The sequence below is a fragment of the Capra hircus genome, chromosome 3 (assembly GCF_001704415.2).
Source record: "Capra hircus breed San Clemente chromosome 3, ASM170441v1, whole genome shotgun sequence".
Taxonomy (NCBI): domain Eukaryota; kingdom Metazoa; phylum Chordata; class Mammalia; order Artiodactyla; family Bovidae; genus Capra; species Capra hircus.
The window spans coordinates 117,830,970-117,903,058 of record NC_030810.1 but is presented as its reverse complement, the minus strand read 5'-3'; the positions used below and the strand labels follow the sequence as shown (position 1 = coordinate 117,903,058).

General features: G+C 38.0%; 1 protein-coding gene across 1 annotated transcript; it reads right to left on the bottom strand.

Moving 5' to 3' along the window:
* LOC102174448 (dimethylaniline monooxygenase [N-oxide-forming] 5-like) lies at nt 38,413-63,388 on the bottom strand. The gene is given in 9 exon segments (XM_013975095.2): nt 38,413-38,764; nt 39,782-39,854; nt 41,787-41,903; nt 41,906-42,135; nt 52,855-53,054; nt 54,006-54,148; nt 60,254-60,416; nt 60,800-60,988; nt 63,254-63,388. Coding segments are annotated over 9 exon segments (1,602 nt in total).

Sequence of the window (72,089 nt, the reverse complement as noted above, 5' to 3'; positions counted from 1 at the left end):
TCTGCAGTGATTTTGGAGCCCCCCAAAATAAAGTCTGACACTGTTTCCAATGTTTCTCCATCTATTTCCCATGAAGTGATGGGACCGGATGCCATGATCTTCACTTTCTGAATGTTGAGCTTGAAGCCAACTTTTTCACTCTCCCCTTTCACTTTCATCAAAAGGCTTTTTAGTTCCTCTTCACTTTCTGCCATAAGGATGGTGTCATCTGCATATCTGAGGTTATTGATATTTCTCCTGGCAATCTTGATTCCAGCTTGTGTTTCTTCCAGTCCAGCATTTCTCATGATGTACTCTGCATAGAAGTTCAATAAGCAGGGTGACAATATACAGCCTTGACATACTCCTTTTCCTATTTGGAACCAGTCTGTTGTTCCATGTTCAGTTCTAACTGTTGCTTCCTGACCTGCATACAGATTTCTCAAGAGGCAAGTCAGGTGGTCTGGTATCCCCATCTCTTTCAGAATTTTCCACAGTTTATTGTGATCCCCACAGTCAAAGGCTTTGGCATAGTCAATAAAGCAGAAATAGATGTTTTTCTGGAACTCTCTTGCTTTTTCCATGATCCAGCAGATGTTGGCAATTTGATCTCTGGTTCCTCTGCCTTTTCTAAAACCAGCTTGAACATCAGGAAGTTCACGGTTCACGTATTGCTGAAGCCTGGCTCGGAGAATTTTAAGCATTACTTTACTATCTTGTGAGATGGGTGCCATTGTGTGGTAGTTTGAACATTCTTTGGCATTGCCTTTCTTTGGGATTGAAATGAAAACTGACCTTTTCCAGTCCTGTGGCCACTGCTGAGATTTCCAAATTTGCTGGCATATTGAGTGCAGCACTTTCACAGCATCATCTTTCAGGATTTGAAAGAGCTCAACTGGAATTCCATCACCTCCCCTGGCTTTGTTCGTAGTGATGCTTTCTAAGGCCCACCTGACTTCACATTCCAGGATGTCTGGCTCTAGATGAGTGATCACACCATCGTGATTATCTGGGTTGTGAAGATCTTTTTTGTACAATTCTTCTGTGTATTCTTGCCACTTCTTCTTAATATCTTCTGCTTCTGTTAGGTCCATACCATTTCTGTCCTTTATCGAGCCCATCTTTGCATGAAATGTTCCCTTGGTATCTCTAATTTTCTTTTCTTTTTTTTTTTAATTGGTATCTCTAATTTTCTTGAAGAGATCTCTAGTCTTTCCCATTCTGTTGTTTCCCTCTATTTCTTTGCATTGATCACTGAAGAAGGCTTTCTTAGCTCTCCTTGCTATTCTTTGGAACTCTGCATTCAGATGCTTATATCTTTCCTTTTCTCCTTTGCTTTTCACCTCTCTTCTTTTCACAGCTATTTGTAAGGCCTCCCCAGACAGCCATTTTGCTTTTTTTGCATTTCTTTTCCATGGGGATGGTCTTGATCCCTGTCTCCTGCACAATGTCACAAACTTCATTCCATAGTTCATCAGGCACTCTATCTGTCAGATCTAGGCTCTTAAATCTATTTCTCGCTTCCACTGTATAATCATAAGGGATTTGATTTAGGTCATACATGAATGGTCTAGCAGTGTTCCCTACTTTCTTCAATTTGAGTCTGAATTTGGTAGTAAGGAGTTCATGATCTGAGCCACAGTCAGCTCCTGGTCTTGTTTTTGCTGACTGTATAGAGCTTCTCCATCTTTGGCTGCAGAGAATATAATCAATCTGATTTCAGTGTTGACCATCTGGTGATGTCCATGTTTAGAGTCTTCTCTTGTGTTGTTGGAAGAGGGTGTTTGCTATGACCAGAGCATTTTCTTGGCAAAACCCTATTATTCTTTGCCCTGCTTCTTTCCGCATTCCAGTTTAACTTATCTTTATTTTCTGTTAAGAATGATAATCCATTGGAGTATTATCAGTATGCTCTTAATCAGAGATTGCCTCACATATTTTGATTCTGTTATATATCACATTATTATGATATATCTTCCCTATGGATCAAGCTCTTTTTACATATTAGTATTATGATATTTCTTCCCTGTGAATAAAGCTCTTTTTACATATTGGTATGTATAAAATGACTTGTTGATAAATGTGCATATTGATCTGCTTTATAGAGTCCTTGAAGTCCCTTAGTCTATTTTCATTCTTTTTTCGTTTTGCTCCTCTGATTGATGAATTTCACTACCGTGCCTTTAAGTTCACTGAGACTTTCTTCCACCTGATATAGTCTGCTGTTGAATCTCTCTAGTGAATTTTTTAGTGCAGTTATTCTTCATTTCTGTGATTTCCGTTTGGTACTTATAATTTACGTCTCTTCATTGAAGTTTTCACTGTGTTCATGCATTGATCTCCTGACTTTGACGAACAACTTTATGACTATTATTTTGAACACTCTTTCAGATAAATCTCTTATTTCCACTTCATTAAGATCTGTTTGTGGAGTTTTAACTTGTTCTTTTGTTTGGGACACATCGTTTGTTTCTTCGTTTTCCTTGACTCTTTGTGTTAGTTTCTTCATATTATTTAAAAAGGCCACTTTTCTCAGTCTTGACAAAGTAGTATTGTGTAGGAAATGAAGGTTATTTTTCCACCTGGACCAAGCTCTTAGTTGTATCTTAAACTCCTGTGATTATTCAAGCTGACATCTTAGTTCTTAGTAGCTCTCTGTAGTTGAAGGTATACCAAAATCTGTCAATGTCTCAAAAAGATTTTGAGATTCAGGTTGATAGAAAGCCAGCCTCTCAGGCAAGAGCTAGCAAAGCATATATGCTTGGACACTTTCCAGTGAGAAACTGAGATAGTCTCCTTTTGCCTTTTACCTCTCTGCCCCACAAAACCTGGGGCACCAAAAGTATATAAAAAATCTTTCCAAGGAGATATTGAGTCCTAGGAGTGGACTTGGAGGGGAGAAGTTAGAGGTGGTATCTGCGCTCTCTGGGAAGTCTCTGAGAAGGATTGCAGTCAGCCTCTAGAGTTGTGCTAAATTAGAGGGTTTATCCCCAGGAAGCTGCTTTTAATGTATGCCAATAAGCCATTTTCAGGGAAATACTGGGATTTGTTCCTTTGTTCCTCTGCACTGGGCCCTGGATAGATAGCCTTGGAGAGTCATTGTGAAGTCACGAGAAACTGTTTCTTTGTTTGCTATAGTCTTGTGGATCTCATGGAAGCAAATTTTATAGGTGTTTTGGGATTCATTGTCCCAGGTGAGAATCTTAGAATTTGCAGTGCTGGTGGGAGTCCAAATCCTTTGCTCCTCATGGAGAAGCTGGGAACTGGGAATTCCCTTCGACTTGAGTGATACTATGCCAGGGTAGGGGGCATGTCTTAGCTTTCCCTATGCATCTCTGCATGACTAAAATGGAGAATGTGCTTCAGACTTCTTTCTTTAAAAAGTTATTAATTTATTTATTTTTGGTGGCACTGGGTCTTTGTTGTTTTGCATACGCTTTCTCTAGTTAGAGCAAATGGGGGCTACTTTTTACTGCAGTGCAGGGGCTTCTCAATGCTGTGGCTTCTCTTGTTGTGGAGCACAGGCTCTAGGTGAGTGGGCTTCAGTACTTGCAACACACAAGCTCTGTATTTGCAGTGTATAGGGTCTATAAGGATGCATGGGCTTCAGCCGTTATGGCACACAGTCTCAGTATTTGTGGCTCATGGGTCCTAGAGTGCACAGGCTTCTGTAGTTGTGCCATGCTGGCTCAGTAGTTGTGGTGCATGGGCTTATTGGTCTGTGGCATGTGGAACCTTCCCAGATCAGGGACTGAACCTGTGTCCCCTGCTTTGGCAGGAGAATTCTTATCCACTGAGTCACTGATGAAGTCCCTTCAGAATTCTTCAATTAAATTTCAATGAATGGTAAATTCTCAAACTTGGGGAGAAAAGACAGCTTTATTTGTCCTCTTGTATTATAGTTTTGCTGGGTATAAAATTTTTAATTTTAAGGTTGTTTTCCCTCAGCGTTTTAAATTATTTTCTCTTTCTTTTTCTGTTGATAAAAAAACTTATTAATATGCAATTCTTGTTCCCTTGATGATAATAATAACCATGTCTGGATCACTATTTTCCTCTGTATCAATATATTTCAGATTTTGCCTTTAGCATTATGTAGTTTCATTAAAATATCTTTGATTTAGGATTTGCTTTATTCTTAGTCTGATCAAAATTCTTCAGGCAAGTATACAGGAGACTCAGGTTCGATCCCTGGGATAGGAAGATCCCCTGGAGAAGGGAATGGCTACTACTCCAGCATACTTGCCTGGAGAATTCCATGGACAGAGGAGCCTATTAGGCTACAGTCCTTGGGATCACAGAGTCAGACATGACTGAACTACTAACACTACACTACTACTATCCTGGACTTCAGGAAGATTCTTTACCATCTGAGCAACCAGGGAAGCCACTAGTCATATATTCAACTTTCTCATACTAGCCCTATATATCCTAATTTTTCTTTAATAATTCTATCACTTTATTGTTCAGATGGCATGCTGGATAATTCCTTGAATGTATCTTCTATTTCTCTGATTCCTCCATCATCTATGTTTAGTCTATGTCTAGGATTATATACATTTTTAGAAATTCTCTGTATTTTTTCTTTTTGTGTGTGTGATGCTGATTCAATCTTTATTTATTTATTTTATTGCTTTACAATGTATTCGTTTCTGCTGTACAATAACATGAATCAGCTGTAAGTATACATATAACCACCACTTCTAAAACCTCCTCCCACTCTCCCATCTCACTCCACTAGGTCATCACAGAGCCTTTTGAATGAAATTAAGCTGTTGACTACTGTGGTTCATGCAGAATTAGTCTCAATTCTGTTTCATGCATCTGTATTTTTTCTATAGACCTTTTTATGAATTATATTTATTCTGTCTCTATAATACTTTTATATATTTTTATATTTCAACTCATTTATGTATTTTTGCCCTGGAGGTCTCTGAGATTGTTCACATTTCTTTTAATTCATTTTTCTTTTTCCCTCTCTGATTCATTTATTTCTATCATTCTATCTTCTAATTCACTAATCCTATCTTCTGCCTCTGTTATGTATTTTTGATATACTATTGTTCTGAGGTTGCTCCATTGTCTTCCATTTGAAATTGTCTTATCTAAAATGTCCTGTTATCTCAAATATTTCAGAGAATAATGTTTTTGTGTTGACACAGTATTATCATGGATAATTTCTATTTATGTCATTTGAAATTTCTGATCTCACCTTGAGTGGAGATTATTTTTCTTCTGGGAATTCCATGCAACTGGATATGAGTAATTCCACAATTACTTCTGCTTTGTACTCTAGCTATATTATTGTCTATCAGTTTCTTGTTTTGGGAACATCTCATACACAGTGTAAACAAAGTGTATTTGTATATACATTAATATGTGATTTTATAAAAAATTCAGTCCCATGAAATAATGTGTATGTGTGTTGTCTCATCACATGGAGAACATTTGTGTTACCTACTTCAGTGATCACTTCTAAGCTGTTTCTTGTCTGTTGTACATAAGACCAGACTGATTTCATGGAGATCACAGACAATTCAGACTCTGGGGAAAATGAGGTAATTGTCTCTTATGAAGGTTCTTACATCACTTTTTGTTAGAAAATCATAGGCTTTCTTGTCTGTACTTGTCATCAATCAGCTCTCATCACATATTTTACCATCTTCTGTTATATCTTTGAGTGGTGAACATCTATTTTTTTCTTTAAAGCTTTCTAGAAATGGGGATTTTGTCATTTCCCAAATTAGCCCATTAATTTTCAGAAAGAAATGATTATTAGAAAAATATTTACTTTTAACTGAACTTTATTTTTCTATAATGTGCATTTATTAACTCTAACTTTGCTTTCTAATGAGATATAGAACCAGTACATTTTTATATTATTATTCTCAAATGTTTGAAAAAAAATCAGTTTTTTCTTAGAAAAATATTTTCTCTTTTTTAATATCTCTCCATATCTCATGATTATAAACCTCATTACCATTCTAATTATTTTCTTCTTGATCTTTTCCAGTTTGTTAAGACTCTTAATTTGCTCTCAGTGCATGATATTCCATATAACAGATGAAAGTATAGTGCAGAGCAATGGGTGAATTTCTATATTTACAAAAGAAAGTTTGTTAAAGTTTGGGGTTCTCTTAAGTGGTCATGTATGGATGTGAGAGTTGGACTGTGAAGAAGGCTGAGCACCGAAGAATTGATGCTTTTGAACTGTGGTGTTGGAGAAGACTCTTGAGAGTCCCTTGGCCTGCAAGGAGATCCAACCAGTCCATTCTGAAGGAGATCAACCTTGGGATTTCTTTGGAAGGAAAGATGCTAAAGCTGAAACTCCAGTATTTTGGCCACCTCATGTGAAGAGTTGACTCACTGGAAAAGACTCTGATGGTGGGAGGGATTGGGGGCAGGAGGAGAAGGGGACGACAGAGGATGAGATGGCTGGATGGCATCACTGATTCGATGGACGTGAGTCTGAGTGAACTCCGGGAGTTGGTGATGGACAGGGAGGCCTGACGTGCTGCGATTCATGGGTCGCAAAGTGTCGGACACGACTGAGTGACTGAACTGAACTGAGACTTATTAATACACAGTACCTTGAGTTGGTCTGGATTTGTTTCAGATTTTTAAGACTAATTTAGTAATCTTCAAAGTGATCATATATGACATGATAACTAAAGACATTTTCTTAAGCTATGTTGTTGTGTGCTTAGTCAGTCAGTCATGTCTGACTCTTTGGAACCTCATGGACTGTAGCCCACCAGGCTCATCTGTCCATGGGGATTCTCCAGGCAAGAATACTGTAGAGGATTGCCATGCCCTTCTTCAGGGGATCTTCCCAACCCAGGGATGAACCCAGGTCTTCTGCATTGCGGGCAGATTCTTTACCATTTGAGCCAGCACGGAATCTCAAAACTATTGGAATGGGTAGCCTATCCCTTCTCTAGGGGATCCTCCTGACCCAGGAATCCAACCAGGATCTCCTGCATTGCAGGATTCTTTACCTGAGCTACTGTTATAACTTTCAGGAAAGCAATTTGGGTAATTGATGTTCAGTTCAGTCGCTCAGTCATGTCTGACTCTTTGTGATCCCATGCATGCCAGACCTTCCTGTCCATCACCAACTCCTGGAGCTTGCTCAAACTCATGTCCATCAAGGCGGTTATGCAATGCAACCATCTCATCCTCTGTCCTTCCCTCTCCTTCTGCCTTCAATCTTTCCCAGCATCAGGGTCTTTTCTAATGAGTCAGTTTTTTACATCAGGTGGCCAAAGTATTGGAGCTTCAGCTTCAGCATTTGCCCTTCCAATGAATATTTGGGACTGATGAAACTGATATAATAAAACATGAAATAGAATAGACTTCTTTCTTACATTAATTATCCATACTTTGCATTTCAGTATGTAGTATCAGTGCCTCACACCCTATTTTGTGTTAACTTAAGTATTTGTGCAAATAGGTTCTTAAAAGCAAGAGGTCCCAGCAGGAGTTTAGTTCACAGTGAGCTTTTCTGAGTCTCAAAAGAAAAACACTTCTACAATGGCCAGTTTTGTCTGCTGACATACAGCTAACCAAATCAATAAAAACTAGCTTATACTTTTGCCTTTCCTAAAAGAACACTCCTATGGATCAAAAATATTAATGCCTTTAGTTTCAAGCAAATGTTTAGTTAAAAATGCAATACACATTTAATAATAAAAATCTAATTTATGTTATAAAGATTATATGCAAAGGGGAGGGCATGGAAGTTAGTGGTTCTAGACTGCCAAGATTTAAATTCTATTGGGTGTGATAAAATAGTTCTTGATGGAAAAGCATCCATTTGGAACAGTACTGAGGTACAGAGAAAAGACACAATCCCCTGGTATTGTGTTGAGGCAAGATGTAGACTCCATTGGGTGGAATAAAATTTAGAGAAACTTCTATCTCTACAAAGAACTGAGCAGAAAGTCAAGGCATCCTCAGTAGTTCAGTAGTCAGTTTTGATGCCTTCACTGACTGGGTTACGGAGGTGTTTCATTAGCCTTGGGGTAGAAGCATGAATGGGCTTCCCTGATGGTACAGTGGTAAAGAACCTACCTGCCAATGCAGGAGATGAACGAGTTGTGGGTTCCCTGGGTTGGGAAGAACCCGTGGAGTAGGAAATGTCAACCCACTCCAATATTCTTGCCTGTAAAATTTCATGGACAGAAGAGCCTGGCAGGCTACAGTCCATGGGGTCGCAAAGACAGGGCAAGACTGAGCATGGGCACACACTACTCACTACTCCTCCCCCTCACTAGAAGCATGAATAAGATAGCACGCTTTGTTTTCAATGATGTCGCTCTAGTGGCAAATATAAAAGTATAAGAAGGTGCCCTTCAGAGAGGGAAGGATGACGGAGAATAGTAGCTTTGGGGGAAAAAAGTGATGCACTCAGTTTTAAGACATGGTGAATTTGGAATTTGTATCCAGTGAGCAGTGAGATATATTGATATAAATTTATACTATGAAATGATTGGAGATAGCAGATACTTCAGGAAAGCAGAATGCAAGGATATGAATGCATTCATGACATTCCTTTTCTTAGGCAGGTTATGGGACTGGGAAACATGCAAATGATGAAAGTTTAACTCAGTCCAAGAAGTACAAACAACACTGTCCAGACAATGCTCATTAAAGGCAGTGGGCCTTAATGCACTTCATCCCATCAAGTTTGACTGAGGATCTTGGAAGGGCTACACCTTGAGATGAAAGCCTTTAATGACTACCACTGAGAGGAGAGAGACAAGAGACAAGAAAAGTCCATGGTTAAGTAATTAGGGTAGTTTGAGATGGAGAATTGTCTCCAGCATTTGGTAGAGTGTGGTTTTACATATATTCTCAATTAGAAAATCATAAGCCAGTTTAGTGTTCTTCAAAGAGGGGTCAGTAAATGAAACCAACCAACAACTGGGGCCTACGAACAAAATATTAGACTTCTGCTGTATTTTTTGTTCTAAATATAAGAGCTATATTAAGTCTTACTGAATTCAATATATATGCTGATATTGACATACAACTTTGTCAAAAGGTAGAGGCACATTCCATCTGTGGTGACCCTGAGGGATAAGGAGGAGCTGGCCATGTTGCACTTACCTTGTGGGCTGTGGCAGTTTACCTGGACTCGGATATGTGGGTTTATAGATTATACCATTCCAGTTCAACCAAACTAACCTCCACAAAAGAATATGTGGCTTAAAAAAGATTACTGCCAACAAATTTGATAGATAATAATAATGATATTATTAATGTAATACTAATTTTAATAATCAATTAACAGGAAAATCTGAGCTGACACTTCTCTTATTCCAAGTATAAGCTCTTCATCTGCCCCATTAGAGGTAAAACATGATCATGATCCTGTCAGATTTATCAACTTCTTTTGTTTGGTTAGTGTAGAAAGGCACACAAATACCATATGCCAGAATCCCCTATGTTTAATAGGTTTCTCCTAAAATCTATCAGTGACTCACATTTTTCATTTCCAATATGATTTGATTTGTGAAGCATGATTTATAACAGAGATTGTCAAACTATAGCTCTTGGTCCAAATCTAACCCATAGTTGGGAAAAAAGAATAATTTATGAGAGTTAAGATTATATGAAATTTAAAGTTCAACACCTATAGATAAAGTTATATTATAACACAGCCATGCTTATTATTATCATTACAATTATTATTTAAAATATAGTCTGTGGTTGATTTTGAACTATAACAGCAGACTTCACATGTAACAGAGACCACATGGCTTTCAAAGCCTAAAATATTTATAGTCTCAGTTCAGTTCAGTTCAGTTGCTCAGTCGTGTCCGACTCCTTGCGACCCCATGAATCACAGCACGCCAGGCCTCCCTATCCATCACCAACTTCCAGAGTTCACTCAGACTCATGTCCATCCAGCTGTCATCCCCTTCTCCTCCTGCCCCCAATCCCTCCCAGCATCAGAGTCTTTTCCAATGAGTCAATTCTTCACATCAGGTGGCCAAAGTACTGGAGTTTCAGCTTTAGCATCATTCCTTTCAAAGAACACCCAGGGCTGATTTCCTTTAAAATGGACTGGTTGGATCTCCTTGCAGTCCATGGGACTCTCAAGAGTCTTCTCCAACACCACAGTTCAAAAGCATCAATTCTTCAGCACTCAGCTTTCTTCACAGTCCAACTCTCACATCCATACATGACCACAGGAAAAACCATAGCCTTGACTAGATGGGCCTTTGTTGGCAAAGTAATATCTCTGCTTTTGAATATGCTGTCTAGGTTGGTCATAACTTTTCTTCCAAGGAATAAGCATCATTTAATTTCATGGCTGCAATCACCATCTGCAGTGATTTTGGAGCCCCCAAAATAAAGTCTGACACTGTTTCCAATGTTTCCCCATCTATTTCCCATGAAGTGATGGGACCAGATGCCATAATCTTCATTTTCTGAATGTTGAGCTTGAAGCCAACGTTTTCACTCTCCTCTTTCACGTTCATCAAGAGGCTTTTTAGTTCCTCTTCACTTTATGCCATAAGGGTGGTGTCATCTGTATATCTGAGGTTATTGATATTTCTCCCAGCAATGTTGATTCCAGCTTGTGCTTCTTCCAGTCCAGCGTTTCTCATGATGTACTCTGCATAGAAGTTAAATAAGCAGGGTGACAATATACAGCCTTGACATACTCCTTTTCCTATTTGGAACCAGTCTGTTGTTCCATGTTCATTTCTAACTGTTGCTTCCTGACCTGCATACAGATTTCTCAAGAGGCAGGTCAGGTGGTCTGGTATCCCCATCTCTTTCAGAATTTTCCACAGTTTATTGTGATCCCCACAGTCAAAGGCTTTGGCATAGTCAATAAAGCAGAAATAGATGTTTTTCTGGAACTCTCTTGCTTTTTCCATGATCCAGCAGATGTTGGCAATTTGATCTCTGGTTCCTCTGCCTTTTCTAAAACCAGCTTGAACATCAGGAAGTTCATGGTTCATGTATTGCTGAAGCCTGGCTCGGAGAATTTTGAGCATTACTTTACTAGCATATGAGATGAGTGCAATTGTGCAGTAGTTTGAGCATTCTTTTGCATTGCCTTTCTTTGGGATTGAAATGAAAACTGACCTTTTCCAGTCCTGTGGCCACTGCTGAGTTTTCCAAATTTGCTGGCATATTGAGTGCAGTACTTTCACAGCATCATCTTTCAGGATTTGAAAGAGCTCAACTGGAATTCCATCACCTCCACTGGCTTTGTTCGTAGTGATGCTTTCTAAGGTCCACTTGACTTCACATTCCAGGATGTCTGGCTAGCTATTTGCAAAAATTTTTTTACAACTTACATGGTTTGCAAAGTTAAAATCTTAATATAAAAATTTAAAACTGTCATTGCAGGATTATTACATGAAGCTATCTCTTGAGTAAGTGGCAGACATTATTTAGTTGCCTGGAATACATCAGTGAAGAAAATGAAGGTGGCTGCTGTCATACAACTTACATTCTGGTGGGCAGAGACTGTCAAAAATCAATTATCATGAAAAGTAAATTATAGAGCATGTTGGAAGATGATATGTGCTATGGAAAAAGAAAAGGTAGAGCAGATGAAGGATACACCTGGTGGAACAAGGGATAGATATTCTTTATTCTTTGTCTTCCTAACATCAGTAATTTGTTATAATTTTTCCTTCCAAACTTCTTTTGTAAATATAGGGCCAATCATCTACTTGAAGTATTTTCTAAATTAGGATGCTCAATAGACACAAAATTAATGAATGAACTATAAGGGTTGTGTTTTCCTCTGTTGCTGGTAGCAAAAGAAGAAATACAGAAAAAATGTTCTAATCCCTGGAACACTTACTTCCAGAAACAGAAACTCAATTGTAGAGATGCTTGAGGAGACTCCTTGGCAGATAATGCACATAATCCTGAATGCTGGATCTTGGGCATAGGTCAGTAGTTTTCCCATAAGATTAAATGGATGTAAGTTATGTTTTTCACAATATCTTGTTGTAGAATCATATCAATAATAGCAGGTGACTTAAGAGTTAACTGGATCTCACCATTTACTTTAAATATATATATGACTTTTTGGCCACACTTCTTTAGTAGGAGTCATTCTGATCTCATTGGTAAACATCGAAACAGGTAAAGATGACACCACAACAGTCATCTGTGTTCAATTCAGGGCTAGGTTGAAAAGGTTTGCTCCACTCAGCTTTGTCTTCTCTTCAGAAGATCTCTCTCCCCTATCTGCTTGGTACCAGCAAAGGTACAATAAGAAATGAAGAAAATAAAAACAAGCAAGAAAACAAAAGCAGAGTGTATAATCACAGTGTTTGCAGAATTTGCATTGTGGAGGAAATACTCATAAAATTCGAAGCTCCCAGCATTTCTGAGTCTATCAATTTTTCTTTAAATATTTATTTCCTTCATTAAGAAGTAGAAATAAATGTTGTTTGTCTTGTCAAGGGAAAAATATACTGGGGCTATCCACTACAAAGATCTTTCATTAACATGGTCTTTGAAAACAACTAATGATAGTAGCAGTAATAATTGTTTAATTGTAACTTCAGGTTTTTTAGTTTTAACTATTTTTTTAAAAAGTGTGTTATAATTGACACATTACATTAGTTTCATGTGTAAAACATAATTATTCAGTATTTGTATGTATTGTAAATGATCACCCCAGTAAGTTTAGTTAACATTTGCCATTATACATATATTATAAAAGTACATTTTTGTGATGACAACTTTTAAGATCTACTTTTTTAACATTCAAATATGAAGCACAGTATTATTAACTGTAATCACTATAAAGTGAAATGAAAGTCACTCAGTAGTGTCCTACTCCTTGTGACCCCATGGACTATGCAGTACATGGAATTCTCCAGGTCAGAATACTGGAGCAGGTAGCCTTTCCCTTTCCAGGGGGTCTTCCCAACCCAAGGATCAAACCCAGATCTCCCACATTGCAGGAGGATTCTTTACCAGCTGAGCCACAAGGGAAGCCCAAGAATACTAGGGTGAGTAGCCTATCCTTGCTCCAGCGAATCTTCCTGACCCAGGAATCGAACCGGGGTCTCCTGCATTGCAGGCAGATTCTTTACCAGCTGAGCTATGAGGGAAGCCCCATAATCACTATGCTATACACTGCTGCTGCTGCTGCTAAGTCGCTTCAGTCGTGTCCGACTCTGTGCGACCTCATAGACGGCAGCCCACCAGGCTCCGCCGTCCCTGGGTTTCTCCAGGCGAGAACACTGGAGTGGGTTGCCATCTCCCTCTCCAATGCATGAGAGTGAAAAGTGAAAGTGAAGTCACTGAGTCGTGTCCAACTCTCAGCGACCCCATGGACTGCAGCCTACCAGGCTCCTCCATCCATGGGAGTTTCCAGGCAAGAGTACTGGAGTGGGGTGCCATTGCCTTCTCCTGCTATACATTATATATACAGAATTTATAAAATAAAGTTTTTATAAGTGATAACTGATTTTATAACTGATAGCTTATACATTTTCATTCCCTTCACCCGTATCAGTAACCTCCCATCCCCTACCTCTGATCACCACCAATCTGTTCTCTGTATTAACCTTAAAAAATTGTTATAGATTTCACGTGTAAGTGAGATCACACAGTATTTGCCTTTCTTTGTCTATTTCACATAGTATAATATCCTGAAGACCCATTGTACTTAACTCAATAATGTTTTATTTGTCCTTTTAAAAGGACTTCTAAAGATTGAACAATGCATTAGTTAAAAGAGAAGGAAATAGCAACCCACTCCAGTATTCTTGCCTGGGAAATCCCATGGACAGAGGAGTCTGGAGGGCTACTGTCCATAGAGTCATAAAGAGTTGGACAGTACTGAAACAGCTTAGCATGCTAGATTGCATCCACTGTAATCACTTGTAATGTGATATGAGGGTCTTTCCAAGGACACTTAGTCAATTTTTCTCCCTGTTGACTTTCCTTCTGACTGTTCCATTATTTGGACATATTATACAATGCCTAAATTTACAGAGGTGCCAAGTTATTATATTATATTAATTAAATAAAATATTTATTTAATTAAGTTTTAATTAAATAAATTAATTACATTTAACTAATATTTAAATAGTGAAATATCATTTATTAATTAAATATTTTAAGGTAATGGTAATATGAAGAGGAAAAATTTTTTAGAATTCAGTACATGATGCAATTTTATAATTCAAACAGGTGTGGCTAATATTAAAATAAGCACATTGTATGCAGCAGGATCACAAATTTGGTATATTTAAATATTCTAAATATTTCTTCTCTTTTGCTACAAGGCTCAGTATTTTGTTCTTAAAAGATATTTGTTTAGAGTAAAAGCTTGGTTTGTCTCTGTCTGTGTTTAATAGGGATGTCAAAGTAAGTCAGAAACAGTCCCTGGGTAACAGAAAACTGAAACAAAAAAAAGCCATTGGGAACTCAGAACTAATCTACCAAGTTGAGAGACTAGGGGATGGAACTGAGGTGCAGCAGGCAAAGTCATTGAGATATAAAGGTAAGTCAGGAGCTTAACACTGAGGAGGAGAAGAAATATAGGATCACAAGAGGAACAAAAAAGGACAGCAAGCAAATCCTGGATTAGAGAGCCCTGGACTTAAAACTGCTGACTCCAACTGTTGGTATCATCTCCCAGCCATAAAACTTTCAGAGTCTTGACAGGATCAGATTTTTATTACACTTTTTGAAACAAAATTGGAATTGTGGAGTCCCCCTCCACAGTATGTCCTCAGACATGGAAACTTTTGTCTATGGAAGAATTTTAGCCAATGGATAAATTTAATCAGAGAAGTGAGAAAATTCAGCAACAAAAGGAAACAACTGAAGGAGACCAAATAATAGTAATTTAGTCATTAAGCACAGTCAAGTATATTTAGTCACTTTTCAAATGCTATAGATAATATCCTGAGGCATATTCTATGAGTTCTCTGATAAATTTTGAAATCCCTACCAGGTAGAAGAAATTAACTACATGGTTACCAGACTGGAGCTGTGATAAGTTGCCACAATTCTAAGAACTGGCATCAAGGAAATGGGGACAAACTGACCCTGGAACTGAGTTTACTGTACTTAAAACAATCAGGATAACACTATCAGACCACTGATGACCAAGTTTGAAATGACTGCTAGCTGACTGATGTTTCTGCATGTTGCCCCCTCCCTCCATCTATAAAAGCTCTTGCCCACTGATTGTCAGTGGGGGTCAGTCAGCCTTTGGACAGGAATCTGCCCTCTAGCCCAGTTGCTGGCATCCAAAATAAAGTAAACTTCCCTTTTCATCAACCTGGCCTCTTTATATTGGCTTTTGAGTTGCAAGTTTTGATCCTCGCTTTTGGTTACTTTTTTTTTTTTTTAGTTTATGTTGGTTACATTTTTTTTGTGTGCCCCAACATGGTGCAGCTCCTGCACTTTCATGACACCTCGCTCCCCTGGGTTTTCATGAGCCACAGCCATGACAATACACTGTGATGGTTGTGATGAGCCGGCTGCTTATGGCTAGCTGGCCCGAAGAAGGGCATTTGGGGGGATGTTTCTAGAAAATGCTGAAACCATTTGTTTAGGGGATCCTCCTTGTTTATCCCCTCCTTGACATGAGTGGCAAACTTATGCTTTTCTTTGATGGGGTAAAAACATGCACTTCGATGAACTGGTGAGGTCCAAGAACAAGACCACTGGAGTGCTCCTGGGAAAACTATCCTTTTGGGCACAACATGCTATTTGGGCATTTTGCTGGTTGATTTTGAAGTGTGTCTGAAGTTGAGAACCATTTTATAAGCACTGATTGTTCTTTGAGCATTTTGTCAACTGGTTCTGATTTTTGTCTATGCTTGAGGCCATTTGTCAGCAATGACTGTCACTTGGGCATTGTGCCAACGTGGTTGCCAACACGTGTCTACCATTGAGGGCTATTGATGTTGGAGAAATACTTGCTTGGAACTCCATACTGGTCATCCTCTCAGCTGATTTCGGACAGCTCTGTCTTTTGGTGTGTGAATGTGTGCAATTGTTTCTTGTTGCCTTTTGTAAATTGGGAAATTCAGGTTGAATTCATTAAGAAAAAAATTTAGCCATGATAGTATGACTAACGGAAAGAAAGAAAGATGGTTTTTTAACTAATGTATGGCAAGAATATTCTTTAGACTAAAGAAAAAAAAATGGTTAACTGTTTTTGAAATTCCCTCAACTGGTTCTTTTTGCATATGCAGTGAAGAAAAGCATCCTTGATACAATACTTTTTTCCAAATTGTGATTCTGAGTGAACAAAATTTTGCCTATGAGAAAGCTTGAAATTGACTGTTATCATGTCCTTGAAATACAAACACAGCCCCCTTGGTCTAGGACTTCAGACTTGGGTTAATTAGTAAAACTTCAAGCCAAAGAGGGGAGAAAGGAGGGAGGAGAAAGAAGCCTTTTAAAATCAGCTATGTAAATTTGACTATTCTGACTGTTATTCATAAACTAATAAGCTTAATTGCAATGCCTAATATATTAAATGTAAAAAGATGAAACAATGAGATCTCTGTCTGGATGTATTGTATGTCTCAATATGTGTCTTTGGATAATATTGCTGAGGCTAACTTATAAAGGAGTTCTATTTAATTGGCTTTAAAAAAGTAAGCACTTACAAGACAAACAAGTGTAAATGTATCTACTTTTGTCTTACACGACCAAGATGGAAACTAAGATGTCTGAGTTTATTAAACACACATCTTGTACCACATTAAAGCAATATTGTACTATGAAGAAATATGTTCTTAAATTTGCCAATCAGAAAATACTGATATAGCAAGTAGCTCAATTGTTTCTTGGTTTTGTTAAGGCTTCAAGGGTTAAAAACTGTAACATATAAAAATTATTAGAGAAACATTTCGATATGTAAAGCGAGCAGGGTACGTGTTGTCAGCCAGAGAAGTTACAAGGAAACGAGATATTTTTGTTGAGGAAAAATGATGATAATAATTTTGTCCTACAGTTGGTTGATTCTAGATGGGAAAATAAGGGACATATTAATATGAAATCGGAAAATGATAAAAAACTTTGTAAAAAAGGAATTTCAAGAAATAATTTTGTACATTGTCAAGATTAAAGTTAGATTAAATTTAATTAGGTAAATGAATTTCATCATTAACAGTATATTATGCAAGACTGATTATTTTTCTCTCTGTTAAGATAAGAAATGTCTCCTGGAATATTGATGTGATTTTGATAAGCCTTTCTCTTCTAAGTTTATGACTAACCTCTTTATTCAAAACTTTATTTACTCTCCTTCCTCAAAACTGAGAATTATCAAAGAAAAGGAGGCTTGAAGTTGCTCAGTCGTGTCCGATTCTTTGCAACCCCATGGACTGTAGTCTACCAGGCTACTTCATCCATGGGATTCTCCAGGCAAGAATACTGGAGTGGGTTGCCATTTCCTTCTCCTCAGGATCTTCCCGACCCAGGGATCGAACATGGGTCTCCCACATTGCAGGCAGACGCTTTAACCTCTGAGCCACCAGGGAACCCCGACTTTGATAACAGCGAATCCTAATGGAAAGTTACTGTTTTGCTCCTAACCAAACTTGTGACCCCAGTGTTCAGGATGGAAACAATTGTTTAATGAAATTGTCAGAGTATAAATACTCATGATGTGTAACACTGCTGCTTTGAATTTATTACTTAAAGTGAAAGTCGCTCAGTTGCGTCCGACACTATACAGTCCATGGAATTCTGCAGGCCAGAATATTGGAGTGGGTAGCATTTCCTTTCTCCAGGAGATCTTCCCAACCCAGGTATCCCACATTGCAGGTGGATTCTTTACCATTTGAGACACAAGAGAAGCCCTTACTACTTAAAGCACATGTGCAATTTTTGTGTGACAGTTGAATATAAATGGCAAAATGTATGGTCTCTAAAGCATTTCTTCGATTAACATACCTGTGAGCCTGTTCATAATGTCTGATTAGTTTTCCTCCAACATGAAGAACTAGATAAAAAAGAGGTCTAACACCGAGGGCCATGAATGGACCCAGAGCAGGCAAGTGAGTCATTCTGGCAAGGCTGAAAAAATATGTTGATTATCAATGCTTTCTATGGAAAGGTTTGAAATTAACAGGGGGAAATGACGAAGAAAATTTTCATATATTGTAGTGTGGGGAAATCATTCTGGCTTATAGATGATTTAAATTGAACTTTAGGTAACCAAAACACCCCAATTGTGGCCTATTAAACTTATATTGTGCATCTGCTTTAACCATTAAAAAAAAAAGTACATTCAGAGTAGAATAAAGAGGTATATTTTGACTATTATCCTCATGATAATATGTCTATTAATTTTGTTTGTCTAGTCCAGGTACTATGACAAAGTAATCAAAAACAGAGGTAATGCTGAAAAATAATACAAAATGTTGATGATAAGTGTGGAATTCAAGATTATTTCCAACTCTGTGTCTATTTCATAAATTAGGTAGGACTATGACCCCCTTCATAGGAAGTAGCCAAGAGTGACCATTTCCCCATTCCTTCAAAGAGTTGGCAAAATTGGAACAGAAATGGAACTAAAACCAAGTTTCTCTTCTAAGTTTATGACTAAACTCTCTATTCGAACCTTTATTTACTCTCCCTCCTCATGACTGAGAATTATCAAAGAAAAGGAGGCTTGAAATGAAGCAGGATCTTATGGTCCCTACCTCTTTCCCCTATGTTCTCAGTTGGTCTTTTATCTATGAAAAAATTTTAGCCAATGGATAAACTTAATCAAAGAAATGAGAAAATGCAGAAACAAGGGAAAACAGTCAAAGGAGACCAAATAATATAGTTTCATGATTAAGCATAATCAAGGACCTTTAATTCCTTGTCAAAGACTATAGATAATACCCTGAACCATATCCTGTGAGCTGTCTTATAGATACTGAAACACTACCAAGTGAAATAAGTTGCCTATATTATGACCTGAATATAGCTGTGAAATAAAAAGCCACAATTCTAAGAACTGGCCTCAAGGAAATGGGAATAAACTGATCCTGAAACTGAAGGTTAATTATACTTAAGGCAATCAAGATAATGCTAATCAGACCACTGATGATCAATTTAAAAATGACTGTCAGCGCCAACTGTGCTGTTTCTGCACACAGTCCCATCCCTCTATCTATAAAAACACTTGCCCACTGTTTGTCAGTTAGAGGGAATCCATCTTTGGACAGGAATCTCCCCTCCCCTCTCTTCTCCTTGCTACTAGGATCCAAAATGAAGCAAACTTTCCTTTCCATCATCCTGGCTTCTTTATTGGCTTCTGATGGTGAGCAGCTAGATCCCAGTTTTGGTTATATTTTCTCTCTAAACTCACAGGAGCAAGTTCATCTTGATTCTTGAGTAATCACTTCTATCTTCTTCCAGAGCATAAATACATTATGATCTATCTGGGAGAGAGTTGAGGAGATTATTTAATTGTGAAGGTCACTTTCAGGCCGCACACAACTAAAATACTTTGTAAAAGTTTTATGAAAGGGAATGGCAATCTTGGAAAATCTCACATCTGATTCCAGTAATGTGAAATGGACAACATACAACTCAGGGCAGTGATTGAAATTTACTGGACCTATTACCATAGGGAATGTTGGCCAAGTTTTGGTGGCTAAATTAAATGATACTTCCATGAAGTTGTGTGTTGTGTTTGGTCTTTTTTTTTTTTTTAAATAGAGTACTACAAAAAGGTTGAAGTGGAAAGAAGATGGAGACACAGTAATGAGAAGGAGAAAAAACACATTAGTCACTTTGCTGAGTTCTTTCCCCATATGCATGTACAGAGTGTAGAAATGCCAACTGTCACTAACTCAAAGGAGCAATGCATGCAATAAAGATGGCCTTAGAAGAATTTTTCAGGGGCCTATGGTGATGGAATTCCTGAAGAAAGTATAATAGATGAGTCTCAGGACAGCATACCTGTTCCACATCAGTGACCATGAGGCTAAGTTTGTGTACTACACTTGCCAAGACTTTATGCTTTCTCTTCATGAAACATCTAGATGTATATTTCTCTGTTTGAGTTAGTTCAGTTTAACTCTATGATCCTGTTTGTGCACTACTTGAAATCATTAGTTTGTTAGACTTATCCACCTCTGTATTTTCAGTGCCTGGCACATAGGAGATGTGATGATTAACTTTATGCATCCATTTGGTCAAGCTGTGCTGTCCATGGTCTACATGTTACTATGAAGGTATTTTAACTGGGATTAGTACTTAAATCAGCAGACTTTGAATCAAGCAGATTACTCTTCATTGTGTGGATGGGCTCATCCAATCAGCAAAAAGCCTTGTGAAAAAGACTAAGATTCCCTGAAAAGGAAAGAATTCTGCCTCCAAATTCAAGACTGCAACATTAGATCTTACCCAGTTTCCAGTCTTCTGGCTTGTCCTGCACATTTCAGGCTTGTTAGCCTACATAATCACAGAGCCAATTCCTTATAATAAATTTCTCTCTGTTTCTTTCCCTTCGTGCTTCTCTCTGTCTCTTTTTCTCTGTCTCACTGTCTCTGTGTATAGCTCTCTCTCTCTCTCTTTCACAATGAAAGATGAACCCCCAGGTCAATAAGTGTCCAATATGCTACTGGAGAAGAGCAGAGAAATAGCTTGAGAAGGAATGAAGAGGCTGAGCCAAAGCAAAAACAACACCCACTTGCGGATGTGTCTGGTGGTGAAAATAGAGCACAATGCTGTAAACAATATTGCATAGGAACCTGGAATGGGAGGTCCATGAAGTGGCCAAACAGGAGATGGCAAGAGTGAATATTAACATTTTAGGAATCAATGAACTAAAATGGACAGGAATGGCACATTTAATTCAGATGACAATTATATCTACTATTGTGGGCAAGAATCTCTTAGAAGAAATGGAGTAGCCCTCATAGTCAACTGAAGAGTCCAAAATGCAGTACTTGGGTGCAATCGCAAAAACAACATAATAGTTTCTGTTCATTTCCAAGGCAAACCATTCAATACCACAGTAATCCAAGTCTATGCCCCAACCACTAATGCTGAAGAAGCTGACGTTGAACAGTTCTGTGAACACCTAAAAGACCTTCTAGAACTAACGCACAAAAAGGTGTCCTTTTCATCATAGGGGACTGGAATGCAAAAGTAGGAAGTCAAGAGATACTTGGAATAAAAGGCAAGTTTGACCTTGGAATAAAAAATGAGACAAGGCAAAGACTAACAGAATTTTGCCATGAGAATATGCTGTCCTCCAACAACACAAGAGAATGGTCAATACAGAAATCAGATTGATTATATTCTTTGCAGCTGAAGATAGAGAAGCTCTATACAGTTAGCAAAAATTGTGGCTTAGATCATGAACTCCTTATGCAAAATTCAGACTTAAATTGAAGAAACTAGGGGGAACCACTAGACCACTAAGGTATGACCTAAGTCAAATCACTTATGATTATATAGTGGAAGTGGCAATAGATTCAAGGGATTAGACCTGATAGAGTGCCTGAAGAAATATGGACAGAAGTTCACAACACTGTACAGGAGGCAGTGCTCAAACCATTTCCAAGAAGAAGAAAGGCAAAATGGTTGTCTGAGGAGGCCTTACAAATAGCTGAAAAAAGAAAAGAAGTAAAAGGCAAAGGAGAACAGGAAAGACATACTCACCTGAATGCAAAGTTCCAGAGAAGAGGAAAGAGAGATAAGAAGCCTCCCTAAGTGAACAAGGCTAAGAATTAGAGAGAAAATATAGAGTGAGAAAGACTAGAGATCTCTTCAAGAAAATTAGAGATACCAAGGGAATTTTTCATGCAAAAATGGGTACAATAAAAGACAGAAACAGTATGGATCTAACAGAGGCAGATGATTTTAAGAAGAGGTGGCAAAAATACACAAGAAAAACTATATATATACATATATATGTGCATGTATCTATATCTATATCTATATCTATATCTATATCTATATCTATATCTATATCTATATCTATATCTTAGTGATCTGGATAGCCACAATGTGTGATCACTCACTTAGAGCCAGGCCTTCTGGAGTGTGAAGTCAAGTGGGCCTTAGGAAGCATCACTAAGAACAAAACTAGGGATGGTTATGGAATTTCAGTTGAGCTATTTCAAATTCACCCGGGTTCGATCCCTGGGTTGGGAAGATCCCCTGCAGAAGGAAATGGCAGTCCACTCCAGGACTATTGCCTGGAAAATCCCATGGACAGAGGAGCCTGGTAGGCTACAGTCCATGGGGTCGCAAAGAGTTGGACACGACTGAGCAACTTCACTTCACTTCACTTCAAAAGATGATGCAGTTAAAGTACTGCACTCAATATGTCAGCAAATTTGGAACACCCAGCAGTGGCCACAGGACTGGGAAAGGTCAGTTTTCATTCCAGTCCCAAAGAAGGGTAATTCCAAAGAATGTTCAAACTACTGGGCAGTTGTACTTATTTCACATGTCAGCAAGGTCATGCTCAGAATCCTTCAAGCTAAGCTTCAACAGTACATGAACTAAGAACTTCCAGATATACAAGTTAGATTTAGAAAAGGCAGAGGAACCAGAGATCAAATTGCCAACATCCATTGGACCATGGAAAAGCTGGAGAATTCCAGAAAAACATCAACTTCTGCTTCACTGACTATGCTAAAACCTTTGTCTCTGTGGTTCACAGCAAACTGTGGAAAATTCTTAAAGATACGGGAATGTCAGACCACCTTACTTGCCTCCTGGAAAACCTGTATGTAGGTCAAGAAGCAGCAATTAGAACTGGACATGGAACAATGGACTGATTCCAACTTGGGAAAGGAGTACGTTAAGGCTGTATATTGTCACCCTGCTTATTTAACTTTTATGCAAAGTACATCATGCAAAATGCTGGGCTGGATAAAGCACAAGCTGGAATCAACATTTCAGGGAGAAATATCAATAACCCCAAACAAGCAGATGATACTACCCTAATGGGAGAAAGTGAAGAGGAATTAACGAGCCTCTTGATAAATGTGATAAAGGTGAAAGAGGAGAGTGAAAAAACTGGCTGAAAACTCAACATTCAAAAATTGAAGATCATGGCATCTCATCCCATCAATCACGGAAAATAGATGGGAAAACAATGAAAACAGTGACAGACTTTATATTCTTGGGCTCCAAAATCACTGCAGATGCTGACTGTATCCCTGAAATTAAAAGATGCTTACTCTTTGGAAGAAAATCTATGACAAACCTAGACAGAGTTTTAAAAAGCAGAGACATTACATTTCTGACAAAGGTCCATATAGTCAATGACTATGGTTTTTCCAGTAGTCATGTACAGATGCCAGAGTTGGACAATAAGAAAGGCTGTTCAGTTCAGTTCAGTTGCTCAGTCGTGTCCGACTCTTTGCGACCCCATGAATCGCAGCACGCCAGGCCTGTCCATCACCATCTCCCGGAGTTCACTCAGTCCATCGAGTCTGTGATGCCATCCAGCCATCTCATCCTCTGTCGTCCCCTTCTCCTCCTGCCCCCAATCTCTCCCAGCATCAGAGTCTTCCAATGAGTCAACTCTTCGCATGAGGTGGCCAAAGTACTGGAGTTTCAGCTTTAGCATCATTCCTCCCAAAGAAATCCCAGGGTTGATCTCCTTCAGAATGGACTGGTTGGATCTCCTTGCAGTCCAAGGGACTCTCAAGAATCTTCTCCAATACCACAGTTCAAAAGCATCAATTCTTTGGCGCTCAGCCTTCTTCACAGTCCAACTCTCACATCCATACATGACCACAGGAAAAACCATAGCCTTGACTAGACAGACCTTAGTTGGCAAAGTAATGTCTCTGCTTTTGAATATACTATTTAGGTTGGTGAGTGCCAAAGAATTGATGCCTTCTTACCCTAGTGCTGAAGAAGACTCTTGAGAGTCTCTTGAACAGTAAGGAGATCAAACCAGACGATCCTAAAGGAAATCAATCCTGAATATTCATTGGAAGGACTGATGCTGAAGCTAAAGCTTCAATATTTTGGCCACTGATGCAAAAAGCCGACTCATTGAAAAAGACCCTGATGCTGGGAAAGATTGAAGATAAGAGAGGAAGGGGAAAACAGAGGGTGAGATGGTTGGATGGCATCCGCAACTCAATGGACATAAGTTTGAGCATACTCCAGGAGATAGTGAAGAACAGGGAAGGCTGGTGTTCTGCAGTCCATGGGGTTGCAAAGAGTCATACACATCTAAGTGACTGAATGACAACAACAATAGATATCTACAAATAAGATACATTTATATTCTATTGTTTCCACTTTTGGGAAAACCCTGCTAACATAGATTGGGCTTTCAAGAAATATTTTTGAGATGAATGAATAGGAGTGAGAGAGGGGATGTGGGACAGCTCTACTTTTTTCAAGGAGCATATTTTCTGAAGTGTTGGGGCTGGATATTCCACAATAAGACATTATTTCATAATATTAATTACCTGAAGAACTCACAGATGTATACACTGTTCTTTCACAGATATTCAAAAAGTCATCAGTGGATTAAATCCTATGTAATAGACATGTGGGCTCTTTGTTTTGATAACTCAAAAATATTAAAGGAATTGATTTCTTCTAGGGCAGGATTGTCTTGCTTCTTGGCAAGTAAGCCCACTACAGCTCCAGCAGACAATCCTTTTAAGTGGAGCAGAGCCCTCCAAGACATTGAGTATGTGTTGTAAATAGGCGACTCCAGTTTAAAACTTTGTATCCAATATAAGAATAAACTAAAATAGAGAAACACTGCATGTACTTTGTTAAAAAAATATTATCCAAAGCATCTTGGTTTAATGAGTTGTTAAAATTCTATGTATGTTGTAAATGCATGCTATGCAAATTTCCTATAATTTTTCACATGTTTAACCAAAAGTCATTTCTGCATTGTCAAACACAGTGCCCAAAATCTTGTATTGCTGGGCTCATTAAACCATTCTCCAAAAAGAAGTAAATTAGAGATGAAGAACTGGTTTAGAAAGAAAGACTGCTTTTCAATCTTTGTTGAAAAATAGAATTGTGTGATTTAGGAAATTAAATAAGCCTCTATGTAAAGAAGATTATAGGGTAGTTTAACATGAAATGGAGTGTTTGTTGTTCTATTTCAAGTGTGTATGTGTTGAATTGTGTGCTGGTCTACTTTGAGTTCTTTTCTTACTCTAACACTCAGGGATTTCCTGTACTTTTAATGAAGGTTGACATTTTATTATACTTTATTAATATTGCAACCATTATTTTATTTCTGTTTGTTTTGCATAGCTTAATCTATCCTTTATTGTCTTAGCTATGAGTCAGTAAACTATTTTCGTAAAGAATCAAAACAAATATTTTAGGTTTTGTTGGCCTTATGGTCTCTATGATAACTACTCAGCAAACGACTGCTAGAGATAATGTATAAACAGCTGGGCATGGCTGTGTTTCGATAAAAGCTTACTTACAAAAATAAGCAGTGAGCTGGGCTGGATTTGGTCTGTGAGCCATTGTTTTCTGCCCTTTCTTCTAAACTTTGATGTCACTTGAATCCTCTAAAGTTAGACTGTATCTTATTCAATGAATCTGAGAGTTTAACTCACTTAAATTTACATATTTTCAAAAGTGATACCCTTGGACTTTATCTCTATCATTTTGTTTCATGGTTTCCCCTTTTAAGGTATCCATATATTTTCCTTCCCCCCTTTTAAGGTATCCATATATTTTCCTTAGCTTTATGGACAGTTTTCTTTGCTTGTCTCTTCTCTGGCATTTAGAAAGTTGTGTATATTATTGTTTTTGTTGTTTGGTTTTATTGCTTAAAGTTTTCATATGTATTCTCTAACATGTTTCTGTGTCCTAGTCATCAGAGCTGTTCAGAAATGTTCCAGTTCTTGGCTTTCCTGGGAAAAAGTTTTATTTAATTGTGATAGGATTGTATTTCTCTTATTTAAAGTTAGATGTGGCCACATGAAGTACATTGGACAATATGTGAATGGTGGTGATACGTCACTTTCAGAATGTGCTGAAGAGTGAGTGAACAACTTACCATGTTTCCTTTTTCATGTCTCAACAATTTTGGATGTGTGAATAGAGATGCATCTTCTATCTAGGTCCTTGATTGACTATGATACGTGAAGCCCTCCTGCCGACCTGCCACAAGTAGAAATACTTGTGATTCTGAACAATGAGGCTTAGGGCCACAGCAAAATTGACATTATCCTGAGTGATGAAAAACCTAATACCTTGAAGCGGCATGTTGCTGGTGTTCAGTTGCTAAATTGTGTCTAACTCATTGCAACCCAACAGACCATAGCCCATCAGGGTCCTCTGTCCATGGGTTTTTCCATGCAAGAATACTGGAGTGAGTTGCCATTTCCTTCTACAGAGGATCTTCCCAGACCAAAAATCAAACCCATGTCTCCTGAACTGGTAGGCAAAGTCTTTGCCACTGAGCCACCAGGGAAGTCTATACCAATAATCTAGAAAAGGGAATAAAGAGAATCCAAAATTTGGGGTCTTACAGGGTTGGAAGAGGCAACTGATTCTTAACTCAATAAATAAATAAATATAAAACTGAGAAGATCTTTGATTTAAACTCAGTCTTGGGATAAAAATCAAATTAAGGGTGCAGTCATCCCACCCACTATTATAGCCCTTGAATGGATTAAGGTGTCAAGGTCCAGCCAGAGAACTGGTTTCGAGTAAATCCGTTCAACTGAGTGGGGAAAAAAAAATCTCAGGGTGTTGCTCTATTGATATGTGCAAGGATAAATTGCAGTTCACTCAACACAGGGGTGGGAAAGAGAGAGAAGAAGAGAAACAGAGGAAATGGGAGTATGTATGAGTGTGGGTGGGGGCAGGGGAGGAAGCATAGCTGGGAGAAGGCAAAAAATACAGCAGCATAGAAAATACATATAGAAAAGGCTGTGGTCATGGCTCCTGATACTTGGAGTTGAACTGGAACTGAATGCATAGGAAGGTAAGTTTTTGAGAGTTGTGCTGTCAGAAGAACCATCTGCCTAGACTAAAATAGACTGTAACCATTTGAGACTGAAAGTGATCCTTGAGCTCCCAAACATCAATGGATGTAGATAAAAGACAGGAAAAGCTGCTTAGTCAGGAAGGAGGGCAGAGTCCCTGAAGTCCATTTCAGGTGTGGTCATGGAGCATAACTAAGCAAACAGAGCTACTAGGACATGCAGCTAGGGGAGCAGGACACCAAACTTCAGAGAGTGGAATCAGGATCAAACCAAAAACACTCCCTACTCCCAGTGGTATCTAAGCATTACCAAAGTATCATCACAAGAATATGGCATATTTTCAGTACCCCTGAAGAGGCTGGGAGTTTAGCACAAGTTTAATCTCCTTTATCTCTATCCCAATGTGTCTTGACATAATTTTAAATTTGTAGATTCAGGTTTCCATTGTACTTTTTTAAAAATAAAATTTATTTATTTTAATTGGAGGTTAATTACTTTACAATAGTGTATTGGTTTTGCCATAGAGCAAATCAGAGTCATTGTGTAACCTTTTTCTCCCAGAAAATAACATTAACATTTGTGTTCAGTATTGAACTCAAAATTGAAATAATTACTAGACATTTCCATGTTTAGTTTGCTTCAGAGAATAAGTCCAGTCTTATGAGATCTCTTTTTATGAGCTCTTAATTTTCTTTAATTCTTCTAGCAATTTCTTCAAGAACAGTGAAGGAATAGGGCAACTGTATTATTTCATACACAACGTGGAGTTCTTAAGACTCCCTGGATATTTAATCTTCACACAGAACAGTGATTCAGTGTTAAGACTTAGGCCAGACAGCTTAACATATATTTTTCATTTGGAGGATGAAAGGATATTAAAGCTTTTGACCTCTGATGAATTTTGTTATAAAAAGTATTATCTGATGTAGTAATTATAATATACATGCAAATATTACTTTCTTTTAAAATAGATATCACCAAAGATCCATGATAAGTTTATAGCAAGAAAAAAAATTTAAAACTACTTTCCACTTGCACCGAATACTATCACCATCTAAATTCAATGAAACTCAGTCATTTAGGTATAAGCATTTATTGTGAACTTCTACTAATGTGAGCTCTGTGGTAGATGTTTGTGTATAGATGCTGGTAGAGTTGGGTGATTGGTTCCCACTCATGAGTCCAAGCAGTACACAGAGGGAAGTTTGAATGATAAATGCCTGCAATGAGGGGGAAAAACCTCAAATAAACAAGTCTGTTTCTCAAGGAACAGACATAGAAGAACAAAGTCCAGTTAGCAAAAGGAAGAAATTAGCAAAGAACAAGACCAAAAATAAGTGAAATAAAGACAACAAAACCAAGTGCTTTGAAAAGATAAAATTGACAAACTTCTAGACAAAAAAATGAGAATAAATCATAAATGAAAAAGGAGACATTACAACTGATACAAAGGATCACAAAAGACTACTAACAGTTACATGGAAACATTTTAGATAACCTAGAAGAAATGTGTTCATTTCTAAAATCATGTAACCCTGGGTTTCTCTGATGGCTTAGATGGTAAAGAATCAGCCTGCATTACAGAAGACCCAGGTTCCATTCCTGGGTCAGGAAGATCCCCTAGAGAAGGGAATAGAAACCCACTGTAGTATTCTTGCCTGAAGAATTCCATGAACAGAGGAGCCTGTCAGGCTACAGTTATGGGGTCACAAAAAGTTGAACACAACTGAGTGACTAACACTTTCATATAATCTACCAAGATTAAATAATGATAAAATAGAAAATATGGACAGACTAATAACAAGAGACAGAATCAATAATAAAAATTCTTCAAGAAAGAAAATCCAGACCAGATAACTTCACTGGTGAATTCTAACAAATATTTTAAAAAGTATTTATACTGACCATCCTCAAATTTTTCCAAAAAATTAAAGAAGATGGGACATTTTCAAACTCATTTTTACAAGACCAGCATTCACCTGATACCAAGCCAGACTATAAAAAAAGAAAATTACAGACCTGTAACCTTGATTAACACAAATGTAAAATTATTAAATAAAAGTCCAAAAAATTGAATTAAACCACACATTAAAAAGATCATACACCATGATAAGCTTACATTTACCACTTGGGGGCAAAACAAGTGAAGAACTGATGTCTTTGAACTGTGGTGCTGGAGAAGACTCCTGAGAGTCCCCTGGACAGCAAGGAGATCAAACCAGCTAATCTTAAGGGAAATCAACCCTGAATACTAGTTGGAAGGACTGATGCTGAGGCTGAAACTCCAGTATTTTGGTCATCTATTGCAAACAGCTGACTCATTGGAAAAGTCCCTGATGCTGTGAAAGATTGAGGGCAGAAGGAGAATAGGGCATCAGAGAATGAGATGGTTGAATGGCATCACCAATGCAATGGACATGAACTTGGGCAAACTTCAAGTGACAGTGAGTGACAGGGAGTCCTGGTGTGCTGCAATCCATAGGGTCACAGAGAGTCAGACATGACTGGGCAACTGAATGACATATGCAAATGAATCAAAGTGATACACTATTTAACAAAAGGCAGCATAAAAATCATATGGTCATCTCATTACAGACAGAAAAAGCATTTGACAAAATCCAATAGCTTTTCATGATAAAAATTCTCAACCAACTGTGTTTAGAGGGAATATATCTCAACATAATTAGGTTCATATATTTTTCAGGAACAATATAAGAATACCTACTCTTACCATTTCTATTCAGCATAGTACTATAGACAAGAGAAAAATTGAAGGCATCTAACTAAGAAAGGAAAAAATAAAAGCCTCTGTTTACTGATGGTATAATCATATATATATCACCCTAGAGATTCCACCAAAAACTGTTAAAGTTAATAAAAGAATTCAGTAAAATCATAGATTCAACATCAAAACACAAAATGTTTCATTTCTCCATACCAACAACAAAACATCTGAAAAGAAATTAAGAAAACAAATCTTATTTAATTATTGGAATAATTAATACTATCAATATATCCATGATATGTAAAAGAATCTAAGTATTCAATACATTTATTATCAAAATTCAATGATATTTCTTAGAGAAATAGAAAAATAATCTTAAAATTTGCTTGAAACTACAAAACCTTGATAGCTAAAGCAATTTCACACTAGAAGAGCAAAACTGAAGACATTGTACTTCCTAATTTCAAAATACATTACAAAGCTATCATAATCACAATAGTATGGTACTAACATACAATACACCAATGGATACAGAACATATAGCACAGAAATAAACTCAGGCATATAGAGTCAACCAATATTTGACAAAGTTACCAAGAATACACAATGGGGAAAGGATAACATTTTCAATAAATGGTACTGGGAAAACTGGACATCCACATTAAAAAGGATGAAATTGGACTATTATCCTAAGCCATATGCAAAAATCAGCTCAAGTGTGTTAAAGACTTAAAATGAAACCTGAAACCATAAATGCCTTAGAAGAAAACATAAGGGAAATAATTGACATCAGTATTAGCAATTATATTTTGCATACAACACACACACACACACAAAAACAGAGAATATAAGCAAAAATAAACCAATGGGGCTATATGAGACTAAATTTTTTCTATGTAGCTATTGATACAATCAACCAAATTCAGATGCAACCTATGGAATGTGAGAAAATGTTTGAAAACCAAATAATCAGTTAGTGATTAATGTCCAAAATATATCTGGAATTAACACACTTCAACAGGAGACAGTCCCAAGATGGTAGAAGAATAAGATGGGGAGACCACTTTCTCCCCAACAAATTCATCAAAAGATCACTTGAATGTGGAGTAGCTTTCACAAAACAACTTCTTTCTGAAGGTTGGTGGAGGACACCAGACACCCAGAAAGGCAGCCCAATCTCTTCAAAAGGAGATAGTGCAAAATATAAAAGACAAAAATGACAAAAGATTTAGGGATGGAGACACATCCTGGGGAGGGAGTCAGGAAGGAGGAGAAGTTTCCACACAAAAGGAAATCCTCTCACAGGCTTCAGTGGGGAGATCTGGAATCTCAGAGAGCAGAATAACCAGGAAAACAAAACAAAACAGAATACTTGCCAAACTGTGACTACCAGTGGAGAAGTGGCTCAGACGCTCATGTCTGCCAGTAGGGAGTGGGGACTAGGCAGAGATGTGTCGGTTCTCAGGGTAAGGATGGGCCTTGAATGCTCTGAGGACAATCTGAGGGAGCTAGTGTGATATAGCAACCCAGACCATGGGGTCGCCAGAGAGGTAAAAATTATGAAAAACGACCTTTCCCCTGAAAGGCTCTAACACTGCATGGTGATCCCTGGTACACTCACAGAACAAAGGATTGCACCCTGGTGAATATCAAAGGAGAGCAAGCAGACTGCCATTTAGGGCCCTCCCTCCCCAGAGACAGAGAGGCAGGTGTGCAACAGCCAGAGTTGAAGGCAAGGGACTGCTGCAATCTCAGCCCTACAGACCGCATCTTCCACCAAACTGTGAGCAGGCTGCCAGCAGCTAACCACGTCTTTCTGGGATCCTGGATGGTTCACATAGGCCAGGAGTGTCACAGCCTGAGATCAGCTCCCAGAGGAGACACACAGCATACCTAGAACTGTGCCCTCATGCCTGGGAAACTGAGCGGCCAGGACCAGGGAGGTACATACAGTACATGGCCCACCCGGGACAGTGCACAAGCACCTGGTCGCCTGCGTGGCTTGGACCTGGGCCTGGGAAGGGCACAAAACTCACAGCCCATCTGGGTCTGTGCTCTTTCAGAACACCCAAGAACCTGAGCATCTTAGACCTGGGAAGTGCATGGAATACGGGGCTCACTTGGGACAGTGCCCTAGTGGAGCACCCTGGAGCCTGAGCAGTGTGAACCTGGGAAGTACATGCTGCCTTGGGCTGTGGCAAGCCCAGTGTGGTCCACCCACTGTGAGCAATCCCCACATATGCCAATGATATTTGTTTGCAGTGTCCCTCTTGTCTACATTGCAACTGAACAATTGAGCCTGAATAAGAGGTCAACTTAGCCCCCTCATGTCAGGGTGGAAATTAGACACTGAAGAGAATTGCAAACAGAGGATGCCAAAATAAACAAAGGTGGCAGAACTGCCCTGGAAGTGACAGGTGCAACAGATTAAAACCCTGCAGTTGATGCTGAGACTATGCATCTGAGGGAGCAAGCATAGACTTTGAGAACAAGTACATGCTGGAACAAGGGGCTATCTGACACTAAACTAGCCCCACACTGCCCACAACAGCTCCAGAGAAATTCCTAGATATATTTTTACTATTACCACTTAAAAATTTTTTAGTTCTCCTTTAACTTTCATTTTTATGGCCTACTATTGAAAGTGAAAGTGAAGTCGCCCAGTTGTGTCAGACTCTTTGCGACCCCGTGGACTGCAGCCCACCAGGCTCCTCCATCCATGGGATTCTCCAGGCAAGAACACTGGAGTGGGTTGCCATTTCCTTCTCCAGTGTTTGAAAGTCAACAGTGAAAGTGAAGTCGCTCAGTCGTGTCCAACTCCTCACGACCCCATGGACTGTAGCCCACCAGGCCCCATGGGATTTCCCAGGCAACAGTACTGGAGTGGGGTGCCATTGCCTTCTCCAAAGGTGCAGCCATCCCATCTATATTATAGCCTTTGTGTGGATAAGGTGTCAAGGCCCAGCCAGGGCACTGGTTCCTAGTAAGTCCATTCAGTTGAGCAAAAAACTCAGGGTGTTGCTCTCCTAATGATATCTGTACAGCTAAGGAAACTGCAGTTCACTCAACTCAGGGGTTGGGGAGAGAAGGAGAGAAACAGAGGAGGCAGGAGTATGTATGTGTGTAGGCAAAGGAAGAAGCAGAGCCAGGAAAAGGTAAAGAAATGCAGTAGTACAGAAATACATGAAGGGAAGGCTGTGCTCATGGATGCTGACACTTGGAGATGACTGGAATTAAACAGATAGGAAGCTGTTTTTGATCGAGTTGTGCTGTCAGAGGAACCATTTGCCTAGACTAAAATAGACTATAACTATTTGAGACTGAAACTGATCCTTGGACTCCCAAACATCAGTGATTGTAGGCTATCAACAGGAAAAGCTGCTTAGTCAGAAAGGAGGGCAGAGTACCTAAAGCCCATTTCAGGTAGGACCACAGAGCATAGCTGAACAAGCAGAAGCTTCCAGAGGATGAAACTAGGGGCACAGAACACCAAACTTCCAGAAAGCAGAATTAAGACCAAATCAGAAACATTACCCACCCCAGGGGTATTTCAGAATTACCGAAGTGTGGTCAGAAGTAAATGGCATACACTCAGTATCCCTTATGAAGGGTGGGAGTTAAGCACAAGATTAGTCTTCTTTCATCTCCATCCCAACGTGTCTTGACATAATTTGAGATTTTCAGATCCAGGTTTCCATTGTTATTTTCCATTGTTATAAAAACCGGGGTTATTATTTAATTATTTTCCCAGAAGATAACACTGACGTTTTTATTCAGTTTTGTACTAAAAATTGAAAATAATTACTAGACACTTCTAAGTTTAGTTGGCTTCAGAGAATAAATTTAGTCTTATGAGTTCTCTATTTTGAAGCTCTTAATTTTCTTCCATTCTTTTAGTAATTTGTTTAAGAAAAGTGAGGGAACTGTGACTAGGCTGCTGTATTTTTGCAGGCACGACTGTAGCTCTTAAGGCTTCCTGAGTATTTTACCTCCACACCCAGTAGTGACTCAGTGTGCAGCCACAGACAAGTTTAACATATCTGTTTCATTTCTGGATGATGAAAGGATATTAAATATTTCTGATCTCTGATGGATTTTGTAGTATGCAAAGTTTTATCTGATGTTAAAAATTATCATTTACATAGAACTTTCTTTTTCTGAAATAGACACCATCAAAGATCAAGGATAAGTTTATAAAAAGGAAAAAATTTCAAAACTACTTTCCATTTGTGCTGAATCCTTCAGCATCTTTGGATTCAATTGTGCTGAATCCTTCAGCATCTTTGGATTCAATGAACCTTTATCATTCAGGTCTAAATATTTATTGTATTGAGCTTCCACTGGTATGAGTTCTGTGGTAGATGTTTTGTGTGTGAAGTTGATAAAGTTGGAGATCTGTTTCCACTCATGGGCGCAAGCAGTACACAGGGGAGTTTGAAGGATAAATGCCTACATTAAGGGGAAAAAAGTATCAAATAAATAACCAACTTTTGTACCTCAAGGAATAGAAGAACAAACAAAGCCCAAAGTTAGCAGAAGGAAGGAATTAACAAACATCAGAGCAAAAATAAGTGAAATAGAAATAATAAAAACAATAGTAAAGATCACCAAAACTGAGTTTTTAAGAAGTTAAAATTGACAAACCTTTCTGTCTGAGAAAAAAAGGAGAATAATCAAAATTTAAATCAGAAAATAAAGAGGAGACTTTGCAACTGATACTACAGCAATGCAAAGGATCATGAGAGACTACTAGGAAGCACATGCCAAGAAACCCATATAACCTACCAAGACTGAATCATGATAACACAAAAAATATGAGCATACTAATAGCAAGTAAACAGACAGAATCAGTAATAAAAATCTCCCAATAAGGCAAATCCAGACCAGATGACCTTACTGCTAGACATGGACACTATAAGAAAAGAAAATTACAGATCAATAACCTGGAAGAACACAGAAATAAAATTCTTCAAACAGAATTAAACAGCACATTAAAAGGATAATATGTGAGCAAGTGAAAGTCGCGCAGTCGTGTGCAACTTCATGGACTATAAGTCCATGGAATTCTCCAGGCCAGAATACTGGAGTGGGTAAACTTTCCCTTCTCCAGAGGATCTTCCCAACCCAGGGATTGAACTCAGGTCTCCTGCATTGCAGGCAGATATTTTTTTACCAGCTGAGCCACAAGGGAAGCCCAAACTGGAGTGGGTAACCTGTCCCTTTTTCAGTGGATCTTCCCAACCCAGGAATCAAACCAGGGTCTCCTGTATTGCAGGCAGATTCTTTACAAACTGAGCTATTGGGGAACATGATAAACTAATATTTACCCCCAATGGCAACCCACTCCAGTACTCTTGCCTGGAAAATCCCACGGACAGAGGAGCCTGGTAAGCTGCAGTCCATGGGGTAGCTAAGAGTCAGACATGACTGAGCGGTTTCACTCTCACTTTTCACTTTCATGCATTGGAGAAGGAAATGGCACCCCACTCCAGTGTTCTTGACTGGACAATCTCAGAGACAGGGGAGCCTGGTAGGTTGCTGTCTATGGGCTCGCACAGAGTCAGACACGACTGAAGTGACTTAGCAGCAGCAGCAGCAGCAGCAGCATCCCTTGGGTGCAAGAGGATTCAATACACATAAATTAATCAAAGTGATACAATATATTAACAGAATGAGGGATAAAGATCATATGATCATCTCAAAACACACAAAAAAAGCACTTGAAAAAATTTAATAGCTTTTCATGATAAAATTTGTCAATAATCTGAGTGTGGAGGGAATATATCTCACATAATCAAGTTCATATATATTCAGGAAAATGTAAGGATACCCACTTTTACTTTTATCCTAATTGCCTAGAGAAATCAGGCAAAACAAAAAAGAAAGAAAGAAAAGGCATCCAAGTCAGAAAGGAAAAAGTAAAAGCCTGTTTTCCAGATGATATGATCCTGTATATAGAAAATCTTAAAGACTCCACCAAAAACTGGTAAACTAACAAATGAATTCAGTAAAGCAGACTAAAAATCAATATACAAAATCAGTTTCATCTCTATAAATGAATAAAAAAAACTTCTGAGAAGAAATTAGGAAAACAAATCTAATTTACAATAATAATATCAAAAAGAATAAAAGACTGAGGAATAAATTTAGCCATGGAAATGAAATATCTGTATAATAAGCCCACAACTTGATGAAAGAAATTGTAGAAGACACATAAATCGAAAGATGTCTTGTTTTCATGGATTGAAATAAGTAATATTGTCAAAATATCCATGATACCTAAAGCAATCTACAAATTTTATGTAACACTTATTGAAATTCCAATGGCATCTTTTAGGGAAATAGAAAAACAATCCTAAAATTTGTATGGAACCACAGAAGACCTAGAAAAGCTATAGCAATCTCAAGCTAGAAGAACGAAACAGGAGACATCATACTTCCTGATGTCAAAATATATTATAAAACTTTCATAATCAAAATAGTATGGTACTGGCATAAAAGCAAACACATATACCAATGGAACAGAAGATACAGCCCAGAAAAGCATATATGGTTTTTTGACAAAGATACTAATTTTTGACAAACATACCAAGAATACACAATGGGGAAAGAATAATCTTTTCAACAAATGGTACAGGGAAAACTGAATAAGCCTGTGCTGAAATTGGACAGCAATCCTATGCCATATGCAAAAACCAACTCAAGTGTGTTAAATACTTAAATGTGAGACCTGAAAGCATTAAAGTCCTAGAAGAAAACACAGGACCAAGTTCCTCAGCACTGGTATTGGCAAATATATTTTTTGTATGTGATACAAAAAGTGCAGGCAATGAAAGCAAAAATTAACAAAAATATCAAACTAAAATTTCTCTATGCAGCAAATGACACAATCAACAAAATTAAGAGGCAACCTAATGCAATGGGAGAAAATATTTGCAAGCCAAATTTTCAATTAGTGATGAATGTCCAAAATATATCTGGAAGTCACATACCTCAATTTAAAAAAATAATTAAAAAATGGGCAAAGGGCTTGATTTTTCCAAAGACGTAAATGGCCAACAGGTACATGAAAAGATGCTCAACCACCCTAATCACTAAGGGAAATGGAAATAAATAATGAGGTATCCCTGCACTCATGTTAACATGCCAATTATAAAAAAGTCAAAAGATAAGTATTGGTGAAGATGTAGAGAAAATGGAGTCCTGTACACTGTAGGTGGAAATGTAAACTGGTACAGCCACTTAAGGAAACAGAATATTGATTCCTCAAAATAAATTAAAAATAGAACTACTGTATAGTCCAGCAATTACTCTTATGGGCATATATTCAAGGGAAATGAAAACAGGAGCTTGAAGAGATCCTGTAGTCCTATGTTCAATACAGTGTTAATCACAAGATATGGAAGTAACATAAGTGTCCATCAGAAGATTAAGGGGTGAAGAAAATGTGATACACACAACAGAATTTTATTCAGGCTCAAAAGAGAAGGATTTCCTGCCATTTGAGTATAATGGAAGTATCAAGGGAGCCCTAAGTGAAATAAGCCAAATGTAAAAAGACAAATACTGAATGATTTCACTTATATGTAAATTTTGCAAAGTTTAACTCTTAGAAACAGAGTGTACAAGAGTGGTTGCTGAGGTCTGGTGGGGAAATGGAAGGACATTGGTCAAAGGGAACAGACATTCAGTTATAAAATTAATAAGTTCTGGAAACCTAATGTACGGTATAGTGATTATATACTGTTTTGTATACTTGATATTGCTAAGAGGACATAGCTTAAGTGTTCTCACTACATACACACACACACACACACACACACACACACAAAGGTAACTTGTGAAATAACTAATGAGGTAATTAATATGCTAATTAACTTGATTGTGGTAATCATTTCACTATGCGTTTGTATATCAACATATCACATTGTACACTTTAAAAATATACAATTTTTTTTATTTTCAATCATGCCTCAAGAAATCTAGGAGAAAAATTTTTTACAGAATATCAGCACTAACCTCAGATCTAGCCTGTAATGTGAGTGATTAATACAGACACAAATATTTCATCTCTCTGCTTAATTGCAAAAGTTATAAATATTTGCTTATTTTCCACTTCTTCCTTTCATTCTCCTCAGTGTTTTATATAATTTTATAGTTTTACTGCTGAATTATTTCATGTGTTTTGATAGTATGAGTAGACAAAATTACGTATGTTTCCTGACTTACATTATTCCCTCTTTTTCTCTCCCTGGCACCCTCCATAACCTGAAACTATCATCAATAATCCCTCAAACAACTTGATACCTCAATATCCATGATTCTGTAGAATGTGACCTAGTGGAAAGGATTGCTGGTAAAATATTTCTTCATTGTTAATTTTGCTAAGCCATTGAAGAGAAACTTTTTCCTAGCCTGTGTTTTACATGAAAAACAAAGAATTCACCAATTCATACAAAAGGAGGCTAGGAGAGACTGGTAACTGAGAACATTTCTCATATTACAGAAATTAAATGTGCTTTTCTAGAGCAAGCTTTCATATAAACCATTTCATTTGAAATCTCCAATTTTCGAGTTGGCTTTAGCTAAAGTTGTCACTCTACCCTTTTGGACTTCTGAAGACTCCAATTTTGCCAAATGCTCATACATGAGTAATTTTGTAATTATTAGGCAATTCACTGCATTAGTCTAGTCCAGAGTGAGGGATAAATACTTGCACGTGCCCAGTCTCTTAATTAGTGTGTGTTACTGTTAACCTACAATATAGCGATGGTCACAGGAGGATTATCCTTTAATGATGAAAGTGAGAACAAAGAGGAGAAGGGCTACACAGATACTTTTAAGCCAAAGTGGCACAGACCATGGAGCCTGGTCACATATGAGGGTGCGAGTCCTCAGGGGCTTAATGATCCGTTCTCTCTGAGTCAGAATGGCTTCCCGGGCTCCAGCCCACTTCCTTGGCCCTTGTAGGCGGTACTGGTAAGGTGTGCACGGCCCAAGAAAAATTTCCGGAGCCAGCTTTGGATCCCACAGGAAAAGTGAGAACAGGTTGGGTTTCACTGCTATTTCAGAGGCAATTTCATCCATGTAATTCACATACTGAACTCTGCGTGCATTGCGGGGACTATTCAGGTACCTGAAACCAGAAGAGGAAACTATCAGAAACTCCATCTCTCCAAGCACAATTACATCTAAACATTGGCTGATGATTTCTCCAAAAAATGAGATATAAAATGTTTTCTTCTTTTCATTGACTTTGGCCTCAGTGCTTTTTAACAAAATATTCTTGCAGTGTTTTTTCCCCAACAAATCCTTCCAAGGATCTTGGATATTAATAAGTGGGTTTCAGAGGATTTTTGTCTTTTCTTAAATTTTCTTTGTCCATGAATTTAATTCTCAATTAGGATATAGTCTTGTTTGGTTAAGTCAGTGGTGATGAGTACACTATGGAATATGCTACAAGAATTGTACATATATGTGTGATATTAATTTCATTTTAAATATTACTGAAATGCAAATCTTCACCCTCCTAAACCAAAGTTACTGGATAACAGATTATGATTCTTAAAATAAAACCTTTTATTTCTCATTGAGAACATGCTGTGACCTCCACACTGTAGATTCTCAGTAGATATTTGCTAAATAGAAATAAATTATATCCCCAACACTAGTGGTTGAGAATAGTTTTCCTTTAAGAAGGTTTGGTGCAATCCACAAGCTCCTAACCAAACATTAGCATTTTAATTGGATCCTGTAATGGTCTCCTATCTCATTTCTCACATTGGTTTTTCTTTTCAACACGTTAAAAGAGTGAAACAATCCTTCATTTCATCATATATTTTCAGACGCTTTACATCTCTAAGGCTACAGCATGACACAAATTATAATTATATGTTATATAAAGTGTTCCATAAACTTTAAATAAAATTCTACAGTTTCCAAGTTGGACCATTCTCTACCCATTCCATTCAATAAGTCCTCCATATATGATACTTATGCATAATTAAGAGAAAATTAAAACGTTGATAATTTGAGATCTCCTCCAGGCAGATAGACAGATTCCATCATGAGAAAAATATAAAGAATGCTTGAAATACAAACACCTCCACCTAAACACTTTCTACTGACTTTCATCAAGAAGCAAGTTTCTTACTCTTTTTCAGCTTTGGTTCTCTTCTTTCTTATGTCAGCCATCATGCCACTCACTGAAGGTAATTTGTTCAATCCTAGGAAAGAAATTTCAAATGTGAAAATGATTTTCCTATTGAAAAGGTGTGGTTTGAGGAAGAAATGTGTAATAGGAGGGTCTGTTTGGTGGAGAACATCATGAGATAGCATAAGAATGGGAGCGATGGATTCAGGAGCTGCTCTGGGCTGCCCTGCATTCACTGTTCTATCAGGCGCACATGCCTTACACATGCAAAAACATGGCTGTAATGACTTCACATCTTGGCTGCTGCTGCTGCCGCTAAGTCGCTTCAGTCGTGTCTGACTCTCTGCGACACCATAGACGGCAGCCAACCAGGCTCCCCTGTCCCTGGGATTCTCCAGGCAAGAACACTGGAGTGGGTTGCCATTTCCTTCTCCAATGCATGAAAATGAAAAGTGAAAGTGAAGTCGCTCAGTCTTGTCCCACTCTTAGTGACCCTATGGACTGAAGCCTACCAGGCTCCTCCATCCATGGGAGTTTCCAGGCAAGAGTGCTGGAGTGGGGTGCCATTGCCTTCTCCACACAATTTGACTGGCAGATCTCACATCTCACAAAGAAGAATGAACTGAAGGAAGGCACAAAGTAGTGTGTGTGTAGTTCCATAACCAGCGTATTTTTTCTGATTCTCTTTTATTTATTTATTTTTTGTATGTTTTTTTTTAAATTTTTTTTAAAAAATTTTAAAATCTTTAATTCTTACATGCGTTCCCAAACATGAACCCCCCTCCCACCTCCCTCCCCATAACATCTCTGTGGGTCATCCCCATGCACCAGCCCCAGGCATGCTGTATCCTGTGTCAGACATAGACTGGCGATTCAATTCTTACATGATAGTCTACATGATTCTCTTTTAAATAGTGAGCTATGCTTGTTCATTTATGCTATCACTTAGCTTTTCAATAGCTACTAATGGTGAGTCAATGACTCCTGATTGTCTTCATTGGATAGAGATTTCTTCTTGATTTTTCATCTTAAATCATGGAAAACACTTTCCCATAATTATTCCTTCTTTTAATGAAAAATACCCTACATTTCAAGAAGCAGAATCTAGTAGGGACATATGGGAAACATTTTAAAGAAGGAACAAAGAAATGAGCAGAACTATTGCAATGTGATTGACATCATTTCATTAAGGTTGATTTGACTCTGTCTTCAATCTATTCTAAACCTAAAAGTTGTGATATAAAAAAGAATAATAATTAAAAAATTAGCACCATGGCTAATCTTGATTCATACAATCAACATTCATTGAAGGCTTACAAAAGACAAATGCTTAATTGTTAATTCTCACCACTCTGCACAATACATCTAATTATTTCATTTTTCTAAGTGAGGGAATTGTGGAGGTCAAGTAATATGTCAAGACCATGCAGTCAGTATGTGGAGGAACTGGGTTTTAATCAGAGCCCGCTAGATTACAAAGCTCTTGCTCTTTTAATTTTGCTGTGGCCCTATTCCAGTTACTCTATGACTCTGCCATAATTTTCATAACTCACAGTTCATAATTCTGTGACTCTACTTGTCCTTTTTATATTTTAAACTTGAGAGACAGGCAAAAAAAAAAATGCTCCCTGTAGTTGTGGATCACTCCAGAGATATTCTAGAAAGATTGGAAAGTAGGATAATTGTTATTTCCCATGTTGAGGTCTTTTTTCCTGCCCTCATTTCCTATATTGTGTACCTTGCTGATGTGCTTTAAAGAATTATTTGCCAATAAGTTGTCATTTGATATATTTAGGTAGTAGTTTTTTAATCTTAATTTTCATATGGGAATCATAAAGATTACATAGCCATCAAACATTGAAGCAAAAAATCTCAAGAGGCAGAATTTCAAATACTGTAAAGGTGAGCTTCAGATATGTTTGCAGCAGCAGACTTCTGCAGTGCCTCTGAAATCACATTATCTGGATGGTTATTTTTTGTAAATATGAAAAAGGTCATGACATACCCTTGAATACATGTACAGCCCATCGGCTCTGGAGTTCTGATGTGGGAATAGTGGCTCCTACTGGCTGGAGGATGCCAATGAAAGCTAGCGTTGGTTTTTCTAGCTCAGGAGGGAAACAAATTTATACATGGAACGCTGGATATCCAGAACTGTTGAATTATTTTCCAAAAATGGGAAAGAATAAGTGTATCCTGTGGCAAAGATGACAACGTCCACATCCTCTTGTGTGCCATCCTCAAAGATGGCTGATGTTTCTGTGAACTTTGTAACATTTGGTTTCCTCAGAACTCTTCCAGATATTATGTAGTTGGGTAGGTCATCACCGACAGTAGCTTGATGAGTCAGAAATCTGAAGAATGAAATTTGTATGCAGGAAAACTAATATAAGTCTTTTTGGAAAGTAGGTAAGCTAAGAAAATACTTAAAATGATTTTTTAGTCATGCTAAAAAATGAAAGACATACATTTTTATTTTATAAAAGATTTTTGCTCAATATTTCTTCTGAATTATTTTCTGAATAAACCTTCTGTATTCATCAAGGTGCCAATAATGTTTATACAGTGCTTACTACATGCAGAGAGAAACTTTTGAAAGGTGATATAAGTTTATAGCAGTGATATATTGATACTTAATTTCCTTAAAACAATTTTTTGGGCAGGTGAGAGAGATTTTTTTTTTATAAAGCAACAGGTGAAGTGTTTAAAATGGAACAGAAAAATCAGATCATAGCCTGATTTCCATTATTTTGAGAACCTACGTGGCATTTTTGTAATATTTACTAACATTATTTAAATTTAACACTGTTAGTAAACTAATAGTTTAATACTGTTTAAAGCAGTTTAACACTCCTTCTACCTTTGACTCCCCACATTTTTTCCTCCAATCAGCAGCCTGAGTGATTCTTTTAAAATGTAAAATTATTCCCAAATATATTGCTATTTCATTAAAAATATACTCTAAAGTTATTTCCATGCCCAAGTCCTAAAATTCTGTATGTGATCAGGTGCCTGCCTACCTCTCTGAACTACTTCCTACCACTTTCCCTCTCCACCTGTACTCTAGCTACACCAGATTCTTCACTTCTCCTGGAATAAGTCATGCCATTGATGTCTTTGGACTTGGTATTTCTTCTTCCTGGTATATTATTCTCTCAGATATCTCTCAGGATCTACCCCCTCAATTCCTTCAGATTCTGATTCAAATGTTCTTTTATCACATAAGCATTCCATAGCCATTCCCCGGTGGCTCAGACGATAAAGTGTCTGCCCGCAATGCGGGAGACCTGGGTTCGATTCCTGGGTTGGCATTTCATTTTCATTTCAAGCATTCCATAACCAGCCCATCTAAAAACAGTTTATCTCCCAAACCCTGATTGTTTCTTCATAGCATATATTATGCTGTGTCATTGTACAACATTTTGAAAACTCTAGGAAGCCCGGCAAGAGGTAGAATTGTGGTACTGTCATCATTCTTCCCCAGTATCCAAAGTGCTACTTGATTATAATAGGAGCTAAAAAATATGCATTAAATTAATCTAGGCTGTGCATATAGGCAATATTATGTGTTTCTTCATTTAAACTTCACAGCAGATAGGCAGATAGGATTGCATCTTGTCAATATATATAAAAAAGAAAGACAAAATGCATAACTGCTCCAGGGTCATATAGCAGGTAAGCATCAGATTTGCTAAAATTTGTTTTACATTTTAAAGCTACATATATATACACACATATATATACATTTTTGTTTTGCACATGCATATTATATCTTTTTACTAATAAAAGACAAAATTGATTTGTCATCCATGATTGTAATATATTTTAACTGGAATATATTTATATTCTTAATAATTGGGTGAATATATATTTACCACATTGTTTCTTTTATCTTTCCTATAATTTTCAAGCAAGATTTTATTCTATTAATATCATAGTTGTATTAATCATATAGTATATATATTTGTCCCAAATCTAAATTTTACTCTCTGAAACATCGTGGATAGCTCTTATTAGTTTGTATCTGGTGAAATCCACATTCACCCTTTCTTCATACCAATATAGAGAGATTTCTATCATCTTTATGTGGCAGAACTTCAGTCAACCGTTATCAGTTTCATTCTCCTTCTCAAAAGATTTTTCTGGTTCTATTATGTATTTCTTGAGGTTCAGTGTCCAGAATATTGCACTCTACATTTCAAATGCAGACAAATCATGTTTTCATAGAAAGTTCAATAATCATTCCTTATTTATTTCCATCAAACTTTCTAATGAATCTTAGCTTTCTTGAGTTTCAAGTTATGAGAGCTGATAAGTCCATTCTTTTAACTCGCATGCTTGCTACCTATATAATAATGAACACACCTGCCACTCAAACCCTATTATTGTTTCTTAAGGCAGCTTGAGAAGAGGGGTATTTATGGATGTGTGCACACATGTACATGTACATGCAAAGGAGAATAACAGAAGTGTCTATACGAAATTTGCCAGTCTCCTTGTTCCTAATCCTGATAATCACATACTCTACCACTAAGACTCTGTTATACATCCTAAGGGCTGATGACTGCAAGTCTGCTCTCCACTTTGATTTTCAGAATATTCTATCCTAATGCTTGCCATGTATCTCTGTAGGGATACCTTAAGTATCTCAAATGCTGTTTTCTAAAGCTTAAATCATTACACAGCCTCCTCACATCTTCCAAATTTCCTATCCTTCTTAATTCCTTACCTTAGTAGGATGATACACTCTCTACCCAATCATTCAAGCTAGAAATGGGATGTTGATGTGTAGTTGGGCTTTTATTTTCTCTTTTATGTTATTCTGACATTGTAAAAACATTGCTGTCCAGGGAGACAAAAATCTTGCTGTCTCGCTTGCCTAACCTGTTTTAAAGATAGCAAATGCCTCTGCTAAGAGCACTTCTCTTTTATGCAAACCATCCAATCCCAAATCTATAGCTCCAACCAATTCTTAGCGCCGATCAACTACTTATCTAACTCTCACACTCCAGGGCAATATTTCCCTTGCCCTTAATTACCGCAGGGCTCAGTCAGTTCAGTTCACTCTCTCAGTCGTGTCCGACCCTTTCTGACCCCATGAATTGCAGCATGCCAGGCCTCCCTATCCATCACCAATTCCTGGAGTTCACTCAAACTCACGTCAATAGAGTCAGTGATGCTATCCAGCCATCTTATCCTCTGTTGTCCCCTTTTCCTCCTGCCCTCAATCCCTCCCAGCATCAGAGTCTTTTCCAATGAGTCAACTCTTCGCATGAGGTGGCCAAAGTACTGGAGCTACAGCTTTAGCACCATGCCTTCCAGAGAACATCCAGGGCTGATCTCCTTTAGAATGGACTGGTTGGATCTCCTTGCAGTCCAAGGGACTCTCAAGAATCTTCTCCAACACCACAGTTCAAAACCATCAATTCTTTGGCGCTCAGCTTTCTTCACAGTCCAACTCTCACATCCATACATGACCAATGGAAAAACCATAGCCTTGACTAGATGGACCTTAGTCGGCAAAGTAATGTCTCTGCTTTTCAATATGCTATCTAGGTTGGTCATAACTTCCCTTCCAAGGAGTGAGCATCTTTTAATTTCATGGCTGCAGTCACCATCTGCAGTGATTTTGGAGCCCCAAAAAATAAAGTCTGACACTGTTTCCAGTTTCCCATCTATTTCCCATGAAGTGATGGTAACAGATGCCATGATTGTCGTTTTCTGAATGTTGAGCTTGAAGCCAACTTTTTCACTCTCCTCTTTCACTTTCATCAAGAGACTTTTTAGTCCTCTTCACTTTTTGCCATAGGGGTGGTGTCATCTGCATATCTGAGGTTATTGATATTTCTCCTGGCAATCTCAATTCCAGCTTGTGCTTCTTCCAGCCCAACGTTTCTCATGATGTACTCTGCACAGAAGTTAAATAAGCAGGGTGACAATATACAGCCTTGACATACTCCTTTTCCTATTTGGAACCAGTCTGTTGTTCCATGTCCAGTTCTAACTGTTGCTTCCTGACCTGTCTATAGGTTTCTCAAGAGGCAGGTCAGGTGGTCTGGTATTCCCATCTCTTTCAGAATTTTCCACAGTTGATTGTGATCCACACAGTCAAAGGCTTTGGCATAGTCAATAAAGCAGAAATAAATGTTTTTCTGGAACTCTCTTGCTTTTTCCAAGATCCAGTGGATATTGGCAATTTGATCTCAAGTTCCTCTGCCTTTTCTAAAACCAGCTTGAACATCTGGAAGTTCACTGTTCACGTATTGCTGAAGCCTGGCTTGGAGAATTTTGAGCATTACTTTACTAGCATGTGAGATGAGTGCAATTGTGTGATAGTCTGAGCATTCTTTGGCATTGCTTTTATTTGGGATTGGAATGAAAACTGACCTTTTCCAGTCCTGTGGCCACTGCTGACTTTTCCAAATTTGCTGGCATATTGAATGCAGCACTTTCACAGCATCATCTTTCAGGATTTGAAATAGCTCAATTGGAATTCCATCACCTCCACTGGCTTTGTTCATAGCGATGCTTTCTAAGGCCCACTTGACTTCCCATTCCAGGATGTCTGTCTCTAGATGAGTGATCACACCATCTTGATTATCTGGGTCATGAAGATCTTTTTTGTACAGTTCTTCTGTGTATTCTTGCCACCTCTTCTTCTGCTTCTGTTAGGTCCATACCATTTCTGTCCCTTATCGAGCCCATTTTTGCATGAAATATTCCCTTGATATCTCTAATTTTCTTCAAGAGATCTCTAGTCTTTCCCATTCTGTTGTTTTCCTCTATTTTTTTGCATTGATCTTTGAGGAAGTCTTTCTTATCTCTTCTTGCTATTCTTTGGAACTCTGCATTCAGATGCTTATGTCTCTGCTTTTCTCCTTTGCTTTTCACCTCTCTTCTTTTCACAGCTATTTGTAAGGCCTCCTCATACAGTCATTTTGCTTTTTTGCATTTCTTTTCCATGGGGATGGTCTTGATCCCTGTCTCCTGTAGAACGTCAGTAACCTCAGTTTATAGTTCATCAGGCACTCTCTATCAGATCTAGTCCCTTAAATCTATTTCTCACTTCCCCTGTATAATCATAAGAGGTTTGATTTAGGTCATACCTGAATGGTCTAGTGGTTTCCCCTACTTTCTTCAATTTAAGTCTGAATTTGGCAATAAGGAGTTCATGATCTGAGCCACAGTCAGCTCCCAGTCTTGTTTTTGATGACAGTATAGAGCTTCTCCATCTTTGGCTGCAAAGAATATAATCAATCTGATTTCAGTGTTGACCATCTGGTGATGTCCATGTGTAGAGTCTTCTCTTGTGTTGTTGGAAGAGGGTGTTTGCTATGATTAGTGTGTTCTTTTGGCAAAACTCTATTAGTCTTTGCCCTGCTTCATTCCATATTCCAAGGCCAAATTTACCTGTTGCCCCAGGTGTTTCTTGACTTCCTACTTTTGCATTCCAGTCCCCTCTAATGAAAAGGACATCTTTTTTGGATGTTAGTTCTAAAAGGTCTTGTAGGTCTCCATAGAACCATTCAACTTCAGCTTCTTCAGCGTTACTGGTTGGGACATAGACTTGGATTACTACGATATTGAATGGTTTGCCTTGGAAACGAACAGAGAACATTCTGTCATTTTTGAGATTGCATCCAAGTACTGCATTTCAGACTCTTTTGTTGACCATGATGGCTACTCCATTTCTTCTAAAGAATTCTTGCCCACAGGCAGCCAGGAGGAGCTACCCCACATCTAAGGAGCAGTGGCTGCACTGGTGCAGGGGGGCCTAGAGGAGCTACTCCACATTCAAGGTCAGGAGGGGCAGCGGTGAGGAGATACCCCTCATCAAAGGTAAGAAGTAGCAGCTGCACTTTGCTGGAGCAGCAGTGAACAGATATCACATGTCCAAGGTAAGAGAAACCCAAGTAAGAAAGCTAGGTGTTGCAAGAGGGCATCAGAGGGTAGACACACTGAAATCATAATCACAAAACCTAGTCAACCTAATCACACTAGGATACAGCCTTGTCTAACTCAATGAAACTAAACCATGCCCTGTGGGGCCACCCAAGATGGGCAGGTCATGGTGGAGAGGTCTGACAGAATGTGGTCCACTGGAGAAGGGAATGGAAAACCACTTCAATATTCTTGCATTGAGAACCCCATGAACAGTACGAAAAGGCAAAGTGATGGGATACTGAAAGAGGAACTCCCCAGGTCAGTAGGTGCCCAATATGCTATTGGAGATCAGTGGAGAAATAACTCCAGAAAGAATGAAGGGATGGAGCCAAAGTAAAAACAATACCCATTTTGAGTTTTTTGTGTGTATGGTATTAGAAAGTGATCTAGTTTCATTCTTTTAAGTGGGTGACCAGTTTTCCCAGATCACTTGTTAAAGAGATTGTCTTTAATCCATTGTATATTCTTGCCTCCTTTGTCAAAGATAAGGTATCCATAGGTATGTGGATTTATCTCTGGGCTTTCTGTTTGGTTCCATTGATCTATATTTCTGTCTTTGTGCCAGTACCATCCTGTCTTGATGACTGTAGCTTTGTAGTAGAGCCTGAAGTCAGGCAGGTTGATTCCTCCAGTTCCATTCTTGTTTGTCAAGATTGCTTTGGCTATTCAAGGTTTTTTGTATTTCCATACAAATTGTGAAATTATTTGTTCTATTTCTGTGAAATATACTGCTAGTAGCTTAATAGGTATTGCATTGAATCTATAGATTGCTTTGGGTAGTATACTCATTTTCACTATGTTGATTCTTCCAATCCATTAACATGGTATATTTCTCCATCTGTTAGTGTCCTCTTTGATTTCTTTCACCAGTGTTTTATAGTTTTCTATATATAGGTCTTTAGTTTATTTAGGTAGATATATTCCTAAGTATTTTATTCTTTTTGTTGCAATGGCGAATGGAATTGTTTCTTAATTTCTTTTTCTATTTTCTCATTATTAGTGTATAGGAATGCAAGGGATTTCTGTGTGTTGATTTTATATCCTGCAACTTTACTATACTCACTGATTAGCACTAGTAATTTTCTGGTGGAGTCTTTAGTGCTTTCTATGTAGAGGATCATGTCATCTGCAAACAGCGAGAGTTTTACTTCTTCTTTTCCAATTTGGATTCCTTTTATTTCTTTTTCTGCTCTGATTGCTGTGGCCAAAACTTCCAGAACTATGTTGAATAGTAGTGGTGAAAGTGAGCACCCTTGTCTTCTTCCTGACTTTGGGGGAAATGCTTTCAATTTTTCACCATTGAGGATAATGTTTGCTGTGGGTTTGTCATATATAGCTTTTATTATGTTGAGGTATGTTCCTTCTGTTCCTGCTTTCTGGAGAGTTTTTATCATAAATAGATGTTGAATTTTGTCAAAGGCTTTCTCTGCATCTATTGAGATAATCATATGGCTTTTATTTTTTAATTTGTTAATGTGGTGTATTACATTGATTGATTTGTGGATATTGAAGAATCATTGCACCCCTGGGATAAAGCCCACTTGGTCATGGTGTATGATCTTTTTAATGTGTTGTTGGATTCTGATTGCTATATCACTTTCTAATACCATACACAAAAATAAACTCAAAATGGATTAAAGATATGAACATAAGACCAAAAACTATAAAACTCCTAGAGGAGAACATAGGCAAAACACTCTCTGACATACATCACAGCAGGATTCTCTATGACCCAACTCCCAGAATACTGGAAATAAAAGCAAGAATAAACAAATGGGACCTAATTAAATTTAAAATCTTCTGCACAACAAAGAAAACTAAAACAAGATGAATAGACAGCCTTCAGAATGGGAGAAAATAATAGCAAATGAAGCAACTGACAAACAACTAAGCTCAAAAATATACAAGCAACTCCCGCATCCCAATTCCAGAAAAACAAAGACCCAATCAAAAAATGGGCCAAAGAACTAAATAGACACTTCTCCAAAGAAGACATACAGCTGGCTAACAAACACATGAAAAGATGCTCAATATCGCTCACTATCAGAGAAATACAAATCAAAACCACAACGAAGTACCATTTCACACCAGTCAGAATGGCTGTGATCCAAAAGTCAAAAAGCAATAAATGCTGGAGAAGGTGTGGAAAAAAGGGAACCGTCTTACACTGTTGGTGGGAATGCAAACTAGTACAGCCACTATGGAGAACAGTGTGGAGATTCCTTTAAAAAGTGGAAATAGAACTGCCTTATGACCCAGCAATCCCACTGCTGGGCATACACACCGAGGAAACCAGAACTGAAAGAGACATGTGCAGCCCAATGTTCATCGAAGCACTGTTTATAATAGCCAGGACATGGAAACAACCTAGATGTCCATCAGCAGATGAATGGATAAGAAAGCTGTGGTACATATACACAATGGAGTATTACTCAGGAATTAAAAAGAATACATTTGAATCAGTTCTACTGAGGTGGATGAAACTGGAGCCGACTATACAGAGTGAAGTAAGCCAGAAAGAAAAACAGTAACAAAGTATACTAACACATATATATGGAATTTAGAAAGATGGTAATGATAACTCTGTATGTGAGACAGCAAAAGAGACACAGATGTATAGAACAGTCTTTCAGACTCTGGGAGAGGGCGAGGGTGGGGTGATTTGGGAGAATGGCATTGAAACATGTATAATATCATATAAGACATGAATCACCAGTCTAGGTTCAATGCAGCCTGCAGGATGCTTGGGGTTGGTGCACTGGGATGACCTGGAGGGATGGTGTGTGGTGGGGCGGGGGGAGGTGAGAGGGGGGTTCAGGATTGGGAACACATGTACACCCATGGCAGATTCATGTTGATGTGTTGCAAAACCAATACAATATTGTAAAGTAAAAACAAAACAAAACAAAACAAAACAAAACAAAAAACAAAACCAAAACAAAAAAAAAAAACACAATACCCAGTTGTGGATGTGACTGGTGATAGAAGCAAGGTCTGATGCTGTAAAGAGCAATATTGCATAGGAACCTGGAATGTTAGGTCCATGAATCAAGGCAAATTGGAAGTGGTCAAACAGGAGATGGCAAGAGTGAATGTCAACACTCTAGGAAATCAGCGAACTAAAATGGACTGGAATGGACTAACACATATATATGAATTTAACTCAAATGACCATTATATATCCCAGGGCTAGGAACCAGACAAATCTAGCCTAAAATCCACTGGGAATATTCAAACCAGCCAATTCTCAACTGTTTACCTTGCCCTGCCCTGCCTGTATATTTTCTGTATATTGTCAAGGCTGCATATTATCACCCTGCTTATTTAACTTATATGCAGAGTACATCATGAGAAACGCTGGGCTGGAAGAAACACAAGCTGCAATCAAGATTGCCAGGAGAAATATCAATAACCTCAAATATGCAGACCATACTACCCTTATGGCAAAAAGTGAAGAGGAACTAAAAAGCCTCTTGATGAAAGTGAAAGAGGAGAGTGAAAAAGTTGGCTTAAAGCGCAACATTCAGAAAGTGAAGATCATGGCATCTGGTCCCATCACTTCATGGGAAATAGATGGGGAAACAGTGGAAACAGTGTCAGACTTTATTTTTTTGGGCTCCAAAATCACTGCAGATGGTAATTGCAGCCATGAAAATTAAAAGATGCTTACTTCTTGGGAGGAAAGTTATGACCAACCTAGAGAGCATATTCAAAAGCAGAGACATTACTTTGCCAACAAATGTCCATCTAGTCAAGGCTATGGTTCTTCCATTGGTCATGTATGGATGTGAGAGTTGGACTATAAAGAAAGCTGAGCGCCGAAGAATTGATGCTTTTGAACTGTGGTGTTGGAGAAGACTCTTGAGAGTCCCTTGGACTGCAAGGAGATCCAACCAGTCCATTCTAAAGGGGATCAGCCCTGGGATTTCTTCGGAAGGAATGATGCTAAAGCTGAAACTCCAGTACTTTGGCCACCTCATGCGAAGAGTTGACTCATTGGAAGACTCTGATGCTGGGAGGGATTGGGGGCAGGAGGAGAAGGGGATGACAGAGGATGAGATGGCTGGATGGCATCATTGACTCCATGGACATGAGTTTGGGTGAACTCTGGGAGTTGGTAATGGACAGGGAGACCTGGCGTGCTGCAATTCATGGGGTTGCAGAGTCAGACACGACTGCATGACTGAACTGCACTGAACTGAACTGCCCTGCTTGTCCCATAGAAACCCCAATGAAGTCTCTAGTATCTGTTTTCCCCTTGTTTCTGTTTCTAGCTGAATAAATTCCCATGTGGCCTTACATGGCTTGGTATGTCTCTTTCTCTTAGAAAACGTAAGTGATACATTCTCCTTACAATGTCATTGACCTCTCCATGTTGCTGCTCACTCACCTCCATAAACTAAAATCCCATGAGTATAGTTTTAATATGTTTAGAAAATTAATTAGACAATAAAACAAGAGAAAATTGATGAACATTTATTATGTGTTTGGGACTAGTGTAAACTGTATATGTATTTTCCTCTTTAATGTTTAAAACATCCACTGAATTGGTGAATATTTTCACCATTTTATATATAAGGAAGATGAAGCACAAATAGTTAAGTAAATCTGATCAATATCACACACCTATAAAGTGGTGACACTAGGATTCACACCACAGGTGTCTGGATTCAGATTTCTATTCAAGAGAAAGAAAGAATTGAATTTCAAAGGACTCTCTCAGAAGTCTTCCATCTTGTTGATGGAATCTTACCAGATTCCTGACTTTTTGAAAATTTGCCTCAGAAAGATGGAGTTTATTTTTATGGCATAGTATATTATTTGCTTCTCTACAGTCTAAGGTTTCAGAGCCTAAAGAAAAAGTGCACAGTAGCTTGAAAACATCAAGAGTGGGGACAGATGAAGCTGCCACCATGCCTGAAATTCAATTTCCTTCTTTTAAGTTTAATGAATAGAATGGCCCAGAGAAACATGAGAAAAGAAACGATGATTAACATTCTCCTAAGATAGCCAAAGTCTACTTTTAAGGTGGTAAAACATGAACTCTAAATCATCCTTATGTTCCAAGTTTGGCCCACTGATTCCAAAAGGCAACAGCAAAGTTACTTTTTAAAAATCCTAGAACATACCTGTGTTGAGGTAGCAAGCCATAAATTTCATGGTTAAAGCGAGCATTTAATTTATTCTCTGCCCATCTGTTGATTAAAAATTCAGGGCAAATTTTGTTGAGAAGAGAATTAAAACGAGTAAAGAGAACAGTGTCCATGGGCATCCCATAATCCCAGACCCGGTTCCAAATCCATGCACCACGTCTTGTGCTGAGAAACACCTAGGAGAGAATGCAAGTAAATGCACAATAGATATGATAGTTCACTTTCATAGGATAATTTCTCAGTTCTTCAGATATCACTCATTTGGCTCATGAGAAGGAATGGATAAAAACTCTATTGTCCTTTATCTTGAAGAGTTCTGTTCTCAAAAGCAGGAAGGCCAACAAATAGTTACACACACTCCCACATACAGACACATCTGACTTGTTGTTTATAGCACCAAGCCTTCTTCTGGATCAACCCACTATTCTTTTTGAACCTTTCCAAAAGCAGTATTTGATGTCTACAATGTCTTAAATTCCAAAAACACATGATGATTCAAAAAGGCTAGATATCAACAGTTGACACAAAGATCCCATCCAGCTGCTAATGACTGTGTTGTAGTAACTACAACACTTAGTTAATTTGTATCCCTATTGAAGGAATTGGGGTTGGAAGATGGTGTCAAGTGTCATGTCAATGAAAAATAAAGAGATTTTAAAAATGGTTATCTAGTAAGTTTTTTTTCTTCTTTTTTTTTGGGGGGGGGTGGTTAATTCTTGGCTGAACTGGTAAAATCTTCAGACTCTGGTAAAAATAAACAATTTGAAAGTCTTTGAGGTTTGAAATATTTATTTGTATTTCATTCTCCATTTTTCTTTTTTGGAGTAGATTATCAAGATGCCTATTAAGGAAACTGGAGAAGGAAATGGCAACCCACTCCAGTAATCTTGCCTGGAGAATTCCAGGGACAGAGGAGTCTGGCAGGCTATAGTCCATGGGATTGCAGAATCAGGCATGACTGAGCAACTATCACTAATTCACTACTGAGGAAACAGATGTGAGGAGGTAATTAACAATCAGTACTGAAACAGCATATGAGTACATACTACACATATTTCGTGCAATTCTCATATTTCAGAAGGTAGGGGCCAGGCTGCATCTCAAGAAAGAGAATTTAGGCACCAAACCTGTGCAGCTACATGACTGAGCTCAATCGCCAAATCAGCTCCAGAATTTCCAATGCCAATCACAATGATTTTCTTGCCCTGAAATTTCTCTGGACTCTTGTATTCCCAACTGTGAATACATTGACCTTTGAAACGCATGATTCCTGTGGGCAAGAACACAATCAAGCATTGACAGTTATTTTACCTTTTAAACTGCTGGTATATTCTAAAGCTTATTGCTAAACTCAAAGGCCATCTAATTTAAATCTCTCATTTTCTGGTCTACTATTCCTGGTCTGTGAAATGTGCTTCTCTTACAGTATCAGACAGAATTAATTCTCCTACTGTTCTGTTCTGAAACAAAAATTTTCTATTTAAACAAATTCTCAGGTTTCTTAAAAAGTCAGATATTTTACTTCTGCCTCTTTTTTTTTTAACTTATGTATATCCTGCCAAGTCTTCGAAAAGAGCTTGACTCCTATATAAGTAGCACATCTTCTTTATCCATCATCTTCGTTATTATAAATACTGCTCTCATCCAGTTTCCTGTCTTGCTTTCTTAACCCAAGCTTCATCCCTGTCTACCTTGTTTTCCATCTCTTCCTAGGCCCAGTACACCCTTTCTACTAATACTAGCACTATTCCCTTTGCTCTCTGCTGCTGCTGCTGCTGCTGCTGCTGCTAAGTCGCTTCAGTCGTGTCCGACTCTGTGCGACCCCATAGACGGCAGCCCACCAGGCTCCCCCGTCCCTACTGGGGACAAATGCTCACTGATTCTGAGGCTGAAAGGATATAAAAACATTATTTTTGTTTAAAAAATATGCTCTGACTTAAACAAAAACCTCATGTGGCCAAACCATAACATCTGGTTGATTTTGTACTATTTCATCTTTCAGACAACATTGAGGCCTGCACTTATAGGCTTCTCTGCTCCTCTTGTGACATTGGACAGCCCTGTTCCATCCTAATTGTGGATCATTCCTTGCTCTTTTTCCTTTATCTGGTGAATGTGCTCCAAAATCTCAGCTTTCCCTTGGAAGCAATTCTTTGATCATCACCTAGTGAATTCCTGAGCTCAATCATTGCTAAGTTCACTTTTCCTTTCAATTTCTGACTACAACTGTTCCAATTATTCCCCCTCCTCCTGGTCCTACTAAAATGCCTCTCACTACCTGAAGATAACATTTTATTCTCATTTTTTATGAAACAATAAAAACCTGAGATGAGTTCCTCAACATCTTAAAGTTCCTGTGTTTTCATCTATCCTTCCTCTGTCTCTTTTTCCCAAGATAAAATATTTTTATTCTGTTCCAAAATGAACATTTTGCCCTCTGGCTCAATATGGGAGTAGACCTTGAGATCAAACAAACCTGGGCATACTTCATAACTTTTTCACTACTAGATGTATTTGTAATGTGTAAAATGGAAATGGTTTCATCTAGCTCATAGGAATGATATAAGGATCTTTTTAAACACTCCTAAAACATAGCACTTGAAAAATAAGTCTAATGTTCATCTTTGAATTTCTTAAATCTTATCCCATCCTCTTCCATTTTCAATAATCATCTCTAAGACCCTGTTACCTGCTCAAGCTTTGCCCCCTCAAACAGGCAGAATTAGCTTTTCCAAGACCTCTTCTCTCTCAGGAAATGGCAACTCCATTGCCTAGGACAATAACATTATCCTTTTTATCCTTCTATAACATATCACTTAAAAAAAATTCATAACTGATCCATCAGCAAATTCTTTTTTTCCAACTTTTACTAGGAAGTAAAGAGATACATGGAGTAATAGGCAAATTTGGCCTTGGAGTACAAAATGAAGCAGGGTAAAGGTTAACAGAGGTTTGCCAAGAAATGCACTGGTCATAGCAAACACCTTCTTCCAATAACACTAGAGATGACTCTACACATGGACATCACTAGACGGTCAATACCAAAGTCAGATTGATTATATTTTTTGCATCCAAAGATGGAGAAAGTCTCTATAGTCAGCAAAAACAAGATGAGAGCTGACTGTGGCTCAGATCATGAACTCCTTATTGCCAAATTCGGATTTAAACTGAAGAAAGTAGGTAAACCACTAGACCATTCAGGTATGACCTAAATAAAATCCCTTACAATATATACAGTGGAAGTGACAAATAGATTCAAGGGATTAAATCTGATAGACAGAGTGCCTGAAGAACTATGGACAGAGGCTTGTGAATTGACAGGAAACAGTGATCAAGACCATCCCCAAGAAAAAGAAAAGCCAAAAGGCAAAATGGTTGTCTGAGAAGGCCTTACAAATAGCTGAGGAAAGAAGAGAAGTTAAAGGCAAAGGAGAAAATGAAAGATATATCCATATGAATGCAGAGTTCCAAAGAGTAGCGAGGAGAGATAAGAAAGCCTTCTTCAGTGATCAATGCAAAGAAATAGAGGAAAACAATAGAATGAGAAAGGCTAGAGATCTCTTCAAGAAAATTAGAGATACCAAGGGAAATTTTCATGCAAAGATGGGCAAAATAAAGAACAGAAATTGTATGGACCAAACAGAAGCAGAAGATATTAAGAAGAAGTGGTAAGAATACAAAAAGAGCGATAAAAAAATGATCTTCATTACCCAGATAACCATGATGGTATGATCACTCACCTGGAACCAGACATCCTGTAATATGAAGTCAAGTGGGCCTTAGGAAGCATCACTATGAACAAAGCTAGTGAAAGTGATGGATCCCTGTTGAGCTACTTGAATTCCTGAAAGATGATGCTGTGAAAGTGCTGCACTCAATATGCCAGTAAACTTGGAAAACTCAGCAGTGGCCACAGGACTGGGAAAGGTCAGTTTTCATTGCAATTCCAAAGAAAGGCAATGCCAAAGAATGTTCAACTTCTGCACAATTGCAATCATTTCACATGCTAGCAAAGTAATGCTCAAAATTCTCCAAGTGAGACTTCAAAAGTACATGAACTGAGAACTTGCAGATGTTCAAGCTGGGTTTAGAAAAGGCAGAAGAACCAAAGATCGAATTGCCAACATCCACTGGATCATCAAAAAAGGGAGAGAGTTCCAGAAAAACATCTATTTCTGCTTTATGGACTATGCCAAAGCCTTTGACTGTGTGGACCACAGCAAACTGCAGAAAATTCTTAAAGAGATGGAAGTACCAGACCACCTTACCCGACTTCTGAGAAATATGTATGCAAGTCAAGAAGCATCAGTTAGAACCAGACATGGAACACTGGACTGGTTCCAAATTCAGAAAGGAGTACATCAAGGCTGCATGTTGTCACCCTGCTTATTTAACTTCTATGCAGAGTACATCATGTGAAATGCTGAGCTGGATGAAGCATAAGCTGGAATCAAGATTTCTGGGAGAAATATCAATAACCTCAGATACACAGATGACATCACCCTTAAGGCAGAAAGCAAAGAACTAAAGAGCCTCTTGATGAAAGTGAACGAGGAGAGTGAAAAAGTTGGCTTAAAACTCAACATTCAAAAAGCTAACATCATGGCATCTGGTCCCATCACTTAATGGCAAATAGAGGGGGAAACAGTGGAAACAGTGACAGACTTTATTTTTGGGGGCTGCAACATCACTACAGATGGTGACTGCATCTATGAAATTAAAAGACCCTTGCTTCTCGGAAGAAAAGCTATGACCAATGTAGCATATTAAAAAATAGGATGCTTGGGGCTGGTGCACTGGGATGATCCAGAGGGATGGTATGGGGAGGGAGGGGGGAGGGGGCTCCAGGATGGGGAACACGTGTACACCCATGATGGATTCATGTTGATGTATGGCAAAACCAATACAATATTGTAAAATAAAATAAATAAATAAAACAAAACTATAGTAAAAATAAATAAATAAATAAAAATAAAAAACAGAGACATTATTTTGCCAACAAAAGTCCATCTAGTCAAAGCTATGGTTTTTCCAGTAGTCACGTATGGATGTTAGAGTTGGACTATAAAGAAAGCTGAGCACCGAAGAATTGATGCTTTTGAACTGTGGTGTTGGGGAAGACTCTTGAGAGTCCCTTGGACTAAAAGGAGATCAAACCAGTCAGTCCTAAAGGAAATCAGTCCTGAATATTCATTAGAGGGACTGATGCTGAAGCTAAGATTCCAATACGCCGGCAACCTGTTGCGAAGAACTGACCCATTGGAGAAGACCCTGATGCTGGGAAAGATTGAGGGCAGGAGGAGAAGGGGACAACAGAGGATGAGATGGTTGGATGGCATCACCAACTCGATGGACATGAGTTTGAACAAGCTCTGGGAGTTGGTGATGAACAGGGAAGCCTGGCATGTTGCAGTCCATGGGGTCGCAAAGAGTTGGACATGACTGAGCAATTGAACTGAGCTGAACTTCAAACTATATTTAAGATCCAAGCACCACATTATGTCTCCACTGCCACTATCCTGGTCAAAATCACCATCATTTGCCACCTGAATTAGCAAGAACCTCCTCCCTGGCCTGCCTGTTTCTGATTTCCCAGCTCCTTCCCCAGCTGTTCTCAACACAATAGCCAACGTGATTGGAGCATGCCACTGCTCTGCTGAAAACTTCCCAGTGGCTCCCACCTCAGTTAAAGTCAGAGCTATGGTCCAGACAATGGCCTTTTAAATTCTTATTGATCTGGTGCAGCATTCACTCTCTGTCATCATTTCCCTGTACTCTTTCTTGTACTCTCACCACATGGACCTGTCTGGTACACACCTACCTCAAGTTCTTTGCACTGTTTTCTTCCTTTTATACAATCTGCATTCCTCAGTTATTTGCATCACTTCCTCAATGCCTTGGGGTATCTAGTCCAGTGCTATTTTCTTGCTGAAGCCTTACCTGACCACTTCAACTAGCCTTGCATGACAAGCCCGTCTCCCCAACCACCAACCCTTTGCTCTTCCTGGTAGTTGTTTCTCTTCATAGTTATTACCTTCCACATATTTATCCTTTTTTGTGTCTCTCTCCATCTACTACCATGTATACTCCAAGGGGACAAAAATTTTGATCTGTTTAATTCTCTGCTGAGCCTCTGCCACAAAAGTGATGCTCAGATCTACTGAATATTTCTTGAATAATATTTCTTGAATGAATACTGATTGAATGAATACAGGAATATCTAAACCTCTAATAACTAACAGACCACTTTTGACCAATTTTCTCTTTCTCTTTCTTCTTGTGCATTTGGAAACAGACATAAGAATGGAAAGTGGGGGAATCCAGCATCTCCTGAGAAGCCCAAAGGATTCTCAGGTTCAGCCCTCTTAGAGTAAATGGGATACATATTCTTCTTCTAGAGCTAAGAAGGAGCTCTTGTGCAGGTAAATCATTGCTGCATGATTCCTTATATTCAGAGTGCTTAAGCTTCCAAATAGTAAGTAGCACTGCAGTATCTTGTGAGATATGTAGTGACACTAGCACTTAGCTATTTGTAGTCATCCTGTTATGTTATGTTTATCTATACATATGTGTATATACATGGGGCTTCCCTGGTGGCTCAGTGGTAGAGAATCTGCCTGCAATGCAGGAGATACTGGAGAAGCAGGTTCAATCCCTGGGTTGGGAAGATCCTTGGAGGAGTGCGTGGCAATCCACTCCAGTTTCTTGCCTGGAGAATACCATGGACAGAGGAACTTGGCAGGCTATATTCATAGGGTCACAAAGAATCAGACATGACTGAAGCAACTTAGCACTCACTCATATATATATATATATATACATATATATATATATATATCCTTTTTTGTGTCTCTGTCCATCTACTACCATGTATACTCCAAGGGGACAAAAATTTTGATCTGTTTAATTCTCTGCTGAGCCTCTGTGTGCATATATATATATATATATATATACACAGAAATAAAGCACATTCAGAAATAAAGCACACACAGAAATAAAGCACACACAGAAATAAAGCACACACAGAAATAAAGCACACACAGAAATAAAGCACATTCAGAAATAAAGCAAAATCTTAATATATTTCTGTATCTTTGCTCTTACTAATTACTTCACACTATTAAAATGTAGCACCTTCCTCTTAAATAGCCCAGAACTGGTGGTGATAGGATATTTTAGTATGTTTTATTTTCAATTTTATAAATGTATTATTTGAACTAACTTGAAAAAACTTGCATTACATTATAATCAGAAAATATAATATTTATTATGAAACTAAGGTGACTTTCAGAATTATAAACTCTCTCCAAAAATAATAATAGCTACAGTGATAGTATCTCACAACACTAGTGCCCTAGAATTCAGTAACACATACCTGGAAATTTCTGAAGTGGCATGAAGGAATCGATAAAAAGTCCACTACACACCATAATCCCATCAAAGACATAGGATTCCTGTTTTCCTTCAGCCTGCACCACAACATCCCACTGTCCCGTGAAAGAGAAATCAGAGTGCTTCTTCACACTGCACACCTTCGACTGGGAATGAGAAAAAAGACTCATGACCACTCTTCCCTGATGCCCTCAAGAACTCTTGACCTCAATGAATAAAGTTGACTGCAGGTACTCTCATCTGGGCTTTCATTAAAGTGCTCAAGTATAACTGGTCTCCCGAACAAGGCATTTTTAAGGTGAGATTAGCTCAATTTTTTCAGACTACAGTCCTCAGGGTAGCTAGGAGTGATCCCACACCAGGTGTACAGTTTGGCATTTCAGTCAATCTCCCATATTTTCTCCTGAAGGAGACTTCCATGGAGATGTATGACTTCCATGGAGATGTATGTAAAGCTCACAGCTTTGGCCTGGCTTTGGGCTCTAACAAGAGACTTCCTTGTATGCTGGGTGTTCTCTGTCCCACCTACCAGAAACCGGATGTGCTTCAAAAGGTGAAAGTGTTTGACATACATACGGAGATACTCCATGATTTTGGAATTGTGCAAGTAGTTGGGAAAGTGGTCAGGGAAAGGGTAATCACTGTAGGCCATCATCTCCTTTGAAGTGTTGCTGATGACAGACTTATAGACACTTGGCCTGCCTCCTTCCGTCTTCTCCTACCAAGAAAACAAAGGATACCTGCTAAAGTTTATCAACTTTAACAACAGATCAAACTATGAGTCTTCTTCAAAATGAAGAGCATTGTTATATTAAAGAATTCCACAATGTTAAAACATTCATATACAAAATTATCCCTTTTGATAAGGACAATCTCTGTAAATATGACCAGGCTGGTGAAATGAAAGCTTTATATGGGCATCACCTAGTGAAATCAGATGACATATTGTGGTATTTGGGAGCATTCTGTCATAGTCCTTGAGATATATCATTGCAAGGCTCCAGCAAGGAAATTGACATTAAGCCATTTCTCTGAATCTATTTCTTCACTTCTAAGTAGGTACTTGTCTATGTCACAGAGTTGTTGTGGAGACCAAAGAATACACATAAAATGCTAGGAAAACCTCGCAGGGAAAAGCAATTATCAATGCATGCTTTGTTATAGGACTTATAGAAATTGCATGTATAGGGTGAAAAGGACATCAGACTGGGAGATTGGGGATTTTCTTGAGATGTATCTGTATTAGACATGGTCCATCCAGGAATATGGGAGCTCCTCTCTCGATACTTGAAACAGGGAATGTAATGCAGAGAATTGGTAACATAGGTAATGAGAAACCCGAAAAGCCAACGAGGTATTGGTGAAACGTTCCAGAGGTTAGCAAAGGCAAGCAGTCAGTACCACATCTAGGCTAGACCTAGCCAACTAACAGTTGGTATCTTTTGACCTACCTCCTTTTTCCTCCATGGTAACATTGAAGACCATGTGGTCCAGGAGTATAACTATAAGCTGAAGAACAGCACTTTAATATGCCTATCTAGTGGCTAGTTTTAGTCACTCAGTCGTGTTCAACTCTTTGCAATCCCGTGAACTGTAGCCCACCAGCCTCCTCTGTTAATGGGATTTTCCAGGCAAGAATAGAGGAGTGGGTTGCAATTTCCTTCTCCAGGGGATCTCCCCAATCCAGATATTGAATCCATGCTTCCCTCATTGCAGACAGATTCTTTACCACCTGAACCACCAGGGAATATACCTATGATGCAGGCCAAATACTATCACTGTGCTCAGCTCTTGAGATTTCAGCTTTGTCCTGAAATTTTAGAGTTGGTATTAGTTGCCCTGGCTGTACATACATACTCTTGGGCTCAAGATAAAAATCTAAAGTTCATGTATTAGCATATATGTGATAACTGAAGCCACAGAGGGCTAGGAAGGTATCCTAAAGAACACATAAAAAGTTAAAAAAAAAAAACAGAAAAGTAAGAAGAGAGCTATAATTAGCAACATGAAAAATACTGAGAAGGAAAATCAGAAAGACAACAGAGTGAAATCACAGAAACTAGAGACAAGTGTTTTAAAAAGGAGCTGATTTTTAACATCATTGGATCCCCTTGAGAAAGCAATACAATTCTGGACAGAAAGTCCATTCAGTTTGTCCATTTTATTGGTAACAGTGGTGAGAGCAGTTTTGGGGAATTGCCAGGATGTCTATCATGTGGTGATGGTGGAGATGAAGGAAGAGCAAGCACACAAGTCTCCTTCAAGGAGCTAGAGTCTGAAAGCAAATGAGATCGATTGAACCTCATCCTTGTGCAGAAGAAAGGAATCAAATCACAGATATTTTGTTGTTCAATCACTCAGTCATGTCTGACTCTTTGTGATGCTATAAACTGCAGCACACTAGGCCTCCCTATCCTTCACTATCTCCTGGAGCTTGCTCAAACTCATGTCCATTGAGTCGGTGATGCCATCCAACCATCTCGTCATCTGTCACTCCTTTCTCCTCCTGCCTTCAACCTTTCCCAGCATCAGCATCTTTTCTAAAGAGTCAGCTCTTTGCATCAGGTGGCCAACATAGTGGAGTTTCAGCTTCAGCATCAGTCCTTCCAATGAATATTCAGGACTGATTTCCTTTAGGACTGACTGGATTGATTCTCTTGCTGTCCAAAGGACTCTCAAGAGCCTTCTCCAACACCACAGTTCAAAACATCAATTCTTTGGTGCTCAGCCTTCCTTATGGTCCAATTCTCACATCTGTACATGACTACTGGAAAAATCATAGCTTTGACTATAAGGATCTTTGCTGGCAAAGTAATGCCTCTGCTTTTTAATATTCTGTCTACATTGGTCATAGCTTTTCTTCAGAAGAGCAGTAGTTGAAGGCTAAATTAGTGCTGTAGTCCTTGCATTCTTATTTCCCAGATATGAAAAAATGTCATTAGAAGTATATAGTATATAGAAGTATAAGCATATTCAAACTTACCTCATATCTCCACAGCCCTCCAATGTCATTGCTTTCTTCAAAACAGATGGGTTCCAGTCCCTCCTCCAGACAGATCTTAATGGCACCTAATCCACTGACTCCAGCACCAATCACCATAATTCTTTTTCCTTGCATCATGTCTTGTATCAGGAAACAGCATAAAATCAGACTTTTATTTCCATATTTTTTTCTATCACATAAAGTTAGTTTTTCTCTAAAATTGCTAGTAAATGCATTGAAGGTATATCTTGTTCAAAGCAGATATGCCTTTCAAAGGAGCATCCAGAGCCAGAAAATCTTAGTTCTCTCAAGCTTTCTTGTTTTCAGGTACAAAGGGGAAAAAATATTTTTTAAATGGTTTGATTCCTAAAATTTTTCTGATCATATGAGCTCACATTTTTACATTTCTTTTTTTTGATAGTTTCCTTATACCTAATATATTTGCACTTACACACTCTCAAAAACCTCTTCATTCATAAATCTTGCCCATATTTTTCTTCCTTCCCATTATGGTTTATTACATAATTAAAATACTTCCCACTGCTATATAATAAGATCATGTTGTTTATGTACTCTATGTATAATAGTTTGCACCTGTTAGTTCCAAACTCCCAACCCAATTCGTTCCTGCCTGGCCCTCCCTTTGGTGACCACAAATCTTTTCTCCACGTCTGTGGGTCTGTTTCTGTTTCACAGATAAGATCACTTGTGTCATATCTGTGTCACATATAAGTTATACTTTGGTATTTTTCTTTCTTTTTCTGAATTACTTCAGTTAGTATGATAATCTCTATATCCACTCATTTAGCTTCAGATGGCATGTGCCATTCTATTTTATGGCCAAGTAATATTCCCCTATATAAATATACTACATCTTTATCCATTTATCTGTTGATGGACATTTAGGTTGCTTCCATATCCTGGCTACTGCAAATATTGCTTCTATAAACATAAGGGTGTATGTATCTTTTTGAATTACATTACAAACAGGTTTTAATTCCTTCTGCTACTACTATCTGCTTATAGGAACACTTATGTAGGGTACTTTGGCACATTTTACCTTATTTAAGCTAGAGAATCCCTATTGTTGCCTCATGATACAGTTTGAAGTGGGGAAAAAAATAAAACCCCAACAGATTTCATCATAAAAGTATCATTCATAACACTCTTCTTGAGGTAGAGTGTGAACTATGTAAAAGTTAGGCATCTTCAGAAAAGTAGTCTGATTGCCTTTACACCAGAGATTAATATTGTGCCATTCATTCATTCAATAGATATCAATTGGCTGCCTAGTATATACCAGACACTACTTTACTGGGGCAGATATAGCATTGAACAGATCAGACACAGTTCTTTAAAAGCATTCTAATGAGGTAGAGACCAAACAATTAAGCAAATAAGTAGTAAGATGACACATTTATGTAGAAAAATTAAGGAGCATACAGTCTATAGGAAATAGAGGAGCCAGGGTATTATTTCATACAGGATGGTCAGAGAAGGACTCAAGAATGACATTTAAGCAGGGAGTAAAGAACCAAGACAAAAGTAAAGAAGCTGGGAATCAACCTTCTTGACTTCAGACTATACTTCAAAACTACAGTCAAGGCAGTATGGTACCGGTGCAAAGATAGAAATATAAATCAATGGAACAAAATAGAAATCCAGAAATAAATCCATGCACCTATGGACACCTTATCTTTGACAAAGGAGGCAAAAATATACAATGGAGAAAAGACAGTCTCTGCAACAAGTGGTGCTGAGGAAACTGTTCAACTACCTGTAAAAGAGTGAATCTAGAACATTTTTAAACATCATATATAAAAATAAACTTAAAATGAATTAAAGATCTAAATGTAAGACTAGACACTATAAAACTCTTAGAGGAAAACATAGGCAAAACACTCTCTGATATAAATCACAGCAAGATCCTCTATGACCCACCTCCCCAAGTAACGGAAATAGAAACAGAAATAAACAAATGGGACCTAATTAAATTTAAAAGCTTTTGCACAACAAGGAAACTATAAGCAAGGTGAAAAGGCAGCCCTCAGAATGGGAGAAAACAACAGCAAATAAAACAACAGATAATAATTAATTTCCAAAATATATAAGCAACCCATGCAGCTCAATACCAGAAAAAAGAAACAGCCCAATCAAAAAGTGGGTTAAAGACTTAAACAAACATTTCTCCAAAGAAGACATTTGGATGGATAATAAGCACATGATAAGATGCTCAACACCATTCACTATTAGAGAAAAGCAAATCAAAACCACAATGAGGCATCATCTTACATCAGTCAGAGGGCCATCATCAAAAAGTCTACAAACAATAAACGCTGGAGTGAGCATGGAGGAAATTGAACCCTCATACACTGTTGGTAGGAATGAAAACTGGACAGCCACTATGGAGAACAGTGCAGAGATTCCTTAAAAAACATATGACCCAGTAACCCCACTCCTGGGCATATACTCCAAAGGAAACCAGAACTAAAAGAGACACCTGTACTCCAATGTTCATTGCAGCACAGTTTACAATAGCTAGGACATGGAAGCAACCTAGATGCCCATTGGCAGATGAATGGATAAGGAAGTTGTTGTACATATACACAATGGAATGTTACTCAGCTATAAAAAGGAACACATTTGAGGCAGTTCTAATGAGGTGGATGAACCTACAGCCTATTATACAGAATGAAGTAAGTCAGAAGGAGAAAGACAAATACTGTATATTAATGAATATATATAGAATCTAGAAGGATGATACTGATGATGGTACATACAGGGCAGCAAAGGAGACACAGAGGTAAAGAACAGACTTTTGGACGCAGTGGGAGAAGATGAGGGCAGGATAATTTGAGAAAATAGCACTGAAACTATATATTACCATATGTAAAGTAGATGAACAGTGCAAATTCAATGCATGAAACAGCGCACCCAAAGCTGGTGCTTTGTGACAACCTAGAGGGAAAGGATGAGACAGGAGGGGAGGAAGGAGTAGGATGTGGGAGGGGGATTTCAGGATGGGGGTTACACATGTATACATATGGCCAATTCATGCTGATATATGCCCCAAACCATCACAATATTATAATGTAATTATCCTCCAATGAAATTAAATTATTTTTAAAAAGAACCAAGACATGTGATATCTGAGAGAGAATTCTAAGCAGAGAGTCAGGCACTTGGACTTTTTTTTTTTTAATTTTTTATTTTTTTTAAATTTTAAAATCTTTAATTCTTACATGCGTTCCCAAACATGAACCCCCCTCCCACCTCCCTCCCCACAACATCTCTCTGGGTCATCCCCATGCACCAGCCCCAAGCAAGCTGCACCCTACGTCAGACATGGACTGGCGATTCAATTCTTACATGACAGTATACATGTTAGAATTCCCATTCTCCCAAATCATCCCACCCTCTCCCTCTCCCTCTGAGTCCAAAAGTCCGGTATACACATCTGTGTCTTTTTTCCTGTCTTGCATACAGGGTGGTCATTGCCATCTTCCTAAATTCCATATATATGTGTTAGTATACTGTATTGGTGTTTTTCTTTCTGGCTTACTTCACTCTGTATAATTGGCTCCAGTTTCATCCAATCAGAATCCAACAAGGCACTTGGACTTTTTGAAGAAGGAAGGAAAGCCTTATGACTAATACCAAAAGGATATAAGGGGTATAATGAGGTTGGACAGGGAGCATTAGTTACAAGTATCAGAGGCAGTACCAGTATCAGAGGTCAGATTGGACAGGGCACTTGTTCAAAGGATGGAGCAAAGAATATATTTGGTATTCAGAAATGCAACTTACCTGTAAGTACCTCTGATGACACTGCTTCTCTTTCCACTCTCTATTCAACAACATAATGGTTTATCCTCTACCATTTAACAGAACCACAAAGTAATTGTGTTTTCTCAAAGGATGTCTCCTTACCTTATGATGTGGTGATTTTTTCCCCGTATCTCTGCTCTCTACTCTGAATTGAAGGAGAAACTGAGTGGTGTTCTGTAATTTATAAGTTTCAATTATAGTGAATTAGAGTAGCTATTACAATATGATTATTTTTCTATTTAGAGTTCCTTGGTAAGTTCTTTTAATTTAAGCAAACATGTATGCAGGTCAGGAACCAACAGTTAGAACTGGACATGGAACAACAGACTGGTTCCAAATAGGAAAAGGAGTACATCAAGGCTGCGTATTGTCACCCTGCTTATATGCAGAGTACATCATGAGAAACGCTGGGCTGGAGGAACCACAAGCTGGAATCAAGACTGCTGGGAGAAATATCAATAACCTCATATGCAGATGACACCACCCTTATGGCAGAAAGTGAAGAAGAGCTAAAGAGCCTCTTGATGAAAGTGAAAGAGGAGAGTCAAAAAGTTGGCTTAAAGCTCAACATTCAGAAAACTAAGATCATGGCATCCAGTCCCATCACTTCATGGCAAACAGATGGGGAAACAGTGGAAACACTGATTTTGTTTTTTTGGGGGGGGGTTCTAAAATCACTGCAGATTGTGATTGTAGCCATGAAATTAAAATACACTTACTCCTTGGAAGGAAAGTTATGACCAAGCTAGACAGCATATTAAAAAGCAGAAGCATTACTTTGTCAGCAAATGTCTGTCTAGTCAAGGCTATGGTTTTTCCAGTAGTCATGTATGGATGTGAGAGTTGGGCTATAAAGAAAGCTGAGCACCAAAGAATTGATGCTTTTTAACTGTGGTGTTGGAGAAGATTCTTGAGAGTCCCTTGGACTGCAAGGAGATCCAACCAGTCCATTCTGGAGGAGATCAGTCCTGGGTGTTCATTGGAAGGACTGATGTTGAAGCTGAAACTCCAATACTTTGGTCACCTGATGTGAAGAGCTGACTCATTTGAAAAGACCCTGATGCTAGGAAAGGTTGAGGGCAGGAGGAGAAGGGGACAACAGAGGATGAGATGGTTAGATGGCATCACCAACTCAATGGACATGGGTTTGGGTAGACTCCGGCAGTTGGTGATGAACAGGAAGGTCTGGCATGCTGGAGTTCATGGGGTCGCAAACAGTCAGACACAACTGAGTGACTGAACTGAACTGAATTGAATCCTGTACCACTGATGTTTTGCTACTCCTTGCAAACGTATCCAGAGGCAATGAGTTTACCCAATGACAACAGCAATGACTAAATAATCCCTCTGAGTACTACAGCTAATGCATAGCATAGATATTCCAAGTACTTAGCAGAATTATAGAGTCAGCCAACACCCTGGACCACACAAAAGTAGAACAAACCTACATTAGCAAGAAAAATGAATCACAGAAATACATGGAGAAAGAGCATTGCACTTATTAACTTGAAAATTAGACCCAAATATTCACTGTCCATTTTTAAATGCCAAAGCTACTATGCTTCCACTAAGATATATACATTTTTTGGAAAAATTACCTTTCAAATGTCAAAAATGTCTACTCAGATACTTTTCTTGAGGGTATTTAGATTTTTTGGCTGTTGAATGAAAAACTATTAGCACATAGGATTTGTGTTTAGTACGTAATAGGTGTGTCTTTGATCATTTATATCCCCTCAATCCTCCAGGAGCTCCCTTTAAATTCTAGTTTCTAATCATGTCTGTCCATTTATCCTCTCATCTGAAATAAATTCAGATAAAATCTCAGTGAGCCAAATCTCTCTCCAAATCTCTCTCCATATATGCAGCTCACCCACTTCTGTCCCACTGGAAATGGTAATAACTTGCTCTTTTGATAAATTCTTGATCTATTTTCCTCTTCTCTTGTGAACATTCTATACTAATTAGTTAGCCCTTTTCTTTCTATTGCATATATACAACACAAGCATATTCCTCTAATCATTCAACAATATGGCATAAAATAAAAATTTTGAAATACCTGTTAAGTTCCAAGGTCTTTGAGGAAATCCAGGTCATAAAACTAACCTGCAGCAAGAGGAAAAATAAAAGCAGATTTGCTCTTGAAGTCTCCAGGTGCTGAGGTAAGAAATGGGATCCAGAATGCTTCTCTCCTAAGGAGAGCACTGGCTTCTTCTTTGCTCTTTTCTATGCCGAGGTAGCCCACCAAGCTGTTTTTATAAGACGGCTAATTTGCAAAACCCCTCCCCGTGTCTCTCTCGTTTTAACCTGGCTTTTAAAATCAGGGATCTTGTAAAGAAACTGACACGTCATCAAATTTTTCTAAACAGTAATTATGTTAGCCTCGCAAAGTCTAATTAAATCAAAGAGATGATGAAGCCTGGATGAGCAGCTCGGAAATTGATCTATAGTGAAACTTGAAAAATATGGGGTAACATTTTGTCTCCTGGATGATAAAAATGAATGCAAATGCTCTGCAGCTGATAGAGCCCTATCACCAAAGCTAGAATAGGGAATAGGAGCTATTAACCAAATCGATCCTCTGACATAGTTAACATTTTGCATTTTTATGACTATTTCTTTATGGCGATTTCCTACTGCAATGGCTGTGTCAGAAGGCATTTGAGGAATAATTTTTCAGATCTTCAACAGATTATCTCTTAGAAAGATTAAACAGTTTCATTATGATTAAAAGTGTTTGAAGATATCTTTACCTTCTCCTTGCTAATTACAAAATATTCCATTTTCTTAATGGAATCTGTAATTCTCTGAACATCAACAAGTCTATGCTCTATACATATATTTTTGGTTCCTATGTGTTTCTTCTTTGGTAAATCTGATGAATATCATTTCTACATTACCATTTTTTCTCCCAAACATTTTCAAATATTTTCTCTCATTTTATCATTAGTTTTTAAAAATTACATAGATTTTTTCTTCCATTTTGATCAAGTGATACATATTTTTTTCTCTAATTGTTGATGGCTATTTGTCATAGTCAGTTTTCTGTATCTCAAGATTTGTGAAATTATTCATATATATTGACTTTTTTCTTATGGTTTTATACTTTTACTTAAGTCTTGGTATTTCCAGAGTTCAATTTTGACATAATATAAGTCAATGCTTCAACTTGATCCTTTTCTTCAACAGTTCACTGGGTGACTTTGACCATTTTATTGAACAAATCCTTTCTCTATCATACTGGAAATGCCACCTTTATAAAATATGCAATACCTATACTTTTGGGTTTATTTCCTTCTCCAAGAATGCTTCTTTACATTCAGATATCAAAATCATACTGTTTAGTTATTGTTGCTTTAAAGGATATTGTATTTTGCAGCCTCCAACTGTTACTCTTCAGTTTTGATCATTTCTTCACTTTCTATCATTTATATTTCTCAATGAAACAAATCAGCTTTTCATAGTTACAACAGAATAAGTTTATTAAACTCATCAGCTAGTTATGGGATAATTGACATATTTATATTATGGAAATTTATTCACATTTTTTTCCTATTGTAAACTTTCCTTTATAAAATGAGTCACAAATTTTATTGTTGATTTCTAGTTGTGTGTCTGATTTTTATCAGCAATGCTAATTTTTCCATTGTAATTTTAAACTTACTTCTGGCATTTTAGTTAATAGCTGTGTACATTATCAGTTACTTATATATTATACAGAAAACTATATATATGTTATTTTTAATAGTTCACACATGCACATATGTTTCAATCATTTTGACCAGCCCATTTTAAGTATTTCATAGATTCTCATGTCAGTCCACATTAAATAATTCAAGAATCAAAACAATAATACCATTGGTTTCTCCCTTTCTGTTAAGTATCCCTCTTATTTACTGAGTTGTCTACAATTTTCAGAGCAGTAATGCTTGCTCTTGGTCTGAGGAACATACATTATAACTTATAAGGAAATAATTTTTCTCTTCATAAATTGTTCTGTGTGGGTATATGAGTGTATCCCTTGTGTCTGTGTGTTTAATCAGGAAACAATATTGATTTTATTGGATGTATTCCTGAATCTATTAAAATAATCATATACTTTAAAAATTTTTATCTATTGCTGTAATGGGCTATATTAATAGATTTCACCATTTGAATAATATTTGCATCCAACACTAAATCTTACTTAGTCTTGATATATGAATATTCAATAATGTTGTATTCTATTTCTTAGAAATTTAAAACAGTTTTTGCATTTAAACTTTTATCTAAGATTGTTCTACTGCTACTTTCTGCTGTCTTTGTCAAGGCTATGCTACCTTTGTTATCAGGGATATGAAAATTTTCATGTTTACTTTATACTTTGGACAGTTAACATGGTATGATAATTATCTATTACATTGAAGGCCAATATCCTTCAATATAAGATATTATTAGCATAACTGTCTGATATGCTGTCAAAATAGGCTAATAATTGTCTGAGCCCAGTTATTTTCTTTTACTGTTTTAAACTCTTCATTTTTTTAAGCTTATACTTTTTCACATATCAATTCAGTTAATTATTCTTTTCACTGAAGATTCAATCTTCAAAAGATTCATCAGCTATTCATTATAATCTATGACTTTCAGATATCTGCTGATTTTAACTGTCCCTATGTTTCTTCTTAATCTTGTATTTTGTCCATTCACTTAATTTTACTTTGGGTTAACAGTAAAGCTTCTCCAATCAGATCGCAATGAGATAAGGAGATTATACCAGGATGTAAATCAATGCATAACTTCAACAGAAGCTTGCAACAACACCAAAAATTTAATGGACATCAGCCGTGTCTTTACATAATTTAGTTAACTTACATTTTTGCACAAACTCCTTGTCTCCGAGTGGATAAATTACAGTTGATTGAGAATACAATCACACTGAATTAGAGCTAGAGCCTTGTTTATTTTACTTTGCACTCCAAAAAATCAGTTTTTCAGTTTACTATCAAGTCTACAATTTTTGCTTTAT